The sequence below is a fragment of the Triturus cristatus genome, chromosome 7 (genome assembly GCF_964204655.1).
Source record: "Triturus cristatus chromosome 7, aTriCri1.1, whole genome shotgun sequence".
Classification (NCBI taxonomy): domain Eukaryota; kingdom Metazoa; phylum Chordata; class Amphibia; order Caudata; family Salamandridae; genus Triturus; species Triturus cristatus.
In genome coordinates, this window is record NC_140590.1 from 1,694,826,010 (window position 1) to 1,694,898,098 (window position 72,089).

Here is a 72,089-nt window from a genome sequence, read left to right on the forward strand (position 1 = left end):
TACAGTAGTAAACCGACAAACAACATAAATAATACAAGTGAAGGAATTGTGCTCTCAGTGATAACTTTATAAAAACAACCAATTTGGTGCGACACTGGCGTTCTGTAAAATATAGATTATACACCCTTTTATTTAGGCAGACAATGGCCCTATTTCATTAATAATGAACACTCAGTGCGAATGTCATATTTCCAAACATTCTGTGCCTGTGTCTCAATGCTATAGTGAACAAATCTGTATAGAAATGTTTATGGTGGCAAAACAAGCCCCAACTGTACTCATAGTCTTAGGCATATCCTTAAATGTGCTTAGGGTCATACATATCCCCCCACTCGGCAGACCTTACCGAGTTTACTGAGATGAGCGCTAGAAATGGCACGGGCGTAGAGGGCGACCCCCTGTAGTCACACACTGTGAGTAGAGATGGTTGTTTAGGTAAGTACTGGTAAATGCACAAGGTACACGCTTAAGGTCAAGCTCGCCTTGTTCATAGTGCTAATATGTCATGATAAAAAAAAAATCCGCTGGTAGGTAGAGCAGTGTGCGACCAATTGGACCTTTGTTAATATGTCATGATGCTGGTGCTGAATGGTCTCAGAGTAAAGCCACTCACCCATGCAGCAAACACACAAGACACCAGGACAGACTGCTCGTTCCCCCAGTTGTGGTCTTCGTGTTCCCACACACCGTTTCAGGTAAGAACCCCCCCTTCCCTCCTTACTTCGTCAAGGGTGGTCAGACACTACCAAATTTGTCTCTACTGGCGCCACGTTGGTACACGGCCAAGTGGAAGACAGGTTGCAGAAATAAAGAGCAGCTTCCCGTCATGTGGGTCACGTGTGAAGCATGGATAGTGTATAGCGTCACACGCACGGGAGCCGAAACTAGAGCGGTAACTTGCGCTCTATTCCGTCAGTATGCCCTAAATTCCAGAGCATGGTGGCATCTGATATTTGCTCAAAAATGGGCTGAACGGGGCAAATAAAGAAAAATAAGAGAATAAAGAGGTCCTCAACCCCTAACAAAGGATCTTGAGAACGGGGCGAGGTACCTTCTTTTTATGATCAGAGAATCTAAAAACTGAGGAAGAGGTGATTACTTGTACAGGACTGTATGTAAAAAACTTGAATGTTCCCTGTGAACAAAGCAGCCAGCTCAAATTTATACTGCCGGAGCAACCACAAGAAAGTGGAGTATGCCTGATGTATTTAGTCTGATGATGGAAAACTTACTCCTACAGTCACACAATGCCGACTTTAATGGTAACTAAGAGGAAGTATTAACTATAACAAGGCTCTCTGTATCGATAATAACTAAGTGATCAATGAATTAATTCACTGGCAAAACATGTTGTTTTGCCAATAAGCAGACACTTGTGTAGACTCGTCTGGCATTACAAAGTGTTAAGGCAAATGGAAAGCGAAAATGGGTCTGAAAATGAAATTACTAATAAGTAGAAAAGCAACTTGACCCAAACTGGTTATAAATCCTGGATCCGCTGCAGGTCGGCTACAATTACCTATGGCCTGCCCAGGTTCGTCCATGGGATGTCGTCATTGAGGCCTGCCTCATGACTCTGTAGCCTGTAGACCCACTTCTGTTTATGTATGAACAAGGTCCGAGTAGGATCCCTGGTGTTGGATGAGATGTATGGTTTATTCAACACAGTCCAATACATGTCTTCAACAGTTCTGCATAATGTGATGTGAGGCGTGTGGTGGTCCTAGCACAGCGGATATTACTCCTGTGCTCCATTATTCTCACTTTAACCTTTCTGGAGGTCATTCCCATATAGATCAAGCCACATGGACATCTGATCATATAAATCACATTCGTGGAGTTGCAGTTGGTATGCACTCGTTGTTCCCATGGGTATCTCAGGCCCACGTCTACACTTTTGGCGTTAGTGGTTAATCTACAAACGTCACACGAGCCACATCTCGTGTGTTCTGTGACTGGTGGGAGCTCCCAGGCGCCCCTCGGAGCCCCTCGGAGACAGGTTTGGAGTGAACCAAAAGGTCCCTGATATTTGAACTCCTTCTAAAGGGGAACAAAGGTTTCTCGAGGTGGAGGCCACTGGAATTTAGAAACCGCCAATGTTTGAGGATGATTTGTTTTATGTGGGTAGAGGCTGTGTTAAATGTAGTAACACAGATAGTGTTCTTCTTCTCTGGTCTCTCTACTTTCTCCAGAAGGGCTTCCCAGTGGCAGTTCCATGCTCTTTTCTGTGCTCTTCGCACCACTCTCGAAGGGTATCCCCTGTTACCCAGTTTCTCAGATAGAAGAGCTGCTTCTTCTCTCAAATTCTCAGGTTCAAAACAATTCCTGCGCAAGCGCAGAAACTGCCCCACCGGGAGATTCTCCCTGAGAGATTTGGGGTGAAAGCTTCCAAACAGTAGCAGTCCATTTTTATCTGTGGGTTTATGATAGACCTTCGTGGATAATTTCCCTTCATGTGGAAACTGACCAGGTCCAGAAATGGGAGCCCCTCCTTAGTGATGGTGGTGGTGAAGTGCAAATAAGTGTTACATGTGTTCAACCATTGCATGAAATCTGTCATAGATTTTTCATCTCCCTTCCATATGAGGATGACATCATCTATGAAGCGTTTCCAGATACGGTTGTTCAGTGCCCATGGGTTACCAGCATCAAAGATGTGTTTCTGCTCAAAAGCTGAGACATACAACCCGGCTAAAATAGGCGCGAAGGCTCTCCCCAATGATGTTCCATGGGTTTGTAAGTAGTGAGTACCCTTAAACTAAAAAAAAATAATTGTGAGGGCTATCTCAGCCAGATGTATTATGAAGAGCCTAGTAGCCAATCCAGCTGAAAAAGTATCTCCTCCACTACCCGCAGGGTTTCCATCTGAGGGATATTGGTGTACAGGGATCCTATGTCCAACCCCACCAGGTATTCTTCATCGGGGTTAAAGTCCATGTCACTCAGGAGGTTAAGGACCGCTGAAGTGTCTTTAAGACAAGGTGTTCTATTTTGGACCAAATTCTTAAAAAAGAAATCACAACATTGTGACAAAGGTTCAAGAATGGAACCTATGCCAGCAACGATAGGTCTCCCTGGTGGTGGGCTAGCAGCCTTGTGCACCTTCGGTAGCGTATAAAAGGAAGGTGTGACAGGATAACTTGTGCCCTGGCTGAGGATTATGTTTACTGGGCATATTAACATAGGCAAAGTCCAATACACTTTTTGGAAGGGCAGGATGGGAAACCCAAAAATCCTGCACCACAAAAGCATGTGTAATGCTTTTGTGGTGCAGGATTTTTGGGTTTCCCATCCTGCCCTTCCAAAAAGTGTATTGGACTTTGCCTATGTTAATTATGGTGCCGTGTGAGCTTCTCTGTGTATCACCCTACTACCGCATTGTGGAAAGTGTCCCTGAGCTGTAACGTGGTCGTTTTGTGTACACTGGGTGCTCTTTGTCTAGATATGCAGTGTTTGGGCCATAAGTATATTCTCTCTTTGCCTCTTTTTGTATTTTAGTGGCGCTGTTCGTGATGTTCAGTCTTGCCACAAATAAAACCTGCAGGTAGAGGTATATCTCAGGGCTGCTGTTGCTGTGTGTTGTTTGGCAGACCACTCACACTGTTCTTTTTAATTCCTCTGCATTGTGAGCTCGCCCACCCCCTGCAGCCAATAAAAAGTTTTCTTACACTGTTTTCTTGAAACCATACATATACTTATGTGTTTGTTTTCATTTCATTTCTGAGTTTTTTTTGTAAAGCACTACGTCATAGTGGTTATCCATGGATGGCTCTACTCCATGTCAAGCCGCTGATCTGCAGTGTGGTATTTGAACGCTTTGACAATTCATAGTATGCGAGGTGTCCCTGCTTGAAATGTTCACTAAGATATATTTTCTGATGTTAGGGTGACAGTATTGTTGCAGCGCCCCTTTAAATTTGTAAACATGTCTGCATTATTCTGACTTTCATATGCTGACTGGGTGCCACTTGCATCTCGGATTCTCTTAAATCCACTACTTTTATGTGAGCAAAGAAAACTAAAAAATAAAGTTTTCAGCACAACTGGTTTGATTTTTATGCTTCTGAACTTGTTGTTTCATTAGTCACTTTGAAATATTTGTGCCTTCAAAAAGAGAATTGTTTGCTTAATCTGTTTTGATTTTGATGCTGCTGAACGTGTTATTGTTTCACCAGTTGCTTTGAAATATTTGTGCCTTCAAAAAGGGAATTGTTTGCGTAAGGGTTTGAATTGTATGCTGCTGAACGGTTATTGTGTTACCAGTCACTTTGAAACATTTGTACCTTCATTCACAAACCAAAGCGGCTTTGGTTGACTAAACAGGATTTATTTTTGTATGCTGCTGCCTGCTGAACTTGTTATTGTTTCACCAGTTACTTTGAAATATGTGTGCTTTCATAAAAGGAATTGTTTTCGTAAGGGTTTTGTTTTTATGCTGCTGAACTTGTTATTGTGTTACTAGTCACTTTGAAATTTTTGCACCTTCATGCACAAACCAAAGGGCCATAGTTTGATTAAACTGGTTTGATTTTTGTAAGCTGTTGCCCCTGTTTTTGTTTGACAAGTCACTTTGAAATATTTGCGCCTTCATGCACAAACCAAACGGGGAATTGTTTGACTAATCTTGCTTCATTTTTGCATACTGCTGGACTTGATTTTATCATGCACTTTGAAAGTACTTTCACCTTGATGCAAGAAGCAAAGGAGATTGTTTTACAAAACACATTTGATTTTTGTGTATTGCTGGACTGGTGATTGTTTTACTATGCACTTCAAACGTATTTGCACTTTTTCTGCTGCTTCACCAACTACAATAAGTATAGATTCTGTCTTTAGGTACTTGCTAATATGGTTTGTTTTTATTCTATATGATGTGTTATTTATTGTACTGTTTGCCCTTGTTTGTAATATGTGTGCCTTAAATCTTGTAATTAGTATTATTTACACTGCAGACATGATAAATACAAACAGACGAACATCTGCATCAATGTTCTGAAGAATCCAAGCAGTTTTCATCCTCAGCCTTGTTTGCCTGCCTGTTTTTGTCCTGCTTACTAAGAAAGCCATGATGGCAGAAACTGAAATTGCTTCCTCAGTTCCTTTTAAATACTAGAGAGTGGTTATTTTTCATGCACAATCCCTGACAGACACAAGTGTGTGGCATGCAGATAATTCACACCAGTTTATTTCTCTTGGAGCTGGCAGGATACTGAGTTATATCTTGTGTATATTGTCAGCCTAGTCTGAAATTGCAGGTTTGGGTTTGTCTTTCAAATGTTCAAGTTTTTTCCCATCAATATTAATTCTAATTCAGACCCTATGTAGTTGTTCTTCTTCAGCGATAGGCAGTTCCTGAGACATTAGGACCGCTCCTTGGAATTGTTCTGATTGCTGTCTCAGTTAAATATTCTTCTCTTGACAATAATGTTACAAATTGCGACGCTTATATGTTACAAGTGTTTCTCGTTTTCTTATTATAACTTTGAGCAAGCCACTATACAGCCCTTTCATTAAATGTTGGAGGTTTCCATTCAAAATATACCAGATTTTTTTGGCGGTGGGGCAAAGTGATAGGTGGTTGGGCCGGGGGGGGGGGGGGGGGGGGGGTTGGTCCCTCCATGTACTTCGCGCGGGGGGCCCTCAAGTTTCATCACACCACTGTTAGACACTGCTTGTATGTTTTTTTTTAAAGAATAATGACACAGCCCATTCTAAACCTACAAGCTCTTGTGTATAAATGTGTTCACTCGAGGAACTTGCTCTGTTGACCTGACTAAAGAAAACTATGACCAGTTGACTCTATGATTCACAGACTATTAATTGTTCTTTTGTTAATAAACGCTTTTAGATATTCTAACATGCATGCTACACACAAGTCATTTTTAATTTTTTTCCTGCAACGTCAATTTTTTGTTGCTGTTGTGAGCACTCGTGTGCGATCCTAACCTTGGGACTACCCTCTATTGTCTTTCACATTCGGAAGGACTAATTACAAGACTGCCACTAAATCCTCAGTCTTGCAAGCCTTTGGGTGGCCATCTATCTTTCAGTCCAACAGCTCCATCTCTCTTCCTACCAGCAGGCCAGAGCTCTTTTTCTTGCTGCTTCTAGGCCACTGTCACTTCTAAGGAGCTCCTTTCAACCTGTTCGCAGGTCGTAACTTGATGGACTTAAGTCAAGTTGCCCCTCTGAAGTCTCTGCTGCCTTTTGGCTAGGTTAGTGCTACAGAAATACCAGACATATACATACATACAAGTCTCAAACTTGTGAGGCTTCAGGCAACATCCAACTCCCAGGCCACCTGGTGGCCCCTGTCTTTCGGCCATAAGACTGAGGCTCCCTTTCACTGAACCTGGTGCCTCTTTTTGAACCTGTCCATTGGCACTACTGATATCAGTGAGCCAAGCAGCACTTTCTCCTTCTGGTGCAGGGTTGTTGATAATAAGCATTGGCAAAGCCAATAAATCTGGCTCATAATGCAGAGCACAAGAGAGACATATTGGGTTTACCACTTGTTTGACTGTAGTGCACACACTTTCTTGCTGTCTCTCGAACCTACAAACTGTACATCCAAAACCCAGGGCTATCCTGGCAAATTCATGATGTTTGCAACAATATGTGTATGAATAAGTGCAACAAAAAATTACTGTTCTGAAATCACTGACTTATTCTTTTAAAGAGCAAAGCTTTTCCTGCACAGAGGGCTTAAATAGGACTTATCGCTAGTCCCACATGAATGAGAAGTGCTCTCATTATATTTTCTTGCATCTTGCAAGGAGCAGGGGCAATGGCAGATGTAGTCCATTTCTTGACCACGCCATTTCTGACACTCAATAGTCTGTTTGCTAATGTACACCAGATGCGCATGCATATATGGTGGTTTTTTTTTTCACCACTACAGGATCTCCTACTTTTGCAGGATAAGAGTTATGGGGAGGCTTTTATAATTGACTGGCTATAGAGTCTTTCACCTTACACCGTTGCTTCTGGCGATATGGGTGCCCCTTTTGCGTATTTGTTCTGTTTGTTAGCCTGCACATCATTAAAAACACACTAAAAGAAGCTACAAGTTGTGCGATAAACTGTTAGAGAAATCACAACTAATAGTAAATGCAGTACTCCTGAGATACCAGAAATCCAATCTTGCTCAGGGGAGGGGCATGCAGAGGTTCAGACCAATTTTAATAGGCCAAGTCACCCAACCATTAGCGAGGTAGAGGATTGCAAAAGTCGCGAATGTAAATAAGGGCGTCAAGATAAGATGCACTCATCCGTCTATACCTCCAGTGCAGTCCTGCTTCTGTCCAGGAAACCCCATAAGGAGAATGAGGTAAACACATGGGTTCTGCCATTGATGGCCACACAAGGATCTTAAAGGCACCAAAGTGAGACTTCACTCTTTATTACAAGAGATGTCGCTATATATGTCTCCTATTTTGTTCCCATACCGCCTCTTCACCAGTCAGTATTAGAGTGTTTTACATAGGACCACTGAGGGGCGTATGTGTTGCATATTAAACATATTATTCATGGTAGCCTGCAAATAATTTAGAAAGAGTAATGCCCCTATCCTGGTCAAATTAGGGAAGCATAGGTCATCTTCCACCTCAGCGGTGGAGTGCAATGTAATCATTGAAAGATGCGTCTGGTAGGACATCTTTTCTCCTTGACCTCTTTTGCAGGTTCATACCAAGCCTTAACCCATGTACAGGATCCCATTATTTAGAGACTGTACAAAAAGTTAGCACATGTTCTTTCATCTTAACGGTAATATTAAGAGTTGAAGGAAGTCACCTGCCTCATATAATATGATGTGCCCCTCTGGGACCAATTTTACACCTTGGAGCAATTTGCCACTTCTGAAACCTCCTAACAAACCTTCACATCCATCACAATGGGTCTTTTCCTCGACCATCTATTAACTTTACCAAGAGTGCCATCTTTCTTGTCACCTTCCTTCCATTTTGACTGCTCTGAAGCATCAGTGGTTACTGAAAGGATTAACTATTTGTTTTTTCTCCTTCTCTTCCACATTTTACAGGGGTAAGCAGGGAAGGCAATCAGCTGCTTGGCAGTGTGAGGTGTGTGGCACTCACAACATTTAGTAGTGAAGGCATGGATTAGATGTTTACGGCCCATACAGACATCAAAAGGTACACCTAACATATATAACTTAAAATGCCTTATTGCCAGATAGCATGCTAATTCCAATGTTTTCCTTTCCACTTCAGAATAATTTAGTTTGGCCCCCTTCAACGTTATTAATATAATTACCTTTCATTGTTATTCACAATCTGAGTCAAAGTAGCTCCCAAACCATGAGGACTTACATCAGTAGTCAGGATGGTGCTTTTGTGTACATCAAAACTACCAAGAGTAGAGGAGCTGCAAAACTCTTTTGTTGAATATGTATTGACAACAACCTTTTTAAAATATCTCTAAGGAAACTTTCAATACTAGCAGAATTTCTCACAAATATGAAGTAGTGTTCGACCACAGAAAACTTTAAGTTAACCTTTGTTCTTAAGATTCTTTCTACTTTTGATAAGGGATGTGACAGTCCCTACTACAATTTGGTATTTGTCCTTCCTCACAGTTAAACCTACCTCCTTTAACATTTGTAGTACCTTTCTCAAAAGCTTGTCTTGGTCAGATTCATTCATCAATATGTCACCTGGGAAAATAATTACCTTAAGTAGACCTTACAGCACCCTGTGGATAATGCACTGGAACTCAGCAGCTGCTGATACCAAGCCAAACGTCATCTTGTAATACCTACATGCCCCTACATGTGTAATAACGGAGGTAAGCTTTCTAGATACAGAATGAAGGGCCTGATTTAGATCTCGGTGGATGGGTTACTCCGTCACAACGGTAACTGATATCCTGTCCGCCGAAATATAAATCCCATTATATCATATGGGATTTATATTTGGGCGGACGGGGTATCCGTCACCATTGTGACGGTGTAACCCGTCCGTCGGGATCTAAATCAGGCCCAGAGTAGACTGTGGTCAAGTTATTAACTGTAAACATTTGGCAGTACTCTCCAGGCTAAGTAGTTCATTAATCTTATGGAGTGGGTGTGAATTCACTGAAATCTTTTGAGTTTTAATCTCTCAAATTTACACTAAGCCAAAGCCAGACACCGCCTTCACCTGATTTATTTACTAACTCAATGGGTGCTAACCACTCTGAGGCCTCACCTCAGTGCTTATATCCTGCATCAAATGTTATATGGAACAGAAATGATGTATTACTAAGATGGTATTGCCTCATTTTAATCCTATGCTTTACCCAATGCGGACCAGGAATTGGTAGCCAAACTACAAGTTAGTGATCAGGTTCAAATAGATAACCCTCAGGACCATGCTATAAAGGTAAAGGATGGCAACAGGAAGTCCTAATCTCCTGAAAAAGTTTATACTGACCAAGATCACACACACTAACAACTCTGGTGTGGCTATTCAAAACAATAAGAATAGGTCTTGATAGTCAGTAAACAAATTGGGATTATCCCTGTTATTCATTAGATTTCTCTTATTATCATGCACAGTCAATTGGAAAGAACATTAATGATAAATCAAAAGACTCAGGCATTAAAGAGTTCAAGTTAAATAGTTTATCTTAAATTTGAAATGAATGCAATACAATTTTTTATCATTATTAGGAAGCCCAGTTGTGAGTATCAAATAAATCAATTACAAATGTAGTGTAAAACTAAACATTAAGCAGAGTCTAGGAGATTAAGAGTTCTCAAAGTCCACAGAAAGGGGCAAAAAGGGGTCCGTAAGAGGCTCAAATGGGAAGTTCTGCAGGGCATCTGCAAAACCCAGGCTCAGCTAAGGAGTCCAAGGAAAGTTAAGTCAGCAAGGGGTTCTTCCATTAAATGACAGAGGAAAGACTGAAAAGTTCAGCAAGGATGTGAGCAAGGACGGCTGATGGACAGCATCCAATCAGGCAAAAGACAAGCGTGTCTGCACATCCATCCAAGAAAACACTGTAAGGTATAGTTCATCAGTCCATAGGTGACACCCATTTTGTCACACCGCCATCATCCGACTGTAATGAGGTGGGCTTCCACTCACAAGGGGCAAAAAGGAAACAACGTGAAACTGTCCCACGGAAGGCATGGGAAAGACAATTCTGTCACGGCCTCACAGGTTAGTCCACAAAGGCCCATTAATGGTTTAAGCTTCTTGTGAGCCACTAGCAAGAGTCTGGTTCCCAACAAAGTAGCAATACTCTGTACAATTGCAAAACATGAGAAGCGCACAAGAGCTAGGAAGACAGCATACCTTCCCATGACTATAATGGGAAATACAGACCTATAGCGTAAGGCTAAGTTAAGCATGAAATTCATTATTAAGGCCATTACACATTTAAATATTTAACAAAAGCATGTGCTAATTAATAAAGTCATTGTCAAGTCAAATAAGGTGATAGATTATGTCATGTAAATGTTCTACTGTGAATATAGACTACTGCTGCATTCCAAGACTCATACGTGCAACATATAATAAAGTATTAGATTTCAAATGGCGCTTTGAGAAATCTAAAACACTACATATATAAAGATCATTCTGATGAAGTTTCAAGCTCCTAACTAATAAAATACTCAATGGTGCATTGCAATGGAGCACAATAAAAGATGATTATAATGAAACATTGCACATGACTATATTAATTCTTTGCAATATAGTACATATATCTCTTAAATAGACAGTTGGATTCTAATAACACTCACATTATTAAAATATGAACTATATATCTATATATCAATTTCATAACTATAACTTTATTAATCAAATAGGGATCAAACAGGGAATAAAGATTCAATTGAATAATGAAATGTGTTAGGCATGGTACACATGAATTTCTCTAATTCTACTACATCAGCATGCTTTTACGGTGCTGTAACTATATTTTCTCATGTTCATTGTGTCACGTTTAAACTAAGTGCAGAGTGAACGTACATTTTATGTGTCATTATCTGTTTTTATGTCGTGTGAAGAATGTGCAGTTTCTACACTGCATTACACCTCACGAAATTCACTACATAGGTCCATATCCCTATGAGACTGTTCTACTCGGGTCACCATTTGGTGTTTCCAGTCTAATTGACTGGAAGTATGGTTGGCAACAAAAACTTTCTAAACAGTGGCCGTACTCCAAAGGAAATAGATGGTCTTTATTATGCTCCCCTGGATTTATAAAGTTTTCCTTTGCAAACCCATCAGAAAAAATCTCTGCTGTCACTCAAACGATAAGGTAATACATAATATGGTAGAACCTTGATTACATGGCTGTCTGGTGCAATTTTACAATTTGAAACTATGGTACTATTTCCATTGTCTTCTATCTTATTAACTTGGAACACAAATTTACTAATTTCATCTTCCAGATCCGGTACGTCAGCTGCATGTTTAGTACTAAGCTCTTTGCATGCACTCACAAAGTGTCCCCTCTTTTAGTGAAACTTCCTTCACACAGAATTGCGAGCAAAGCATGAAGTATTGTTCCCAGGATTACCAGAATTTCCACAATGGAAACCTTTTAACTTTTAATTTTAATCTGCACTTCTTCATATAACTTGTCACTTTAACTTTAGAATGCAAATTTGACTTAACTTTAGAATGTCCCTCAACTTTTTTATTCTTCACCTTGTATAGAGGCGCTTATGAGGATTCTTTCATTTCCTCAATGTATACCATAGTACATTGAATACTTCTAGCAGTGGTTGTGGATTTCTACAGTCAGAGTTTCATACCAAACGTTTTTCCTGTATTCTGGGGGGTTGTTTGCACTCCACACTAATTAAACCATGAAAAGTGAGTCACACTAATCACTAATCACAACATTTGTAGGGATTGGACAACCCCCTCTAGGCAGCAATGTAGGTCACACATGTTTGACTTCTCCATTATACACGGCCAAAGAACTTGTGACTTTACAAAATGACATTAATTTCTGTCTCTAAAATGCTCTTCTAGTTTCTTTAAAGTAGCTAAAAAATATCATATTTTTCTCCAACCCCATCTGCAGACTCTTATATATCTTTCTACTTTTAATACCAAAATTATGTAGAAGAATGTGTTACTGGGTATGTCATGTGACCAGTGTGAGGTCATGGATTCTAGGATGGTGGAGAGCGGTGAGACCAAGGGCTTAGGGGCCTGGTGATGACCAGTTCTAGTGTCTTTTTTAAACTACTGTCCATTCTAAGATCTGGAGGGACCAGGCCCACTTAAAGACATGTGGAGAGAGCTGTTTTTATTGATACCAGCTAACAATAAACAATGCACTGTTTTTGGAGATGTTTGTATTATAAACTGAATTGTGATCCTGTTTTGTAACTGAGAAATTTTAGAGATAAAAGTTGTAGCTGACAGCTAGCCGTGGGGTCAACATGGTGCTGCATAACATTAGAAACCACTGTGACGTCTCAGTGCTTAATTTGTAAAAGACTGAGTGCTGGAAGCTAAGCCCACGAGCCTGTGGTCAGTGCAATCAATGTCGATGCACCAGATACCACATATGCGTAGTTTTAAATCCACTTAAGCCACCACCAGGCATTCCCTACAGTTTTATGTCACTCTTAAGGGTTCTAGCTTTCTCCCTTTGGACCGTTTTTTCTGTCTTTCTCTTTCTCATTCTTTCCTTTTGTGCAGTAGCGACTGGCAAGGAACGGGGGTGGCGGGGCAAACAAAATATAAATAAACCCATACCTTATCACAGCTGCCGTCTCTCCTCAGCTTAGCTTCCTGATGAGTCCCGGAAGCAGGAAGCACACAGGCTCCCCTTAACCAATCACAACCCTGCAGTGCAGCTTTGTGATATGTCTGTGAGCGCCGTGTTTGGGCGCTCAGATGGTGACTATGAGCCTGTGCATGTTCCCCACCAGGCTGTGCATTACAATCTGGTGGGGAACATGCACAGGCTCATAGTCCCCGACTGCTCACAGACCAGATGACTGTTAGGCCAGCCCAAGGCAACCGGCCAAACCGTCGAGGACACTAAAGTGCATGAACCACTCCTCCTCCTGTGGCACCAGCCTTGTCCCACCCTAACCCAGCCCCTAAAAATAAAATGATAATAAGGATGTTATTATCATTTTATTTTTCCTTTTACCTTCTCTGAGAGCAGTGATGCGACGCCCCTCCGCCTTAGCGGAGGAGCCCCCCCTGCTTTTGTATTTTTTCTTTTCATGCTCTGGGTCAAAGTATGATAAGAAAGAATAAGTGCCAGCCCCCAAAAAGAGTGCTGGTGGGCAGACCAACAACCACCAGCTTAAAGTAAGCAGTGGACTTCACCTCATTGTGCAACAATTTACTTTAAACCTAGTTGTTCATGAATAATATTTGAATTATTATAGGTTGTGTTTTGATACATAGGTTGTGTTTTGATACAGTTTAGAGAACTAAAGGGAGGGGTCATTTATAGATTTGTGGTTGAGGGGCACCCATCACAAAGTGGCAGACTCAATGTCCACCAATCCACCAATAATTGTGTGGTTTCACCAACCCCCCTCCTCCTCCTTGATTTAGAGGTGGGTGATCCACCCGCTTTCCTCTGGCTGAGCCTCTGCTTGCTGCTCTGGTGGTGGACAGGTCTTGGGCCAAAGGCTTCTGACAGCCCCTTTACCACTGTCCCGAGGGCCAGTGACATTCGATGGAGCCCTTAAATTAGGGAAGTCCTTCTGACATACATTTTTCCTGCTTGGAATCATAGTGAAAGCCATAATGGGAAAACCCCAGCACATCAATGGCATTCATTTAGAATTTTTGAATAACAAACTCATGCTTTGGAAGTTTGATATTCAAAACAGAAAGCACTGACAAGCCAGCACATCAAACATCATGTCACCCGCTCAGCAAAGGATCTGTGGCTTCAGTGTAGTCACAGCAAAGCCACTGAGGGTACAGAAATCCCCACCTAGTGGGCATGGATCTCTAAATCTGACATTCAGTCCTCACTAGGAAAAGGGATGCTATAACCTCTGTTGACCTGGCAGCCTGATGAGCCACCCACTAGAGGAACCCCTCCCTCTTTAACATCTTTCAAATAAAAATCTTGTTTTCTCTGTGTGCTGCAAAAATCACTTTTCATCAATCATATTTGATGTGCATCCATCCTGGCTGAGTCCTGGAACGCAATTCAGATTGATATATTTTTTTATCAGGCAGGGAAAAGAAAAAGTAATATGCATTGTGAATCAGCATCAGTTATAATGTGAAATCCCCTCTCCCATCGACCTCAGATCAATAGGAATTTGATTCAGTGCTTTATTATTCATTGCTTTAAAAATTAACACAGACAGTAACAACCCTACTTCATGCTCAAATCAACCATAAACCTCTTAGTCTGCTAGTCTTTTGAAAGTAAGTTTTTTCAGAGGTGCACATGCTTGACATTTTAAAGAGACAGTATTTTACAGCTAATAAAAGTGCTCATTTCTCCATTTATGAAACAAATGTATTGACTACTAATGTACACTAATTTGAATTTTTCTTGTAATATTAGCCTGTGGGCCTGATTTAAATCTCATCAGGCGGGTTACTCCGTCACAACAGTGACGAATAACCCGTCCTCTGAAATATGAATCCTATTATATCTTAATAGATTTATATTTCGAAGGACAGGATGTTTGTCACCGTTGTGATGGAGTAACCTGTACGCCAAGATCTAATTCAGGCCCTTTGTGTTTTTGTGCAGGTAGCCAGTAGAAGTAGTTTTTGCCTGTAGACATTTTATTAAAATAGCCTGTATATTTAAGTAAGTACAAAGAGGAATAACAACACAACATTGCGGCTGGCTTTAATCATCCGTTGGTGAATCTTAAATTGCATCTTCTATGATCTGTTAGAGACCAATGTGATATCTCCCCACTTTCCCCAAAGTGAGAAGATGTCATGAATCTGCAAATTGTTCTCCTACACTGCAGTTATTTTCAGATGTCCGTCTGTAGAGTTTCTGCTCACTGAATGCGCTCTCGAAAACAGCACGCAGAGACGTACAAAGCTTCTCCTTGAAGTCTTGCCCACTGTAGACATACAACCCCGGGTTGATACAGCTGTTAGTGATGGCAAGACACCAAAACAGGTAATGCAAGAGAACCAGTGTTGTGCTATTGTAGTAGAGTAGGAAGACCCCAATGATATGGTAGGGAGCCCAGCAGACAAAAAATGCACTCACAATAATGAAGACTACCCTCAACATTTTGGCACTTGACTTTGAAAAATGTGCACCTTGTACTCTCTGAAGTACAAATGCATAGCAGACTACAATTATGGTTAAGGGGATGGCAAAGCCAAAAACCAAGTGAGTTAAGGTAGCGACAGTTATGGGTGCTGGCATGGCCATATTTTCGTACAGACCATAGTTTACATCCTCCCATTCTGCGTCGGAAGCAGGATAGCTGCTAGGCCTCGGAGTGAAGTCTACAGTAGACAGACCACCTGGAGTTCTGCTGGAGTCGTATATTACTTGCGAATTCTTGGTCTATGAGTCGTTGCTGAGCTAATATTATCATTGGATTGCTGTATTTGTGTAACTTTATCCAAATGGACTTTGATTAAGAATGTCTAGGAAAGTGCTTGTCAATGGTCTAGATGTTGGGACTTTAGCATGAGCATTTGGACTTGCAACATCATTTGTAAAAGCAAATTCAATTAAAGAATTGAAACCAGAAGTAACCCTTGGTTTTTCTTTTGGGGCTTCAGTAGTGTGTTATAATGTTGTACTGCTCGATTTTCCCGGCTCTCTTGTGATTAAGGGGAACTAATGTGACTTCAGTCTCTTTCCATCCAAGTCTAAGGGTTAGAGTAGTGTATAGAGCCTATTTATTAGGCACTTCGACATGATCCTGTATTCTTCCCCATAGATTAGGGTTTGCACATATATCCTAGAGGATAGATCCGTTAGTATTAGGGGTAATCTGTTCTATAGTGAGGGTATTTCATGGAGTCGTGCTGAATTCAGGCCTGGTAGGCCTTAAACGGGAGAGACTCCATCTTTCTTTTCGCTCCGGCAGCTTGGAAAGTTTCTAGGTCGAGGGTGATGTTTTAGTTATGAGGTGTTATTCGCTTGGAGAGAACCGGTTCAGGCCGGCCCTTATCGAAGGATTGTATTTTTCTTCATGCCGAAGACACTACATCAGGCCGGCCGGCTGGGAACGTGTCCTTGGTACGGGGAGGTACAAGAATTTGGTGGGCGGCAGGTTACGGGCTGGAATTTTCCATGAGAAAATGCACCTCTATATTAGTGAAAGTTTGAGGCAGATACTGGCACTTGCTTTTTAGTCCGTAGGCGGCATCTGGCCGTTAAGCAGTAAAGCTACTACTTATTCCAGGGAAGACAGATGACAAACCTGAAGGTGGAGAAAAACCGAGAGATAGATATTCTTCTAACAGAATAGCCAAAGAAAAGAGAGTAGCCGATGAGGAAGATGTCCCAGTGACTCGGAGAAGGAAAAGGGAGTAGATCCGTGACTGCGAAGGTGTGACTTCCAGGTGAAGCCGAGGCACAGACGAGAAGGGAACCTAGATGACCATTGAGTGCAGGCTACATACGACCAAGGTGATGTCAACCCCTTTATTATTAGAGTGTACAACTTAATCTATCACTTTTCTTTGCAGGTCATATGTGATATGTATTATGTGTCGTGAGCGTGTATGTAGTGACTAAATAAAGTATCCAGTTTGTAGTGAATCAACATGTGCTGCGTGTTCTTGTATAAGAGGGTAGCCTATTCTTCTAGTCAGCTATGACTTGATATGAACAGATGTTAATCCTGATCAGGTAAGTGGTAGCTGAATAAGGGAGAAAGGAGCCCCTCGAACTGGGGAACAGGTTGTGCTCAACTAGCAGTCTTTGTGTGATCCGATACATAGTAACACTGGTTCCCTTGTTGTATGTCATGGTAATTATAGGATGAACTTGTGCTAAGGCTGCCGTCTGGGCAGGAAGTCCTGGGTCCGTTTGGGACCGCGAGGCTAAGGCTGCCGTCTGGGCAGGAAGTCCTGGGTCCGTTTGGGACCGCGAGGCTGAGGCTGCCGTCTGGGTAGGAAGTCCTGGGTCCGTTTGGGACTGCGAGGCTAAGGCTGCCGTCTGGGCAGGAAGTCCTGGGTCCGTTTGGGACCGCGAGGCTGAGGCTGCCGTCTGGGTAGGAAGTCCTGGGTCCGTTTGGGACCGTGAGGCTGAGGCTACCGTCTGGGTAGGAAGTCCTGGGTCCGTTTGGGACCGCGAGGCTGAGGCTGCCGTCTGGGCAGGAAGTCCTGGGTCCATTTGGGACCGCGAGGCTAAGGCTGCCGTCTGGGCAGGAAGTCCTGGGTCCGTCTGGGACCGCGAGGCTGAGGCTGCCGTCTGGGTAGGAAGTCCTGGGTCCGTTTGGGACCGCGAGGCTGAGGCTGCCGTCTGGGTAGGAAGTCCTGGGTCCATTTGGGACCGCGAGGCCGCCACTGGTATTATAAGAGGTCTGGATATATATATATATATATATATATATATATATTACCTACTGGCGGTCGCCAGTAGGTAGTTATAGTTAGGACCACGTTTCCATAGGAAAACCTCAACATTCTATTTTGAATAACTTTGGCGCCGGTCGACGAATCCTCGCGAATTTCTCAAAATAGGTGGGGCGCTACGCTCCGCTCCTACCCTGAAAGTCTCGGGGGGATTCGTCAAGCGGGGGCTGAGATAAAAGGGGGGTCCCAAAACGCGTTTTTCCCATGCATTTTTCCATAGGACCTTTAGAACGAGCTACAGCCCGAACGGCTGAACAGAATTACTGGAAATTTGGCAGAGAGGTAGTCCCTAGGTCAAGGAAGTGCCTTTTGTAGGTTTGGTGTAAATCTGTTCAGTAGATTCTGAGAAAATAGCCTTTAAATCAATATATATATCTGAGCCCGCTTACGGTACGCTTACCGTACGCTTACCGTACGCTTACCGTAAGCTTACGGTGGCGTGCGCGAGCGCGATTCTGATTGGCTCTTAGATCTTAGTAAACATTCGAATCGGCCGAAACCAGGAAGCGGCGTCCGCCATTTTGTCTCTCGCACTGAGTGTTGTTTATCAAACATGATGGCCAAAAACATGTTACGGGGCTGTTTTGACAACTCCCTCCCACATAGTCATGTTGAGGGAGTCCCCAAACATCCCCCAAGAGCAAAAACGGTTTTATTTTTTTTTCGGCAATTTCGCGGGGTACGCTTACCGTACGCTTACCGTACGCTTACCGTAAGCTTACCGTACGCTTACGGTAAAAAAATAAAAATAAAAAAAACACTATCCACACTTACCCCACCCCCTGTGCTTTTGGTGGCCGCAGGCCACCAAATGTGCAGGGCTTATTAATAGAGAAAAAAAACGTAATTTTGGCAACATGAAATTATAAAATCGAAATAAAAAAAACACTATCCACATTGACCCCACCCCCTGTGCTTTTGGTGGCCGAAGGCCACCAAATGTACAGGGCTTATTAAAGTTGATAAAAACCGTGCACGGAACGAACTGCGTTAAGTGGGCGCGCACGCCACAAATGGCGTAAAGTAACTTAGCATTTAAAAAACCGTACAAATTCACTGAAAAAACCATAGGTTTCACACACGTTATAGTTAGGAAATAGCATTTAAAAAACCTTGCTAATTCACTGAAAAAACCATAGGTTTCACACATGTTATAGTTAGCTGGACATTTTACTGATAAAAAACCAATGAAATTCCCCCGTTATAGTTACTGTAGGCAACTATAACTCACGCGACCGTAATCCTCTGCTGATGACATATGTGTCTTTATGAAAAAAAAATATTTGTAATATATGTATAGCTAAAATTTAATGGAAGAAGATATGGGCAAATAAGTGTCTAAATACAGTATTAGCATCAGCAGAGGATTGCGGTCGCGTGAGTTATAGTTGCCTACAGTAACTATAACGGGGGAATTTCATTGGTTTTTTATCAGTAAAATGTCCAGCTAACTATAACATGTGTGAAACCTATGGTTTTTTCAGTGAATTAGCAAGGTTTTTTAAATGCTATTTCCTAACTATAACGTGTGTGAAACCTATGGTTTTTTCAGTGAATATATATATATATATATATATATGTATATATGAGTAGGAATTCCCTGTCCTTAGGTGGTATGTATATATGTGGTTTCTTAGGTGTGAATAGGCCCTAGGGAGGGGGTAACGTTCTGGCTGGGTTAGAGAGGCTCTGTTGAGCGGGTTCTATCTGATCCAAAAACCCAAGCAGAACATTTGGCGTCACGAACCGTTTACGAAACCTGTGTGCGTTGTGATTGTCTTGTGTTTGCTTTCGGCGCGTGCGTGGTTTTGTTTGCATTTTATTTTTGTATACTTGTGTATAGTTTTTATTTTTCTTCTTTCTTCTTTTTCTTCTTTTCTTTTCCACGATGTTTTCTAGAAGATCTAAGTCTACTTTTAAGTTGCCCGTTGATATTCCCGGATGGGATTCAACGCCTTATGAAGCCTTGGCCCGTGAGTGGGCTGATTCTACTGGTTTGAGTGAGAATTGGAATTCTTCTTTGGAGCTGGCGGAGCCAGCTAATGTGATTACTTGTTTGCAGAAGGCACCCGTATCGAAGGGTGAGGAGATTCCCATTTTGGGGCGCAGAGGTTGGATTGTTCTGTCTGCGTATCGGATTCTACATGAGAGATTATTGAAAATACAGATCTCTCTTAAAGATGTGGAAGCGCACTTTGTTGAGATTCAGAATTCTCATACTTTGTTGCGGTGTCAAAATAAGTTGCTTGCTGATAAGCTGGAGACTTACCAAACTATTGCCGAAAGGGCGGCTGTGCGAATTGCTTGTTACAAATACAAGAACAGGCGCGGTCGGGTTTCGACGCGAAAGGTGCGTCTGGTCGTGGCGAAAGCCGGACTGGATTGGAATCCTGATGAATGGGATGGTAATATCTGGAACTCGAGTGATTCTTGTTCCTCGGGTGAGGAGTCTGCTAAGCGCGAGTCTTCTCGTTTCCGTCATGATTGTAAGTCTGCTTCTCGCACCTCTGCTGGTGCACCCCGTGATTACGCTCGTTCTTCGGGTGGGATCGATACCTCTTACACTGATTATCCCTCTACGAGTACTGATCGGGCTCCTTGTGATGCTCGTCCCGCGGTCTCTGCGCATCCAGTTTTTCGTCGGAAGTTGCAGCAGTCTCCTGCTGCTCCGCAGGGTATTTCTTTGGACTCTTTAGAGGACTTTACTCAACAGGAAATTAGTGATATTTTGCAGCGATTTCGGCAGCGAGCTGGTGAGACCTTGCTCACATGGATGGTGCGCCTTTATGAACTGGGCGCTGCGGGCATTATGTTAGATAATGGCGATTGTTTGAAGTTTTGTTCCTTGAGTTCGGATTCTACTGTACAGGATCATTTTCATAACTATAATGGTGGTGGTCAAATTTCTTTACTTCAATTGGCGACTGAGGGTTGTAATCAAAAGTATCCTACTGAGTCTGATTGGCCTCTGAATGACAAACCGTGGTATACTTTGCGCGACGCTGCACAACGTCTCAAAGAGGAGGTGATGAAAACGACAATTTTTCTGGGTACTGCTGACAGGTTGCTTGATGGTTTGTTGACATCTTCTGTGCGGAATCGCATTATTCGGTCTTCCCCTGTTGCCTATAAGCAGGTTATGATGACTTTATTGATTAATCAGACTGGTAATGTGTTATCTACGGTACTGGAGTCAGTACGCCAGCTCGGTGAGTTGGGTGAGTGGTTTAAACCTGAACGTCAGTCCCGGCCTGACACTCGTACTCCTGGTGAAAATAAACTTACTAGACGTGATATCTTTTCTGGGCTTCTGGCTGATGGTGTGCGTAGGGAGGACATTGACGGTGAGACTACCGCTCTATTGTGGGAGTTGTTTCGCAAACGTGGCTTGGATCGGAAGGAGGGTGCCCGGCGTGTTCGGACCACTGGGTGTGATCGTGGTGGTTCTGATGGTAGCGATGATGACGACCGCCATGGGCGCTCTGTTCGTCGTGATGATCGACGTTATGTACGTGATGTGTCCCCCCGTCGAGAGAGAGACAGGGAGAGAGAGGGGGAAAGAGAAAGGGGGAGAAATGATTATGTTTACAGCAGACGTAGAGATGATAGGGATCAATCCCCTGAGTTGAGGAAGAGAGAGGATCGTCATAGTTTGGTCGATCGTAACCCGCAGTACAATGCTGAAGACTCGAATCTGTTTCGTACGGGGAATGGATATGAACAGGAGGTACCGATACCTAAGAAACGTGAGAGTCTTTATCCTGATTTGTCTTGGTACACAGAATGCAGTAAGAATGACTAGGAAATAGGTCAAGCTCCGGTACACAGATGGGCTCACAGAGATAATAGACCCTATGTAGATATTGATATTTATTGGAGACATCGTAATATCCAAAGGGCCCGAGCATTGGTAGATACAAGAGCGGAGGCCACTCTTATTCATGGAACATCAAAGAAGTTTACAGGTCAGCCTTTTACTATTACCGGATTAGGTGGAAAAGAAACCCCTGCAGTTCAGACTTTGCTTGAAATGAGAATAGGTAGAATCCCTAGAAAAGAATATTCTGTACTAGTGGTGCCACTCTTAGAATTCATAATTGGAATTGATATTTTGAAAGGAATGACGTTGCATCTAGATGATGGGTGTTACCAATTTGGAACCACGCATTATATATCGTCCAGGCCTATACGGGTTGGTCGTTTAAGAATGCCCCCCATACAAGTTCCCCAGGCGACAAAAGTAAGTGGTTTGTCAGAAGCAGTATCGTATTCCAGGTGGCCATGAGGAGATTAGTACCACTATTCAGGAGTTGGTGGATGCAGGTGTTATAACCCCGGTTACTTCTGCATGGAATAATCCTGTTTGGCCTGTACGTAAGAGTGATAATTCTTGGCGCATGATTGTTGATTATCGAGAATTAAACAAACATACGCCCTCTTTGACTGTTGCAGTACCGGATGTTATTACCCTAATTGAAAGAATCCAAAAGCATCCAGGTACATGGTATGCGTCCATTGATATTGCTAATGCTTTCTTCTCTATTCCAATTGCCCCTGAGTGTCAGGAACAGTTCAGTTTTACGTGGAACGGGCGTCAGATGACGTTTAGGAGTCTTCCTCAGGGCTATGTGCATAGTCCTACAATATGTCACCGGCTGGTGGCAGAGCATTTGGCTGAGGTACCGGTTCATTCCCAAATTCAGATATGTCATTATATTGATGATGTTTTGATCCAAGGCGACACACAGGAGGAAGTTCAGACCCAATTGGATAGGATCATTGAGTGCCTGCGTGGGAAAGGTTGGGAAATTAACCCAGATAAATTGCAAGGTCCGTCCCAGGCTGTAAAATTTTGGGGTATTAATTGGCATGAAGGGCATCGTGAAGTGATCCCTCAGGTTAAACAGAAGATTCTTGATTTTGCAGTTCCGAGGAATAGGAAAGAAGCCCAGAGCTTCATTGGCCTGTTTGGTTTTTGGCGCCAGCATATTCCTCATTTGAGTCAAATATTGGCCCCCTTGTACCGGGTCACGCGTAAAAAGAATGCATTTGAATGGGATAAACCACAGCAAGATGCATTTAGTTTGGCAAAAGAAGCAATTCAACATGCTCTGGATTTATGGCCTGTACGTGATGGTGACGTGGATTTGAATGTGTCTGTACAGGGCCCTTATGCAAATTGGAGTTTGTGGCAGAAACAAGGCAGGAGTAGAGTACCGTTAGGTTTTTGGACCAAAAAGTTACCTGATGCTGGTGAGCGTTATACACCCTTTGAGAAACAGTTACTTGCTTGTTATTGGGCTCTGGTGGATACCGAGCAATTGACTTTGGGACATGATATAGTTTTGCGTCCTGAAATTCCTATCATGCAGTGGGTTCTGAGTTCGCCGAAAACTCACCGAATTGGACATGCTCAAGAGACGAGTGTGATTAAATGGAAATGGTATATACAAGACAGGGCACGTGTGGGCCCGAAAGGAGTTGCTTCTTTACATGAGCAGGTGGCGCGAGCGCCGTCAACTGAGACTGAGAGTGAATGTTCCGTACCTTTAGCACAGGAGTCTCCTGTCAAGTGGGGTAAGCCTTTTGATGATTTGTCCGCAGCGGACAGAAACCATGTTTGGTTCACGGATGGTTCAGCGAGGTTTATAGGGACGACACGGCACTGGAAGGCGGTGTCCTATAATCCGGTCACACAGAAATTGCTGAGCACAACTGGTGAAGGTAAAAGCAGCCAATTTGCCGAGCTTTACGCTGTTTATCAAGTTTTGAAACAAGAGTTACCTGGTACATGTCATATTTTCACTGATTCTTGGTCTACTGCCAATGGAATGGCTGTTTGGTTACCGACTTGGCATTCCCATAATTGGAAGTTACATTCCAAAGAATTGTGGGGAAAAGAGTTATGGCAAGAGATTTGGGAGATGCTCCCACAGAGTACTGTCACAATCTTCCATGTGGATGCTCACACCCCGATAGATTCTCTTGACAAATTTTTTCATAACATTGCAGATGAGAAATCTAAAATTGCTGAGGCAGTGGTGGACAGGCAAGATTCTGACATTGCGGGATTGGCGAAATGGGCACACCAGAAGGCAGGACATTTTGGAGAGAAGGCCACTAGCAGGTGGGCTGCTGATCGAGGAATTTATATTCCCCTAGATTTAATTAAAAATGTTATCTTACACTGTCCCGTTTGTCAGCATATCAGACAGCGTAAAGTGCCCCAAATTGTTAAAGGTCATTTACATCGCGGAAAACTGCCCGCTCAAATTTGGCAGATTGATTACATTGGTCCACTTCCTATGAGTAGGAATTGCCAATATGTTTGCACTATTGTTGATACATACAGTGGCCTGCTGGTAGCCCTTCCCTGTAAGCAAGCTACCCAATTGAATACCATTAAAACATTAGAATTGATTATGATGTATTATGGTGTGCCATTCCAAATTCAATCTGATAATGCATCCCATTTTCGTGGAAGATTGGTACAGGAATTCTGTGCGGAAAACAATATTGAATGGATATTCCATATACCCTACTATCCACAGGCCTCGGGCCTGGTGGAGAGATTGAATGGCCTGCTAAAGGACCAGCTGCGTAAGTTAACAAATGACAAGTATAAGAATTGGCGAGACTTTTTGCCTCAAGCGTTATTGATTTTGAATAACCGTCCTTTTCTAAATGCTGAATCCCCACTTATGCGTTTGTTTCCTCCGAATGTTGATGCTAAGCCCAATGAAATCAGAGAGACTGTGATGTACTGGGAGATTACTCCCGGAGCTTTGGCTCCATGTAGAGCGACCCCAGGGTCGGCAGGTTTAGACTTGCATGCCATGGATGACACCGTTTTAAAAGGTAAGGATCGGGTCATCATTGCTACCGGTGTTGGTATTCATATACCACCTGGGAATTTCGGATTAATCGCCCCTAGATCGGGGCTGGCTGTAAAAGGCATTCAGGTGCTTGGAGGAGTAATTGACAGCGATTATCAGGGAGAGATTAAGGTGCTCCTGCTGAATAGCAGTGAGGTTGACTTACTGATACACCGCACTGACCGAGTGGCTCAATTACTCATTATGCCTGTTTTCAGTGGTTCATTAATGAAAGGCACTGCCCCAACTTTGCTAACTGTACGAGGCCAGAAAGGTTTTGGCTCTACGGATAACCCTGGGGCTAGGGTTTGGGTGCAGTCGCCTAAGAATCCCCCTGAACAAGCAGAGGTTATTGCCACCGGTCAGGACAATACCATTTTGGTTATGAGACCAGGGAAAGATAGCTGGGAGGCGGTCCCGGCTGACAAATGTTATTTACGAGAATGATTAATGCCTGTATTTGATTCTCTTTTAGATCATTCTTTGGACTGTTGCTGCAGGATGTGTCGGTACTGGACTCCTTTTGGGCTGGTACGACGAGAGAGGAGGGATCCCGTCAACCCGGGATGAACTGAGAACCCGAGTGTTGCGTTCCTTCGCCGCGTGGGATTCATCATCGAACTTTTGGACATCGTTAGCCAAGAGGGTGACTGATGCCCCTCACTTCTGTTTGACACCGATGAGATCTGTACATGATATTCTGGCGACCTGTCTGGTTGCTGTCCCTGCCTCATTGGAAACCCTAATTCACATTTTTAATGTTTCAAAGGCTCGTCCCAATGTTCTCCTGGGTGATTTTGCTACCCATGTATATTGCCCCTTATGCACCGAACTGCCGAACGAGCCACCCCCCCATCCAGTCCCAAATAGTTACCTATAATATCACACAAGGTGATTTATGCTTCTTTCTTACGTGTAATCCTAGTGCGATCTCTGAATGTCTACGCCTAAAACTAAAAGGCGCCACTTCATTTACAGCTCATGAACGGACTTTGTGCTTTCAAAGGACACCGACCACCTGTGTTTCAGTTCAGAACAATATGACTTGCAATAGTTTGGTAGTTACCCCCAGTCATTATCGCACGATGTTACTACCTGCCGGATGGCTTTTCTCATGTGGTAATACTTCCTGGCCATATGTCCCTGCAAACATTTCCGGAGGCCCTTGTGCCATTACGAGACTCAGTTTGTTGATGTTTTCATCACATCCGAATGCCAACTCTCGTGTGATTCGAGATACTGTGATGTTACAGGAGGATTGTGACTCATCTTTGCATTTATATTCCAAGTCTGAATACCTTAGCCTAGCTATTTCAATTATTGGTGTTCCTGCTTTGGCAGTTTATAATGCCAAATCCATTGGGAAAATGGCCTGCTGGATGGTGAAATCCATTAATCATACTTCTACAGTCCTGTCCGACATGCTACTAGATGCCCAGGGTGAACGTAGGGCCATTTTGCAAAATAGAGCGGCCATTGATTATCTTTTGCTTAAACATGGACATGATTGCTCCGATTTTGAAGGTCTCTGTTGTTTTAACTTGTCCGATCATACACAATCCATTCGTGCACATATTGACAAGTTGCGTGACTTAACGGAAGAAGTTAGAAAACACGTTGACCAGGGCTGGTTTGACTGGCTCTTTAATTGGTTGCCTGACGTACACATGCTACGTCAAACATTAGGTGGTATTCTGATTGCTGTTGCTGTTTTGATTTCTATCTGTTGCTTTATTCAGTGTATTCCTTCACTACTTCAATTCTGCACACTCGGTACTAGACATAGATCAGTTAGCTTTGTTTCATATTATTCTTCTACAGATGTTAGCTCCATTTAATGAATGTATAATAGACTGAAGTCAAGGGTGAAATGTACTGCTCGATTTTCCCGGCTCTCTTGTGATTAAGGGGAACTAATGTGACTTCAGTCTCTTTCCATCCAAGTCTAAGGGTTAGAGTAGTGTATAGAGCCTATTTATTAGGCACTTCGACATGATCCTGTATTCTTCCCCATAGATTAGGGTTTGCACATATATCCTAGAGGATAGATCCGTTAGTATTAGGGGTAATCTGTTCTATAGTGAGGGTATTTCATGGAGTCGTGCTGAATCCAGGCCTGGTAGGCCTTAAACGGGAGAGACTCCATCTTTCTTTTCGCTCCGGCAGCTTGGAAAGTTTCTAGGTCGAGGGTGATGTTTTAGTTATGAGGTGTTATTCGCTTGGAGAGAACCGGTTCAGGCCGGCCCTTATCGAAGGATTGTATTTTTCTTCATGCCGTAGACACTACATCAGGCCGGCCGGCTGGGAACGTGTCCTTGGTACGGGGAGGTACAAGAATTTGGTGGGCGGCAGGTTACGGGCTGGAATTTTCCATGAGAAAATGCACCTCTATATTAGTGAAAGTTTGAGGCAGATACTGGCACTTGCTTTTTAGTCCGTAGGCGGCATCTGGCCGTTAAGCAGTAAAGCTACTACTTATTCCAGGGAAGACAGATGACAAACCTGAAGGTGGAGAAAAACCGAGAGATAGATATTCTTCTAACAGAATAGCCAAAGAAAAGAGAGTAGCCGATGAGGAAGAGGTCCCAGTGACTCGGAGAAGGAAAAGGGAGTAGATCCGTGACTGCGAAGGTGTGACTTCCAGGCGAAGCCGAGGCACAGACGAGAAGGGAACCTAGATGACCATTGAGTGCATGCTTAATCTATCACTTTTCTTTGCAGGTCATATGTGATATGTATTATGTGTCGTGAGCGTGTATGTAGTGACTAAATAAAGTATCCAGTTTGTAGTGAATCAACATGTGCTGCGTGTTCTTGTATAAGAGGGTAGCCTATTCTTCTAGTCAGCTGTGACTTGATATGAACAGATGTTAATCCTGATCAGGTAAGTGGTAGCTGAATAAGGGAGAAAGGAGCCCCTCGAACTGGGGAACAGGTTGTGCTCAACTAGCAGTCTTTGTGTGATCCGATACATAGTAACACTGGTTCCCTTGTTGTATGTCGTGGTAATTATAGGATGAACTTGTGCTAAGGCTGCCGTCTGGGCAGGAAGTCCTGGGTCCGTTTGGGACCGCGAGGCTAAGGCTGCCGTCTGGGCAGGAAGTCCTGGGTCCGTTTGGGACCGCGAGGCTGAGGCTGCCGTCTGGGTAGGAAGTCCTGGGTCCGTTTGGGACCGCGAGGCTAAGGCTGCCGTCTGGGCAGGAAGTCCTGGGTCCGTTTGGGACCGCGAGGCTGAGGCTGCCGTCTGGGTAGGAAGTCCTGGGTCCGTTTGGGACCGTGAGGCTGAGGCTACCGTCTGGGTAGGAAGTCCTGGGTCCGTTTGGGACCGCGAGGCTGAGGCTGCCGTCTGGGCAGGAAGTCCTGGGTCCGTTTGGGACCGCGAGGCTAAGGCTGCCGTCTGGGCAGGAAGTCCTGGGTCCGTCTGGGACTGCGAGGCTGAGGCTGCCGTCTGGGTAGGAAGTCCTGGGTCCGTTTGGGACCGCGAGGCTGAGGCTGCCGTCTGGGTAGGAAGTCCTGGGTCCATTTGGGACCGCGAGGCCGCCACTGGTATTATAAGAGGTCTGGAGATATATATATATATATATATATATATGTTTCCAAAGGTTTCCCAGCTTTAAGAACGCACTCCACAGCAGGTAGGTTTCATACCCTTTATTAGCAGATGAAAGTGAAATGCCATTCCGACCTTTTTCAATCCTCCTGCCTTACGCGTTTCAAAGCACTCTTGCTTCTTTTTCAAAGGCATCCGTGATTGCACAGCAATGTTCCTTGATCACCGTATTCTGCGTGCTCCTTCATTTATAGGCCTCCGGTGTGCCTTCCTTGATAGGTTCAAAATTCACTGTTGCACGCTGGTACTTGTGGTCATATTTGGCGACTAATTATGCCTTCCAGTAGGCTCTGTGCACTTCACGCTGTTCAAAAGGACAAATTAAGCCCTCCAGTGGGCCTCGGGATGGAATTTCACCTTCTCAATTTATTGCACTGCTGAGTCTGATCCGGAGAGGAATTTTCCCTCCAGCAGTCCCTCGTTAGCTTTAAGGGCGGTGCAGTCCTCCACGGCAGGAAGGGCCGTGTGTCTCTGTTTCCAAAGGTTTCCCAGCTTTAAGAACGCACTCCACAGCAGGTAGGTTTCATACCCTTTATTAGCAGATGAAAGTGAAATGCCATTCCGACCTTTTTCAATCCTCCTGCCTTACGCGTTTCAAAGCACTCTTGCTTCTTTTTCAAAGGCATCCGTGATTGCACAGCAATGTTCCTTGATCACCGTATTCTGCGTGCTCCTTCATTTATAGGCCTCCGGTGTGCCTTCCTTGATAGGTTCAAAATTCACTGTTGCACGCTGGTACTTGTGGTCATATTTGGCGACTAATTATGCCTTCCAGTAGGCTCTGTGCACTTCACGCTGTTCAAAAGGACAAATTAAGCCCTCCAGTGGGCCTCGGGATGGAATTTCACCTTCTCAATTTATTGCACTGCTGAGTCTGATCCGGAGAGGAATTTTCCCTCCAGCAGCCCCTCGTTAGCTTTAAGGGCGGTGCAGTCCTCCACGGCAGGAAGGGCCGTGTGTCTCTGTTTCCAAAGGTTTCCCAGCTTTAAGAACGCACTCCACAGCAGGTAGGTTTCATACCCTTTATTAGCAGATGAAAGTGAAATGCCATTCCGACCTTTTTCAATCCTCCTGCCTTACGCGTTTCAAAGCACTCTTGCTTCTTTTTCAAAGGCATCCGTGATTGCACAGCAATGTTCCTTGATCACCGTATTCTGCGTGCTCCTTCATTTATAGGCCTCCGGTGTGCCTTCCTTGATAGGTTCAAAATTCACTGTTGCACGCTGGTACTTGTGGTCATATTTGGCGACTAATTATGCCTTCCAGTAGGCTCTGTGCACTTCACGCTGTTCAAAAGGACAAATTAAGCCCTCCAGTGGGCCTCGGGATGGAATTTCACCTTCTCAATTTATTGCACTGCTGAGTCTGATCCGGAGAGGAATTTTCCCTCCAGCAGCCCCTCGTTAGCTTTAAGGGCGGTGCAGTCCTCCACGGCAGGAAGGGCCGTGTGTCTCTGTTTCCAAAGGTTTCCCAGCTTTAAGAACGCACTCCACAGCAGGTAGGTTTCATACCCTTTATTAGCAGATGAAAGTGAAATGCCATTCCGACCTTTTTCAATCCTCCTGCCTTACGCGTTTCAAAGCACTCTTGCTTCTTTTTCAAAGGCATCCGTGATTGCACAGCAATGTTCCTTGATCACCGTATTCTGCGTGCTCCTTCATTTATAGGCCTCCGGTGTGCCTTCCTTGATAGGTTCAAAATTCACTGTTGCACGCTGGTACTTGTGGTCATATTTGGCGACTAATTATGCCTTCCAGTAGGCTCTGTGCACTTCACGCTGTTCAAAAGGACAAATTAAGCCCTCCAGTGGGCCTCGGGATGGAATTTCACCTTCTCAATTTATTGCACTGCTGAGTCTGATCCGGAGAGGAATTTTCCCTCCAGCAGCCCCTCGTTAGCTTTAAGGGCGGTGCAGTCCTCCACGGCAGGAAGGGCCGTGTGTCTCTGTTTCCAAAGGTTTCCCAGCTTTAAGAACGCACTCCACAGCAGGTAGGTTTCATACCCTTTATTAGCAGATGAAAGTGAAATGCCATTCCGACCTTTTTCAATCCTCCTGCCTTACGCGTTTCAAAGCACTCTTGCTTCTTTTTCAAAGGCATCCGTGATTGCACAGCAATGTTCCTTGATCACCGTATTCTGCGTGCTCCTTCATTTATAGGCCTCCGGTGTGCCTTCCTTGATAGGTTCAAAATTCACTGTTGCACGCTGGTACTTGTGGTCATATTTGGCGACTAATTATGCCTTCCAGTAGGCTCTGTGCACTTCACGCTGTTCAAAAGGACAAATTAAGCCCTCCAGTGGGCCTTGGGATGGAATTTCACCTTCTCAATTTATTGCACTGCTGAGTCTGATCCGGAGAGGAATTTTCCCTCCAGCAGCCCCTCGTTAGCTTTAAGGGCGGTGCAGTCCTCCACGGCAGGAAGGGCCGTGTGTCTCTGTTTCCAAAGGTTTCCCAGCTTTAAGAACGCACTCCACAGCAGGTAGGTTTCATACCCTTTATTAGCAGATGAAAGTGAAATGCCATTCCGACCTTTTTCAATCCTCCTGCCTTACGCGTTTCAAAGCACTCTTGCTTCTTTTTCAAAGGCATCCGTGATTGCACAGCAATGTTCCTTGATCACCGTATTCTGCGTGCTCCTTCATTTATAGGCCTCCGGTGTGCCTTCCTTGATAGGTTCAAAATTCACTGTTGCACGCTGGTACTTGTGGTCATATTTGGCGACTAATTATGCCTTCCAGTAGGCTCTGTGCACTTCACGCTGTTCAAAAGGACAAATTAAGCCCTCCAGTGGGCCTCGGGATGGAATTTCACCTTCTCAATTTATTGCACTGCTGAGTCTGATCCGGAGAGGAATTTTCCCTCCAGCAGCCCCTCGTTAGCTTTAAGGGCGGTGCAGTCCTCCACGGCAGGAAGGGCCGTGTGTCTCTGTTTCCAAAGGTTTCCCAGCTTTAAGAACGCACTCCACAGCAGGTAGGTTTCATACCCTTTATTAGCAGATGAAAGTGAAATGCCATTCCGACCTTTTTCAATCCTCCTGCCTTACGCGTTTCAAAGCACTCTTGCTTCTTTTTCAAAGGCATCCGTGATTGCACAGCAATGTTCCTTGATCACCGTATTCTGCGTGCTCCTTCATTTATAGGCCTCCGGTGTGCCTTCCTTGATAGGTTCAAAATTCACTGTTGCACGCTGGTACTTGTGGTCATATTTGGCGACTAATTATGCCTTCCAGTAGGCTCTGTGCACTTCACGCTGTTCAAAAGGACAAATTAAGCCCTCCAGTGGGCCTAGGGATGGAATTTCACCTTCTCAATTTATTGCACTGCTGAGTCTGATCCGGAGAGGAATTTTCCCTCCAGCAGCCCCTCGTTAGCTTTAAGGGCGGTGCAGTCCTCCACGGCAGGAAGGGCCGTGTGTCTCTGTTTCCAAAGGTTTCCCAGCTTTAAGAACGCACTCCACAGCAGGTAGGTTTCATACCCTTTATTAGCAGATGAAAGTGAAATGCCATTCCGACCTTTTTCAATCCTCCTGCCTTACGCGTTTCAAAGCACTCTTGCTTCTTTTTCAAAGGCATCCGTGATTGCACAGCAATGTTCCTTGATCACCGTATTCTGCGTGCTCCTTCATTTATAGGCCTCCGGTGTGCCTTCCTTGATAGGTTCAAAATTCACTGTTGCACGCTGGTACTTGTGGTCATATTTGGCGACTAATTATGCCTTCCAGTAGGCTCTGTGCACTTCACGCTGTTCAAAAAGACAAATTAAGCCCTCCAGTGGGCCTCGGGATGGAATTTCACCTTCTCAATTTATTGCACTGCTGAGTCTGATCCGGAGAGGAATTTTCCCTCCAGCAGCCCCTCGTTAGCTTTAAGGGCGGTGCAGTCCTCCACGGCAGGAAGGGCCGTGTGTCTCTGTTTCCAAAGGTTTCCCAGCTTTAAGAACGCACTCCACAGCAGGTAGGTTTCATACCCTTTATTAGCAGATGAAAGTGAAATGCCATTCCGACCTTTTTCAATCCTCCTGCCTTACGCGTTTCAAAGCACTCTTGCTTCTTTTTCAAAGGCATCCGTGATTGCACAGCAATGTTCCTTGATCACCGTATTCTGCGTGCTCCTTCATTTATAGGCCTCCGGTGTGCCTTCCTTGATAGGTTCAAAATTCACTGTTGCACGCTGGTACTTGTGGTCATATTTGGCGACTAATTATGCCTTCCAGTAGGCTCTGTGCACTTCACGCTGTTCAAAAGGACAAATTAAGCCCTCCAGTGGGCCTCGGGATGGAATTTCACCTTCTCAATTTATTGCACTGCTGAGTCTGATCCGGAGAGGAATTTTCCCTCCAGCAGCCCCTCGTTAGCTTTAAGGGCGGTGCAGTCCTCCACGGCAGGAAGGGCCGTGTGTCTCTGTTTCCAAAGGTTTCCCAGCTTTAAGAACGCACTCCACAGCAGGTAGGTTTCATACCCTTTATTAGCAGATGAAAGTGAAATGCCATTCCGACCTTTTTCAATCCTCCTGCCTTACGCGTTTCAAAGCACTCTTGCTTCTTTTTCAAAGGCATCCGTGATTGCACAGCAATGTTCCTTGATCACCGTATTCTGCGTGCTCCTTCATTTATAGGCCTCCGGTGTGCCTTCCTTGATAGGTTCAAAATTCACTGTTGCACGCTGGTACTTGTGGTCATATTTGGCGACTAATTATGCCTTCCAGTAGGCTCTGTGCACTTCACGCTGTTCAAAAGGACAAATTAAGCCCTCCAGTGGGCCTCGGGATGGAATTTCACCTTCTCAATTTATTGCACTGCTGAGTCTGATCCGGAGAGGAATTTTCCCTCCAGCAGCCCCTCGTTAGCTTTAAGGGCGGTGCAGTCCTCCACGGCAGGAAGGGCCGTGTGTCTCTGTTTCCAAAGGTTTCCCAGCTTTAAGAACGCACTCCACAGCAGGTAGGTTTCATACCCTTTATTAGCAGATGAAAGTGAAATGCCATTCCGACCTTTTTCAATCCTCCTGCCTTACGCGTTTCAAAGCACTCTTGCTTCTTTTTCAAAGGCATCCGTGATTGCACAGCAATGTTCCTTGATCACCGTATTCTGCGTGCTCCTTCATTTATAGGCCTCCGGTGTGCCTTCCTTGATAGGTTCAAAATTCACTGTTGCACGCTGGTACTTGTGGTCATATTTGGCGACTAATTATGCCTTCCAGTAGGCTCTGTGCACTTCACGCTGTTCAAAAGGACAAATTAAGCCCTCCAGTGGGCCTAGGGATGGAATTTCACCTTCTCAATTTATTGCACTGCTGAGTCTGATCCGGAGAGGAATTTTCCCTCCAGCAGCCCCTCGTTAGCTTTAATGGCGGTGCAGTCCTCCACGGCAGGAAGGGCCGTGTGTCTCTGTTTCCAAAGGTTTCCCAGCTTTAAGAACGCACTCCACAGCAGGTAGGTTTCATACCCTTTATTAGCAGATGAAAGTGAAATGCCATTCCGACCTTTTTCAATCCTCCTGCCTTACGCGTTTCAAAGCACTCTTGCTTCTTTTTCAAAGGCATCCGTGATTGCACAGCAATGTTCCTTGATCACCGTATTCTGCGTGCTCCTTCATTTATAGGCCTCCGGTGTGCCTTCCTTGATAGGTTCAAAATTCACTGTTGCACGCTGGTACTTGTGGTCATATTTGGCGACTAATTATGCCTTCCAGTAGGCTCTGTGCACTTCACGCTGTTCAAAAAGACAAATTAAGCCCTCCAGTGGGCCTCGGGATGGAATTTCACCTTCTCAATTTATTGCACTGCTGAGTCTGATCCGGAGAGGAATTTTCCCTCCAGCAGCCCCTCGTTAGCTTTAAGGGCGGTGCAGTCCTCCACGGCAGGAAGGGCCGTGTGTCTCTGTTTCCAAAGGTTTCCCAGCTTTAAGAACGCACTCCACAGCAGGTAGGTTTCATACCCTTTATTAGCAGATGAAAGTGAAATGCCATTCCGACCTTTTTCAATCCTCCTGCCTTACGCGTTTCAAAGCACTCTTGCTTCTTTTTCAAAGGCATCCGTGATTGCACAGCAATGTTCCTTGATCACCGTATTCTGCGTGCTCCTTCATTTATAGGCCTCCGGTGTGCCTTCCTTGATAGGTTCAAAATTCACTGTTGCACGCTGGTACTTGTGGTCATATTTGGCGACTAATTATGCCTTCCAGTAGGCTCTGTGCACTTCACGCTGTTCAAAAGGACAAATTAAGCCCTCCAGTGGGCCTCGGGATGGAATTTCACCTTCTCAATTTATTGCACTGCTGAGTCTGATCCGGAGAGGAATTTTCCCTCCAGCAGCCCCTCGTTAGCTTTAAGGGCGGTGCAGTCCTCCACGGCAGGAAGGGCCGTGTGTCTCTGTTTCCAAAGGTTTCCCAGCTTTAAGAACGCACTCCACAGCAGGTAGGTTTCATACCCTTTATTAGCAGATGAAAGTGAAATGCCATTCCGACCTTTTTCAATCCTCCTGCCTTACGCGTTTCAAAGCACTCTTGCTTCTTTTTCAAAGGCATCCGTGATTGCACAGCAATGTTCCTTGATCACCGTATTCTGCGTGCTCCTTCATTTATAGGCCTCCGGTGTGCCTTCCTTGATAGGTTCAAAATTCACTGTTGCACGCTGGTACTTGTGGTCATATTTGGCGACTAATTATGCCTTCCAGTAGGCTCTGTGCACTTCACGCTGTTCAAAAGGACAAATTAAGCCCTCCAGTGGGCCTCGGGTTGGAATTTCACCTTCTCAATTTATTGCACTGCTGAGTCTGATCCGGAGAGGAATTTTCCCTCCAGCAGCCCCTCGTTAGCTTTAAGGGCGGTGCAGTCCTCCACGGCAGGAAGGGCCGTGTGTCTCTGTTTCCAAAGGTTTCCCAGCTTTAAGAACGCACTCCACAGCAGGTAGGTTTCATACCCTTTATTAGCAGATGAAAGTGAAATGCCATTCCGACCTTTTTCAATCCTCCTGCCTTACGCGTTTCAAAGCACTCTTGCTTCTTTTTCAAAGGCATCCGTGATTGCACAGCAATGTTCCTTGATCACCGTATTCTGCGTGCTCCTTCATTTATAGGCCTCCGGTGTGCCTTCCTTGATAGGTTCAAAATTCACTGTTGCACGCTGGTACTTGTGGTCATATTTGGCGACTAATTATGCCTTCCAGTAGGCTCTGTGCACTTCACGCTGTTCAAAAGGACAAATTAAGCCCTCCAGTGGGCCTCGGGATGGAATTTCACCTTCTCAATTTATTGCACTGCTGAGTCTGATCCGGAGAGGAATTTTCCCTCCAGCAGCCCCTCGTTAGCTTTAAGGGCGGTGCAGTCCTCCACGGCAGGAAGGGCCGTGTGTCTCTGTTTCCAAAGGTTTCCCAGCTTTAAGAACGCACTCCACAGCAGGTAGGTTTCATACCCTTTATTAGCAGATGAAAGTGAAATGCCATTCCGACCTTTTTCAATCCTCCTGCCTTACGCGTTTCAAAGCACTCTTGCTTCTTTTTCAAAGGCATCCGTGATTGCACAGCAATGTTCCTTGATCACCGTATTCTGCGTGCTCCTTCATTTATAGGCCTCCGGTGTGCCTTCCTTGATAGGTTCAAAATTCACTGTTGCACGCTGGTACTTGTGGTCATATTTGGCGACTAATTATGCCTTCCAGTAGGCTCTGTGCACTTCACGCTGTTCAAAAGGACAAATTAAGCCCTCCAGTGGGCCTCGGGATGGAATTTCACCTTCTCAATTTATTGCACTGCTGAGTCTGATCCGGAGAGGAATTTTCCCTCCAGCAGCCCCTCGTTAGCTTTAAGGGCGGTGCAGTCCTCCACGGCAGGAAGGGCCGTGTGTCTCTGTTTCCAAAGGTTTCCCAGCTTTAAGAACGCACTCCACAGCAGGTAGGTTTCATACCCTTTATTAGCAGATGAAAGTGAAATGCCATTCCGACCTTTTTCAATCCTCCTGCCTTACGCGTTTCAAAGCACTCTTGCTTCTTTTTCAAAGGCATCCGTGATTGCACAGCAATGTTCCTTGATCACCGTATTCTGCGTGCTCCTTCATTTATAGGCCTCCGGTGTGCCTTCCTTGATAGGTTCAAAATTCACTGTTGCACGCTGGTACTTGTGGTCATATTTGGCGACTAATTATGCCTTCCAGTAGGCTCTGTGCACTTCACGCTGTTCAAAAGGACAAATTAAGCCCTCCAGTGGGCCTCGGGATGGAATTTCACCTTCTCAATTTATTGCACTGCTGAGTCTGATCCGGAGAGGAATTTTCCCTCCAGCAGCCCCTCGTTAGCTTTAAGGGCGGTGCAGTCCTCCACGGCAGGAAGGGCCGTGTGTCTCTGTTTCCAAAGGTTTCCCAGCTTTAAGAACGCACTCCACAGCAGGTAGGTTTCATACCCTTTATTAGCAGATGAAAGTGAAATGCCATTCCGACCTTTTTCAATCCTCCTGCCTTACGCGTTTCAAAGCACTCTTGCTTCTTTTTCAAAGGCATCCGTGATTGCACAGCAATGTTCCTTGATCACCGTATTCTGCGTGCTCCTTCATTTATAGGCCTCCGGTGTGCCTTCCTTGATAGGTTCAAAATTCACTGTTGCACGCTGGTACTTGTGGTCATATTTGGCGACTAATTATGCCTTCCAGTAGGCTCTGTGCACTTCACGCTGTTCAAAAGGACAAATTAAGCCCTCCAGTGGGCCTAGGGATGGAATTTCACCTTCTCAATTTATTGCACTGCTGAGTCTGATCCGGAGAGGAATTTTCCCTCCAGCAGCCCCTCGTTAGCTTTAAGGGCGGTGCAGTCCTCCACGGCAGGAAGGGCCGTGTGTCTCTGTTTCCAAAGGTTTCCCAGCTTTAAGAACGCACTCCACAGCAGGTAGGTTTCATACCCTTTATTAGCAGATGAAAGTGAAATGCCATTCCGACCTTTTTCAATCCTCCTGCCTTACGCGTTTCAAAGCACTCTTGCTTCTTTTTCAAAGGCATCCGTGATTGCACAGCAATGTTCCTTGATCACCGTATTCTGCGTGCTCCTTCATTTATAGGCCTCCGGTGTGCCTTCCTTGATAGGTTCAAAATTCACTGTTGCACGCTGGTACTAGTGGTCATATTTGGCGACTAATTATGCCTTCCAGTAGGCTCTGTGCACTTCACGCTGTTGAAAAAGACAAATTAAGCCCTCCAGTGGGCCTCGGGATGGAATTTCACCTTCTCAATTTATTGCACTGCTGAGTCTGATCCGGAGAGGAATTTTCCCTCCAGCAGCCCCTCGTTAGCTTTAAGGGCGGTGCAGTCCTCCACGGCAGGAAGGGCCGTGTGTCTCTGTTTCCAAAGGTTTCCCAGCTTTAAGAACGCACTCCACAGCAGGTAGGTTTCATACCCTTTATTAGCAGATGAAAGTGAAATGCCATTCCGACCTTTTTCAATCCTCCTGCCTTACGCGTTTCAAAGCACTCTTGCTTCTTTTTCAAAGGCATCCGTGATTGCACAGCAATGTTCCTTGATCACCGTATTCTGCGTGCTCCTTCATTTATAGGCCTCCGGTGTGCCTTCCTTGATAGGTTCAAAATTCACTGTTGCACGCTGGTACTTGTGGTCATATTTGGCGACTAATTATGCCTTCCAGTAGGCTCTGTGCACTTCACGCTGTTCAAAAGGACAAATTAAGCCCTCCAGTGGGCCTCGGGATGGAATTTCACCTTCTCAATTTATTGCACTGCTGAGTCTGATCCGGAGAGGAATTTTCCCTCCAGCAGCCCCTCGTTAGCTTTAAGGGCGGTGCAGTCCTCCACGGCAGGAAGGGCCGTGTGTCTCTGTTTCCAAAGGTTTCCCAGCTTTAAGAACGCACTCCACAGCAGGTAGGTTTCATACCCTTTATTAGCAGATGAAAGTGAAATGCCATTCCGACCTTTTTCAATCCTCCTGCCTTACGCGTTTCAAAGCACTCTTGCTTCATTTTCAAAGGGATCCGTGATTGCACAGCAATGTTCCTTGATCACCGTATTCTGCGTGCTCCTTCATTTATAGGCCTCCGGTGTGCCTTCCTTGATAGGTTCAAAATTCACTGTTGCACGCTGGTACTTGTGGTCATATTTGGCGACTAATTATGCCTTCCAGTAGGCTCTGTGCACTTCACGCTGTTCAAAAGGACAAATTAAGCCCTCCAGTGGGCCTCGGGATGGAATTTCACCTTCTCAATTTATTGCACTGCTGAGTCTGATCCGGAGAGGAATTTTCCCTCCAGCAGCCCCTCGTTAGCTTTAAGGGCGGTGCAGTCCTCCACGGCAGGAAGGGCCGTGTGTCTCTGTTTCCAAAGGTTTCCCAGCTTTAAGAACGCACTCCACAGCAGGTAGGTTTCATACCCTTTATTAGCAGATGAAAGTGAAATGCCATTCCGACCTTTTTCAATCCTCCTGCCTTACGCGTTTCAAAGCACTCTTGCTTCTTTTTCAAAGGCATCCGTGATTGCACAGCAATGTTCCTTGATCACCGTATTCTGCGTGCTCCTTCATTTATAGGCCTCCGGTGTGCCTTCCTTGATAGGTTCAAAATTCACTGTTGCACGCTGGTACTTGTGGTCATATTTGGCGACTAATTATGCCTTCCAGTAGGCTCTGTGCACTTCACGCTGTTCAAAAGGACAAATTAAGCCCTCCAGTGGGCCTCGGGATGGAATTTCACCTTCTCAATTTATTGCACTGCTGAGTCTGATCCGGAGAGGAATTTTCCCTCCAGCAGCCCCTCGTTAGCTTTAAGGGCGGTGCAGTCCTCCACGGCAGGAAGGGCCGTGTGTCTCTGTTTCCAAAGGTTTCCCAGCTTTAAGAACGCACTCCACAGCAGGTAGGTTTCATACCCTTTATTAGCAGATGAAAGTGAAATGCCATTCCGACCTTTTTCAATCCTCCTGCCTTACGCGTTTCAAAGCACTCTTGCTTCTTTTTCAAAGGCATCCGTGATTGCACAGCCTGAACTTCCACCAGCTCCTGCTGTGGAGTGCGTTCTTAAAGCTGGGAAACCTTTGGAAACAGAGACACACGGCCCTTCCTGCCGTGGAGGACTGCACCGCCCTTAAAGCTAACGAGGGGCTGCTGGAGGGAAAATTCCTCTCCGGATCAGACTCAGCAGTGCAATAAATTGAGAAGGTGAAATTCCATCCCGAGGCCCACTGGAGGGCTTAATTTGTCCTTTTGAACAGCGTGAAGTGCACAGAGCCTACTGGAAGGCATAATTAGTCGCCAAATATGACCACAAGTACCAGCGTGCAACAGTGAATTTTGAACCTATCAAGGAAGGCACACCGGAGGCCTATAAATGAAGGAGCACGCAGAATACGGTGATCAAGGAACATTGCTGTGCAATCACGGATGCCTTTGAAAAAGAAGCAAGAGTGCTTTGAAACGCGTAAGGCAGGAGGATTGAAAAAGGTCGGAATGGCATTTCACTTTCATCTGCTAATAAAGGGTATGAAACCTACCTGCTGTGGAGTGCGTTCTTAAAGCTGGGAAACCTTTGGAAACAGAGACACACGGCCCTTCCTGCCGTGGAGGACTGCACCGCCCTTAAAGCTAACGAGGGGCTGCTGGAGGGAAAATTCCTCTCCGGATCAGACTCAGCAGTGCAATAAATTGAGAAGGTGAAATTCCATCCCGAGGCCCACTGGAGGGCTTAATTTGTCCTTTTGAACAGCGTGAAGTGCACAGAGCCTACTGGAAGGCATAATTAGTCGCCAAATATGACCACAAGTACCAGCGTGCAACAGTGAATTTTGAACCTATCAAGGAAGGCACACCGGAGGCCTATAAATGAAGGAGCACGCAGAATAGTGATCAAGGAACATTGCTGTGCAATCACGGATGCCTTTGAAAAAGAAGCAAGAGTGCTTTGAAACGCGTAAGGCAGGAGGATTGAAAAAGGTCGGAATGGCATTTCACTTTCATCTGCTAATAAAGGGTATGAAACCTACCTGCTGTGGAGTGCGTTCTTAAAGCTGGGAAACCTTTGGAAACAGAGACACACGGCCCTTCCTGCCGTGGAGGACTGCACCGCCCTTAAAGCTAACGAGGGGCTGCTGGAGGGAAAATTCCTCTCCGGATCAGACTCAGCAGTGCAATAAATTGAGAAGGTGAAATTCCATCCCGAGGCCCACTGGAGGGCTTAATTTGTCCTTTTGAACAGCGTGAAGTGCACAGAGCCTACTGGAAGGCATAATTAGTCGCCAAATATGACCACAAGTACCAGCGTGCAACAGTGAATTTTGAACCTATCAAGGAAGGCACACCGGAGGCCTATAAATGAAGGAGCACGCAGAATACGGTGATCAAGGAACATTGCTGTGCAATCACGGATGCCTTTGAAAAAGAAGCAAGAGTGCTTTGAAACGCGTAAGGCAGGAGGATTGAAAAAGGTCGGAATGGCATTTCACTTTCATCTGCTAATAAAGGGTATGAAACCTACCTGCTGTGGAGTGCGTTCTTAAAGCTGGGAAACCTTTGGAAACAGAGACACACGGCCCTTCCTGCCGTGGAGGACTGCACCGCCCTTAAAGCTAACGAGGGGCTGCTGGAGGGAAAATTCCTCTCCGGATCAGATTCAGCAGTGCAATAAATTGAGAAGGTGAAATTCCATCCCGAGGCCCACTGGAGGGCTTAATTTGTCCTTTTGAACAGCGTGAAGTGCACAGAGCCTACTGGAAGGCATAATTAGTCGCCAAATATGACCACAAGTACCAGCGTGCAACAGTGAATTTTGAACCTATCAAGGAAGGCACACCGGAGGCCTATAAATGAAGGAGCACGCAGAATACGGTGATCAAGGAACATTGCTGTGCAATCACGGATGCCTTTGAAAAAGAAGCAAGAGTGCTTTGAAACGCGTAAGGCAGGAGGATTGAAAAAGGTCGGAATGGCATTTCACTTTCATCTGCTAATAAAGGGTATGAAACCTACCTGCTGTGGAGTGCGTTCTTAAAGCTGGGAAACCTTTGGAAACAGAGACACACGGCCCTTCCTGCCGTGGAGGACTGCACCGCCCTTAAAGCTAACGAGGGGCTGCTGGAGGGAAAATTCCTCTCCGGATCAGACTCAGCAGTGCAATAAATTGAGAAGGTGAAATTCCATCCCGAGGCCCACTGGAGGGCTTAATTTGTCCTTTTGAACAGCGTGAAGTGCACAGAGCCTACTGGAAGGCATAATTAGTCGCCAAATATGACCACAAGTACCAGCGTGCAACAGTGAATTTTGAACCTATCAAGGAAGGCACACCGGAGGCCTATAAATGAAGGAGCACGCAGAATACGGTGATCAAGGAACATTGCTGTGCAATCACGGATGCCTTTGAAAAAGAAGCAAGAGTGCTTTGAAACGCGTAAGGCAGGAGGATTGAAAAAGGTCGGAATGGCATTTCACTTTCATCTGCTAATAAAGGGTATGAAACCTACCTGCTGTGGAGTGCGTTCTTAAAGCTGGGAAACCTTTGGAAACAGAGACACACGGCCCTTCCTGCCGTGGAGGACTGCACCGCCCTTAAAGCTAACGAGGGGCTGCTGGAGGGAAAATTCCTCTCCGGATCAGATTCAGCAGTGCAATAAATTGAGAAGGTGAAATTCCATCCCGAGGCCCACTGGAGGGCTTAATTTGTCCTTTTGAACAGCGTGAAGTGCACAGAGCCTACTGGAAGGCATAATTAGTCGCCAAATATGACCACAAGTACCAGCGTGCAACAGTGAATTTTGAACCTATCAAGGAAGGCACACCGGAGGCCTATAAATGAAGGAGCACGCAGAATACGGTGATCAAGGAACATTGCTGTGCAATCACGGATGCCTTTGAAAAAGAAGCAAGAGTGCTTTGAAACGCGTAAGGCAGGAGGATTGAAAAAGGTCGGAATGGCATTTCACTTTCATCTGCTAATAAAGGGTATGAAACCTACCTGCTGTGGAGTGCGTTCTTAAAGCTGGGAAACCTTTGGAAACAGAGACACACGGCCCTTCCTGCCGTGGAGGACTGCACCGCCCTTAAAGCTAACGAGGGGCTGCTGGAGGGAAAATTCCTCTCCGGATCAGACTCAGCAGTGCAATAAATTGAGAAGGTGAAATTCCATCCCGAGGCCCACTGGAGGGCTTAATTTGTCCTTTTGAACAGCGTGAAGTGCACAGAGCCTACTGGAAGGCATAATTAGTCGCCAAATATGACCACAAGTACCAGCGTGCAACAGTGAATTTTGAACCTATCAAGGAAGGCACACCGGAGGCCTATAAATGAAGGAGCACGCAGAATACGGTGATCAAGGAACATTGCTGTGCAATCACGGATGCCTTTGAAAAAGAAGCAAGAGTGCTTTGAAACGCGTAAGGCAGGAGGATTGAAAAAGGTCGGAATGGCATTTCACTTTCATCTGCTAATAAAGGGTATGAAACCTACCTGCTGTGGAGTGCGTTCTTAAAGCTGGGAAACCTTTGGAAACAGAGACACACGGCCCTTCCTGCCGTGGAGGACTGCACCGCCCTTAAAGCTAACGAGGGGCTGCTGGAGGGAAAATTCCTCTCCGGATCAGACTCAGCAGTGCAATAAATTGAGAAGGTGAAATTCCATCCCGAGGCCCACTGGAGGGCTTAATTTGTCCTTTTGAACAGCGTGAAGTGCACAGAGCCTACTGGAAGGCATAATTAGTCGCCAAATATGACCACAAGTACCAGCGTGCAACAGTGAATTTTGAACCTATCAAGGAAGGCACACCGGAGGCCTATAAATGAAGGAGCACGCAGAATACGGTGATCAAGGAACATTGCTGTGCAATCACGGATGCCTTTGAAAAAGAAGCAAGAGTGCTTTGAAACGCGTAAGGCAGGAGGATTGAAAAAGGTCGGAATGGCATTTCACTTTCATCTGCTAATAAAGGGTATGAAACCTACCTGCTGTGGAGTGCGTTCTTAAAGCTGGGAAACCTTTGGAAACAGAGACACACGGCCCTTCCTGCCGTGGAGGACTGCACCGCCCTTAAAGCTAACGAGGGGCTGCTGGAGGGAAAATTCCTCTCCGGATCAGACTCAGCAGTGCAATAAATTGAGAAGGTGAAATTCCATCCCGAGGCCCACTGGAGGGCTTAATTTGTCCTTTTGAACAGCGTGAAGTGCACAGAGCCTACTGGAAGGCATAATTAGTCGCCAAATATGACCACAAGTACCAGCGTGCAACAGTGAATTTTGAACCTATCAAGGAAGGCACACCGGAGGCCTATAAATGAAGGAGCACGCAGAATACGGTGATCAAGGAACATTGCTGTGCAATCACGGATGCCTTTGAAAAAGAAGCAAGAGTGCTTTGAAACGCGTAAGGCAGGAGGATTGAAAAAGGTCGGAATGGCATTTCACTTTCATCTGCTAATAAAGGGTATGAAACCTACCTGCTCTGGAGTGCGTTCTTAAAGCTGGGAAACCTTTGGAAACAGAGACACACGGCCCTTCCTGCCGTGGAGGACTGCACCGCCCTTAAAGCTAACGAGGGGCTGCTGGAGGGAAAATTCCTCTCCGGATCAGACTCAGCAGTGCAATAAATTGAGAAGGTGAAATTCCATCCCGAGGCCCACTGGAGGGCTTAATTTGTCCTTTTGAACAGCGTGAAGTGCACAGAGCCTACTGGAAGGCATAATTAGTCGCCAAATATGACCACAAGTACCAGCGTGCAACAGTGAATTTTGAACCTATCAAGGAAGGCACACCGGAGGCCTATAAATGAAGGAGCACGCAGAATACGGTGATCAAGGAACATTGCTGTGCAATCACGGATGCCTTTGAAAAAGAAGCAAGAGTGCTTTGAAACGCGTAAGGCAGGAGGATTGAAAAAGGTCGGAATGGCATTTCACTTTCATCTGCTAATAAAGGGTATGAAACCTACCTGCTGTGGAGTGCGTTCTTAAAGCTGGGAAACCTTTGGAAACAGAGACACACGGCCCTTCCTGCCGTGGAGGACTGCACCGCCCTTAAAGCTAACGAGGGGCTGCTGGAGGGAAAATTCCTCTCCGGATCAGACTCAGCAGTGCAATAAATTGAGAAGGTGAAATTCCATCCCGAGGCCCACTGGAGGGCTTAATTTGTCCTTTTGAACAGCGTGAAGTGCACAGAGCCTACTGGAAGGCATAATTAGTCGCCAAATATGACCACAAGTACCAGCGTGCAACAGTGAATTTTGAACCTATCAAGGAAGGCACACCGGAGGCCTATAAATGAAGGAGCACGCAGAATACGGTGATCAAGGAACATTGCTGTGCAATCACGGATGCCTTTGAAAAAGAAGCAAGAGTGCTTTGAAACGCGTAAGGCAGGAGGATTGAAAAAGGTCGGAATGGCATTTCACTTTCATCTGCTAATAAAGGGTATGAAACCTACCTGCTGTGGAGTGCGTTCTTAAAGCTGGGAAACCTTTGGAAACAGAGACACACGGCCCTTCCTGCCGTGGAGGACTGCACCGCCCTTAAAGCTAACGAGGGGCTGCTGGAGGGAAAATTCCTCTCCGGATCAGACTCAGCAGTGCAATAAATTGAGAAGGTGAAATTCCATCCCGAGGCCCACTGGAGGGCTTAATTTGTCCTTTTGAACAGCGTGAAGTGCACAGAGCCTACTGGAAGGCATAATTAGTCGCCAAATATGACCACAAGTACCAGCGTGCAACAGTGAATTTTGAACCTATCAAGGAAGGCACACCGGAGGCCTATAAATGAAGGAGCACGCAGAATACGGTGATCAAGGAACATTGCTGTGCAATCACGGATGCCTTTGAAAAAGAAGCAAGAGTGCTTTGAAACGCGTAAGGCAGGAGGATTGAAAAAGGTCGGAATGGCATTTCACTTTCATCTGCTAATAAAGGGTATGAAACCTACCTGCTGTGGAGTGCGTTCTTAAAGCTGGGAAACCTTTGGAAACAGAGACACACGGCCCTTCCTGCCGTGGAGGACTGCACCGCCCTTAAAGCTAACGAGGGGCTGCTGGAGGGAAAATTCCTCTCCGGATCAGATTCAGCAGTGCAATAAATTGAGAAGGTGAAATTCCATCCCGAGGCCCACTGGAGGGCTTAATTTGTCCTTTTGAACAGCGTGAAGTGCACAGAGCCTACTGGAAGGCATAATTAGTCGCCAAATATGACCACAAGTACCAGCGTGCAACAGTGAATTTTGAACCTATCAAGGAAGGCACACCGGAGGCCTATAAATGAAGGAGCACGCAGAATACGGTGATCAAGGAACATTGCTGTGCAATCACGGATGCCTTTGAAAAAGAAGCAAGAGTGCTTTGAAACGCGTAAGGCAGGAGGATTGAAAAAGGTCGGAATGGCATTTCACTTTCATCTGCTAATAAAGGGTATGAAACCTACCTGCTGTGGAGTGCGTTCTTAAAGCTGGGAAACCTTTGGAAACAGAGACACACGGCCCTTCCTGCCGTGGAGGACTGCACCGCCCTTAAAGCTAACGAGGGGCTGCTGGAGGGAAAATTCCTCTCCGGATCAGACTCAGCAGTGCAATAAATTGAGAAGGTGAAATTCCATCCCGAGGCCCACTGGAGGGCTTAATTTGTCCTTTTGAACAGCGTGAAGTGCACAGAGCCTACTGGAAGGCATAATTAGTCGCCAAATATGACCACAAGTACCAGCGTGCAACAGTGAATTTTGAACCTATCAAGGAAGGCACACCGGAGGCCTATAAATGAAGGAGCACGCAGAATACGGTGATCAAGGAACATTGCTGTGCAATCACGGATGCCTTTGAAAAAGAAGCAAGAGTGCTTTGAAACGCGTAAGGCAGGAGGATTGAAAAAGGTCGGAATGGCATTTCACTTTCATCTGCTAATAAAGGGTATGAAACCTACCTGCTGTGGAGTGCGTTCTTAAAGCTGGGAAACCTTTGGAAACAGAGACACACGGCCCTTCCTGCCGTGGAGGACTGCACCGCCCTTAAAGCTAACGAGGGGCTGCTGGAGGGAAAATTCCTCTCCGGATCAGATTCAGCAGTGCAATAAATTGAGAAGGTGAAATTCCATCCCGAGGCCCACTGGAGGGCTTAATTTGTCCTTTTGAACAGCGTGAAGTGCACAGAGCCTACTGGAAGGCATAATTAGTCGCCAAATATGACCACAAGTACCAGCGTGCAACAGTGAATTTTGAACCTATCAAGGAAGGCACACCGGAGGCCTATAAATGAAGGAGCACGCAGAATACGGTGATCAAGGAACATTGCTGTGCAATCACGGATGCCTTTGAAAAAGAAGCAAGAGTGCTTTGAAACGCGTAAGGCAGGAGGATTGAAAAAGGTCGGAATGGCATTTCACTTTCATCTGCTAATAAAGGGTATGAAACCTACCTGCTGTGGAGTGCGTTCTTAAAGCTGGGAAACCTTTGGAAACAGAGACACACGGCCCTTCCTGCCGTGGAGGACTGCACCGCCCTTAAAGCTAACGAGGGGCTGCTGGAGGGAAAATTCCTCTCCGGATCAGACTCAGCAGTGCAATAAATTGAGAAGGTGAAATTCCATCCCGAGGCCCACTGGAGGGCTTAATTTGTCCTTTTGAACAGCGTGAAGTGCACAGAGCCTACTGGAAGGCATAATTAGTCGCCAAATATGACCACAAGTACCAGCGTGCAACAGTGAATTTTGAACCTATCAAGGAAGGCACACCGGAGGCCTATAAATGAAGGAGCACGCAGAATACGGTGATCAAGGAACATTGCTGTGCAATCACGGATGCCTTTGAAAAAGAAGCAAGAGTGCTTTGAAACGCGTAAGGCAGGAGGATTGAAAAAGGTCGGAATGGCATTTCACTTTCATCTGCTAATAAAGGGTATGAAACCTACCTGCTGTGGAGTGCGTTCTTAAAGCTGGGAAACCTTTGGAAACAGAGACACACGGCCCTTCCTGCCGTGGAGGACTGCACCGCCCTTAAAGCTAACGAGGGGCTGCTGGAGGGAAAATTCCTCTCCGGATCAGACTCAGCAGTGCAATAAATTGAGAAGGTGAAATTCCATCCCGAGGCCCACTGGAGGGCTTAATTTGTCCTTTTGAACAGCGTGAAGTGCACAGAGCCTACTGGAAGGCATAATTAGTCGCCAAATATGACCACAAGTACCAGCGTGCAACAGTGAATTTTGAACCTATCAAGGAAGGCACACCGGAGGCCTATAAATGAAGGAGCACGCAGAATACGGTGATCAAGGAACATTGCTGTGCAATCACGGATGCCTTTGAAAAAGAAGCAAGAGTGCTTTGAAACGCGTAAGGCAGGAGGATTGAAAAAGGTCGGAATGGCATTTCACTTTCATCTGCTAATAAAGGGTATGAAACCTACCTGCTGTGGAGTGCGTTCTTAAAGCTGGGAAACCTTTGGAAACAGAGACACACGGCCCTTCCTGCCGTGGAGGACTGCACCGCCCTTAAAGCTAACGAGGGGCTGCTGGAGGGAAAATTCCTCTCCGGATCAGACTCAGCAGTGCAATAAATTGAGAAGGTGAAATTCCATCCCGAGGCCCACTGGAGGGCTTAATTTGTCCTTTTGAACAGCGTGAAGTGCACAGAGCCTACTGGAAGGCATAATTAGTCGCCAAATATGACCACAAGTACCAGCGTGCAACAGTGAATTTTGAACCTATCAAGGAAGGCACACCGGAGGCCTATAAATGAAGGAGCACGCAGAATACGGTGATCAAGGAACATTGCTGTGCAATCACGGATGCCTTTGAAAAAGAAGCAAGAGTGCTTTGAAACGCGTAAGGCAGGAGGATTGAAAAAGGTCGGAATGGCATTTCACTTTCATCTGCTAATAAAGGGTATGAAACCTACCTGCTCTGGAGTGCGTTCTTAAAGCTGGGAAACCTTTGGAAACAGAGACACACGGCCCTTCCTGCCGTGGAGGACTGCACCGCCCTTAAAGCTAACGAGGGGCTGCTGGAGGGAAAATTCCTCTCCGGATCAGACTCAGCAGTGCAATAAATTGAGAAGGTGAAATTCCATCCCGAGGCCCACTGGAGGGCTTAATTTGTCCTTTTGAACAGCGTGAAGTGCACAGAGCCTACTGGAAGGCATAATTAGTCGCCAAATATGACCACAAGTACCAGCGTGCAACAGTGAATTTTGAACCTATCAAGGAAGGCACACCGGAGGCCTATAAATGAAGGAGCACGCAGAATACGGTGATCAAGGAACATTGCTGTGCAATCACGGATGCCTTTGAAAAAGAAGCAAGAGTGCTTTGAAACGCGTAAGGCAGGAGGATTGAAAAAGGTCGGAATGGCATTTCACTTTCATCTGCTAATAAAGGGTATGAAACCTACCTGCTGTGGAGTGCGTTCTTAAAGCTGGGAAACCTTTGGAAACAGAGACACACGGCCCTTCCTGCCGTGGAGGACTGCACCGCCCTTAAAGCTAACGAGGGGCTGCTGGAGGGAAAATTCCTCTCCGGATCAGACTCAGCAGTGCAATAAATTGAGAAGGTGAAATTCCATCCCGAGGCCCACTGGAGGGCTTAATTTGTCCTTTTGAACAGCGTGAAGTGCACAGAGCCTACTGGAAGGCATAATTAGTCGCCAAATATGACCACAAGTACCAGCGTGCAACAGTGAATTTTGAACCTATCAAGGAAGGCACACCGGAGGCCTATAAATGAAGGAGCACGCAGAATACGGTGATCAAGGAACATTGCTGTGCAATCACGGATGCCTTTGAAAAAGAAGCAAGAGTGCTTTGAAACGCGTAAGGCAGGAGGATTGAAAAAGGTCGGAATGGCATTTCACTTTCATCTGCTAATAAAGGGTATGAAACCTACCTGCTGTGGAGTGCGTTCTTAAAGCTGGGAAACCTTTGGAAACAGAGACACACGGCCCTTCCTGCCGTGGAGGACTGCACCGCCCTTAAAGCTAACGAGGGGCTGCTGGAGGGAAAATTCCTCTCCGGATCAGATTCAGCAGTGCAATAAATTGAGAAGGTGAAATTCCATCCCGAGGCCCACTGGAGGGCTTAATTTGTCCTTTTGAACAGCGTGAAGTGCACAGAGCCTACTGGAAGGCATAATTAGTCGCCAAATATGACCACAAGTACCAGCGTGCAACAGTGAATTTTGAACCTATCAAGGAAGGCACACCGGAGGCCTATAAATGAAGGAGCACGCAGAATACGGTGATCAAGGAACATTGCTGTGCAATCACGGATGCCTTTGAAAAAGAAGCAAGAGTGCTTTGAAACGCGTAAGGCAGGAGGATTGAAAAAGGTCGGAATGGCATTTCACTTTCATCTGCTAATAAAGGGTATGAAACCTACCTGCTGTGGAGTGCGTTCTTAAAGCTGGGAAACCTTTGGAAACAGAGACACACGGCCCTTCCTGCCGTGGAGGACTGCACCGCCCTTAAAGCTAACGAGGGGCTGCTGGAGGGAAAATTCCTCTCCGGATCAGACTCAGCAGTGCAATAAATTGAGAAGGTGAAATTCCATCCCGAGGCCCACTGGAGGGCTTAATTTGTCCTTTTGAACAGCGTGAAGTGCACAGAGCCTACTGGAAGGCATAATTAGTCGCCAAATATGACCACAAGTACCAGCGTGCAACAGTGAATTTTGAACCTATCAAGGAAGGCACACCGGAGGCCTATAAATGAAGGAGCACGCAGAATACGGTGATCAAGGAACATTGCTGTGCAATCACGGATGCCTTTGAAAAAGAAGCAAGAGTGCTTTGAAACGCGTAAGGCAGGAGGATTGAAAAAGGTCGGAATGGCATTTCACTTTCATCTGCTAATAAAGGGTATGAAACCTACCTGCTGTGGAGTGCGTTCTTAAAGCTGGGAAACCTTTGGAAACAGAGACACACGGCCCTTCCTGCCGTGGAGGACTGCACCGCCCTTAAAGCTAACGAGGGGCTGCTGGAGGGAAAATTCCTCTCCGGATCAGACTCAGCAGTGCAATAAATTGAGAAGGTGAAATTCCATCCCGAGGCCCACTGGAGGGCTTAATTTGTCCTTTTGAACAGCGTGAAGTGCACAGAGCCTACTGGAAGGCATAATTAGTCGCCAAATATGACCACAAGTACCAGCGTGCAACAGTGAATTTTGAACCTATCAAGGAAGGCACACCGGAGGCCTATAAATGAAGGAGCACGCAGAATACGGTGATCAAGGAACATTGCTGTGCAATCACGGATGCCTTTGAAAAAGAAGCAAGAGTGCTTTGAAACGCGTAAGGCAGGAGGATTGAAAAAGGTCGGAATGGCATTTCACTTTCATCTGCTAATAAAGGGTATGAAACCTACCTGCTGTGGAGTGCGTTCTTAAAGCTGGGAAACCTTTGGAAACAGAGACACACGGCCCTTCCTGCCGTGGAGGACTGCACCGCCCTTAAAGCTAACGAGGGGCTGCTGGAGGGAAAATTCCTCTCCGGATCAGACTCAGCAGTGCAATAAATTGAGAAGGTGAAATTCCATCCCGAGGCCCACTGGAGGGCTTAATTTGTCCTTTTGAACAGCGTGAAGTGCACAGAGCCTACTGGAAGGCATAATTAGTCGCCAAATATGACCACAAGTACCAGCGTGCAACAGTGAATTTTGAACCTATCAAGGAAGGCACACCGGAGGCCTATAAATGAAGGAGCACGCAGAATACGGTGATCAAGGAACATTGCTGTGCAATCACGGATGCCTTTGAAAAAGAAGCAAGAGTGCTTTGAAACGCGTAAGGCAGGAGGATTGAAAAAGGTCGGAATGGCATTTCACTTTCATCTGCTAATAAAGGGTATGAAACCTACCTGCTCTGGAGTGCGTTCTTAAAGCTGGGAAACCTTTGGAAACAGAGACACACGGCCCTTCCTGCCGTGGAGGACTGCACCGCCCTTAAAGCTAACGAGGGGCTGCTGGAGGGAAAATTCCTCTCCGGATCAGACTCAGCAGTGCAATAAATTGAGAAGGTGAAATTCCATCCCGAGGCCCACTGGAGGGCTTAATTTGTCCTTTTGAACAGCGTGAAGTGCACAGAGCCTACTGGAAGGCATAATTAGTCGCCAAATATGACCACAAGTACCAGCGTGCAACAGTGAATTTTGAACCTATCAAGGAAGGCACACCGGAGGCCTATAAATGAAGGAGCACGCAGAATACGGTGATCAAGGAACATTGCTGTGCAATCACGGATGCCTTTGAAAAAGAAGCAAGAGTGCTTTGAAACGCGTAAGGCAGGAGGATTGAAAAAGGTCGGAATGGCATTTCACTTTCATCTGCTAATAAAGGGTATGAAACCTACCTGCTGTGGAGTGCGTTCTTAAAGCTGGGAAACCTTTGGAAACAGAGACACACGGCCCTTCCTGCCGTGGAGGACTGCACCGCCCTTAAAGCTAACGAGGGGCTGCTGGAGGGAAAATTCCTCTCCGGATCAGACTCAGCAGTGCAATAAATTGAGAAGGTGAAATTCCATCCCGAGGCCCACTGGAGGGCTTAATTTGTCCTTTTGAACAGCGTGAAGTGCACAGAGCCTACTGGAAGGCATAATTAGTCGCCAAATATGACCACAAGTACCAGCGTGCAACAGTGAATTTTGAACCTATCAAGGAAGGCACACCGGAGGCCTATAAATGAAGGAGCACGCAGAATACGGTGATCAAGGAACATTGCTGTGCAATCACGGATGCCTTTGAAAAAGAAGCAAGAGTGCTTTGAAACGCGTAAGGCAGGAGGATTGAAAAAGGTCGGAATGGCATTTCACTTTCATCTGCTAATAAAGGGTATGAAACCTACCTGCTGTGGAGTGCGTTCTTAAAGCTGGGAAACCTTTGGAAACAGAGACACACGGCCCTTCCTGCCGTGGAGGACTGCACCGCCCTTAAAGCTAACGAGGGGCTGCTGGAGGGAAAATTCCTCTCCGGATCAGACTCAGCAGTGCAATAAATTGAGAAGGTGAAATTCCATCCCGAGGCCCACTGGAGGGCTTAATTTGTCCTTTTGAACAGCGTGAAGTGCACAGAGCCTACTGGAAGGCATAATTAGTCGCCAAATATGACCACAAGTACCAGCGTGCAACAGTGAATTTTGAACCTATCAAGGAAGGCACACCGGAGGCCTATAAATGAAGGAGCACGCAGAATACGGTGATCAAGGAACATTGCTGTGCAATCACGGATGCCTTTGAAAAAGAAGCAAGAGTGCTTTGAAACGCGTAAGGCAGGAGGATTGAAAAAGGTCGGAATGGCATTTCACTTTCATCTGCTAATAAAGGGTATGAAACCTACCTGCTGTGGAGTGCGTTCTTAAAGCTGGGAAACCTTTGGAAACAGAGACACACGGCCCTTCCTGCCGTGGAGGACTGCACCGCCCTTAAAGCTAACGAGGGGCTGCTGGAGGGAAAATTCCTCTCCGGATCAGATTCAGCAGTGCAATAAATTGAGAAGGTGAAATTCCATCCCGAGGCCCACTGGAGGGCTTAATTTGTCCTTTTGAACAGCGTGAAGTGCACAGAGCCTACTGGAAGGCATAATTAGTCGCCAAATATGACCACAAGTACCAGCGTGCAACAGTGAATTTTGAACCTATCAAGGAAGGCACACCGGAGGCCTATAAATGAAGGAGCACGCAGAATACGGTGATCAAGGAACATTGCTGTGCAATCACGGATGCCTTTGAAAAAGAAGCAAGAGTGCTTTGAAACGCGTAAGGCAGGAGGATTGAAAAAGGTCGGAATGGCATTTCACTTTCATCTGCTAATAAAGGGTATGAAACCTACCTGCTGTGGAGTGCGTTCTTAAAGCTGGGAAACCTTTGGAAACAGAGACACACGGCCCTTCCTGCCGTGGAGGACTGCACCGCCCTTAAAGCTAACGAGGGGCTGCTGGAGGGAAAATTCCTCTCCGGATCAGACTCAGCAGTGCAATAAATTGAGAAGGTGAAATTCCATCCCGAGGCCCACTGGAGGGCTTAATTTGTCCTTTTGAACAGCGTGAAGTGCACAGAGCCTACTGGAAGGCATAATTAGTCGCCAAATATGACCACAAGTACCAGCGTGCAACAGTGAATTTTGAACCTATCAAGGAAGGCACACCGGAGGCCTATAAATGAAGGAGCACGCAGAATACGGTGATCAAGGAACATTGCTGTGCAATCACGGATGCCTTTGAAAAAGAAGCAAGAGTGCTTTGAAACGCGTAAGGCAGGAGGATTGAAAAAGGTCGGAATGGCATTTCACTTTCATCTGCTAATAAAGGGTATGAAACCTACCTGCTGTGGAGTGCGTTCTTAAAGCTGGGAAACCTTTGGAAACAGAGACACACGGCCCTTCCTGCCGTGGAGGACTGCACCGCCCTTAAAGCTAACGAGGGGCTGCTGGAGGGAAAATTCCTCTCCGGATCAGATTCAGCAGTGCAATAAATTGAGAAGGTGAAATTCCATCCCGAGGCCCACTGGAGGGCTTAATTTGTCCTTTTGAACAGCGTGAAGTGCACAGAGCCTACTGGAAGGCATAATTAGTCGCCAAATATGACCACAAGTACCAGCGTGCAACAGTGAATTTTGAACCTATCAAGGAAGGCACACCGGAGGCCTATAAATGAAGGAGCACGCAGAATACGGTGATCAAGGAACATTGCTGTGCAATCACGGATGCCTTTGAAAAAGAAGCAAGAGTGCTTTGAAACGCGTAAGGCAGGAGGATTGAAAAAGGTCGGAATGGCATTTCACTTTCATCTGCTAATAAAGGGTATGAAACCTACCTGCTGTGGAGTGCGTTCTTAAAGCTGGGAAACCTTTGGAAACAGAGACACACGGCCCTTCCTGCCGTGGAGGACTGCACCGCCCTTAAAGCTAACGAGGGGCTGCTGGAGGGAAAATTCCTCTCCGGATCAGACTCAGCAGTGCAATAAATTGAGAAGGTGAAATTCCATCCCGAGGCCCACTGGAGGGCTTAATTTGTCCTTTTGAACAGCGTGAAGTGCACAGAGCCTACTGGAAGGCATAATTAGTCGCCAAATATGACCACAAGTACCAGCGTGCAACAGTGAATTTTGAACCTATCAAGGAAGGCACACCGGAGGCCTATAAATGAAGGAGCACGCAGAATACGGTGATCAAGGAACATTGCTGTGCAATCACGGATGCCTTTGAAAAAGAAGCAAGAGTGCTTTGAAACGCGTAAGGCAGGAGGATTGAAAAAGGTCGGAATGGCATTTCACTTTCATCTGCTAATAAAGGGTATGAAACCTACCTGCTGTGGAGTGCGTTCTTAAAGCTGGGAAACCTTTGGAAACAGAGACACACGGCCCTTCCTGCCGTGGAGGACTGCACCGCCCTTAAAGCTAACGAGGGGCTGCTGGAGGGAAAATTCCTCTCCGGATCAGACTCAGCAGTGCAATAAATTGAGAAGGTGAAATTCCATCCCGAGGCCCACTGGAGGGCTTAATTTGTCCTTTTGAACAGCGTGAAGTGCACAGAGCCTACTGGAAGGCATAATTAGTCGCCAAATATGACCACAAGTACCAGCGTGCAACAGTGAATTTTGAACCTATCAAGGAAGGCACACCGGAGGCCTATAAATGAAGGAGCACGCAGAATACGGTGATCAAGGAACATTGCTGTGCAATCACGGATGCCTTTGAAAAAGAAGCAAGAGTGCTTTGAAACGCGTAAGGCAGGAGGATTGAAAAAGGTCGGAATGGCATTTCACTTTCATCTGCTAATAAAGGGTATGAAACCTACCTGCTGTGGAGTGCGTTCTTAAAGCTGGGAAACCTTTGGAAACAGAGACACACGGCCCTTCCTGCCGTGGAGGACTGCACCGCCCTTAAAGCTAACGAGGGGCTGCTGGAGGGAAAATTCCTCTCCGGATCAGACTCAGCAGTGCAATAAATTGAGAAGGTGAAATTCCATCCCGAGGCCCACTGGAGGGCTTAATTTGTCCTTTTGAACAGCGTGAAGTGCACAGAGCCTACTGGAAGGCATAATTAGTCGCCAAATATGACCACAAGTACCAGCGTGCAACAGTGAATTTTGAACCTATCAAGGAAGGCACACCGGAGGCCTATAAATGAAGGAGCACGCAGAATACGGTGATCAAGGAACATTGCTGTGCAATCACGGATGCCTTTGAAAAAGAAGCAAGAGTGCTTTGAAACGCGTAAGGCAGGAGGATTGAAAAAGGTCGGAATGGCATTTCACTTTCATCTGCTAATAAAGGGTATGAAACCTACCTGCTCTGGAGTGCGTTCTTAAAGCTGGGAAACCTTTGGAAACAGAGACACACGGCCCTTCCTGCCGTGGAGGACTGCACCGCCCTTAAAGCTAACGAGGGGCTGCTGGAGGGAAAATTCCTCTCCGGATCAGACTCAGCAGTGCAATAAATTGAGAAGGTGAAATTCCATCCCGAGGCCCACTGGAGGGCTTAATTTGTCCTTTTGAACAGCGTGAAGTGCACAGAGCCTACTGGAAGGCATAATTAGTCGCCAAATATGACCACAAGTACCAGCGTGCAACAGTGAATTTTGAACCTATCAAGGAAGGCACACCGGAGGCCTATAAATGAAGGAGCACGCAGAATACGGTGATCAAGGAACATTGCTGTGCAATCACGGATGCCTTTGAAAAAGAAGCAAGAGTGCTTTGAAACGCGTAAGGCAGGAGGATTGAAAAAGGTCGGAATGGCATTTCACTTTCATCTGCTAATAAAGGGTATGAAACCTACCTGCTGTGGAGTGCGTTCTTAAAGCTGGGAAACCTTTGGAAACATATATATATATGTATATATGAGTAGGAATTCCCTGTCCTTAGGTGGTATGTATATATGTGGTTTCTTAGGTGTGAATAGGCCCTAGGGAGGGGGTAACGTTCTGGCTGGGTTAGAGAGGCTCTGTTGAGCGGGTTCTATCTGATCCAAAAACCCAAGCAGAACAAATGTCCAGCGTACGGAGATCTCTTATATCCTCTGCGGTAGGCATCTGTTGTGTGGACCTTGTTAAATGATCCAGCGGAGACTCTTCAGTAGTGGTAGTGAAGTGTTCTAAGTAATCATAATGAAAATAAGATCGAGAATCTGAACCATAATTGAAACCATAAACTATTTTGCCCTCGTAAGTGGTAAATTGTTCTCTGTAGATAAATACAGGTATGCACATGAGAAAGGCAAGGAACCAGATGCCAAAGCACAACCCAGAGGCCATGCCCACAGTCCGATGGTTCTGAGACCACACTGGCTGCATCACCAGCAAGCACCAATCCAGGCTAATGGCTACCAGGATGAAGACGCTGGCAAACATGTTGAAGATGATGACTCAGGGGAAAAACTTACAAAGGATGCTCCTATGGTGCCAGTGTCCATGCAGGGCTACCTCGGCAATTTAGAATGGCAGGAAGAGGCAGCACAAAAAGTCTGCGACTGCCAAGTTCAGGAACCAGATGGTGTTCACTGTGCGTTTCATCTTCAGACCAGTGAACCATATGACTATGGCATTCCCAGGAAGGCCAAGGAGAAATGTGATGCTGAGAATAGCCATGGTGATCATGGATCCTGGAGAGACGCTTGGGGCCACATCTTCAGTCTCATGGAAGTCGCTTTCATCATTCCACAAGGAGGGCATCTTTGCAGGCTGAAACAGATGAGCATAATACATACTGAAATGCAGGATAATGTAGAAGATGGCCGGCAATGTAAGTATCATTAATTCATCTCTTCAGTATATATCCACTTACTTCTTCAAAATACACATTTATTTATTTTGCAAGTTTTATATAATGTGAACATGACCCTTGGGTATTAGAGCGCTTCACATAATAAATAAGTTATCCGCCCTTATATTGATGGTGACATGTTTTGTGTAGTTCTCAATTAGTTACTTACAAGTTGCATGGTTTCTGGTATGCACATATAATATATATACACTGTAGTGTACATCGTTAGTGTTATGTCGGACATAAACAATCGATCCACCCTTAGTGTGGTAGCATCATAGTCTGGGAGGTTACCACCGTGTTACATATTGTTCTAGTCTGTATGTATATTGTATTTAGCCTTTATAATAACATGCATCTGCCACCCTTTTTCCACTCTTTACTTCATATGCTACCTTTCTGAATAATCCTTCACTCAATCACTGAGCGATCCATCCAACAAATTCTTTCTCATTTAACACAATTACATCTCTAGTCTAACATACTGTTGCACATCTTTATTCTACCACATTGTTGCACTGTTTCATCATCACCCTGTTTCTACCTGTATCTGTCTTTCCAAGTCTTCCACCCATAACCCATTCAATCCCAAAGCATTTATGAATTTTCTTACTTTGTATTAAACCATACTCATGTAGAACACAAATATGTTTTGCCCTCTGATTTTTAGTCAGGATCTAGTAGGGGAAGGGATGCTGAGTCAAGATCATTCATAGGCAAGGCTTTCGACCTGAAGGGGGACACAAGGCTTCATTATGGTGGTACCAATACAGCTGGGAAGGAACAATACTTCCAAAAAGTGAGTAAGAGTGACTACTTGGAGGAAAGGGGGGGGGGGTAAGTGAGTTGTGCCAGATATGTTCTATTGGGGTGATGAACGTAGGTCCAGAATTAGTATAATCACTTTGTAAATGGCTTCAGCTTAGACCAGTTGTGTGTGAATTGGATAACCTGAAAATATAGCATTGGACCTAGATTCCTAGGAGGGACCCTGTAATCAGGTTCGAACAGAAATGCAATCTCATGTATGGCATCATACTACAGGTGTGTAAAAACTTTGTAAGGTCTAATCCCGATCTCCGGGTAAGGCAGTCCATATTTCAAACATCATTGCAAAGACCTACTTGAGTTCCTCAAATTCACAAATGCAAAAACCCCAACTCAATCTCCAACACACTGGAACCATCTCTCTTCTGACCCGCTTCACCACTGTTATAATCTGCCTTCTCCTCATTCAAGCTTCTGGAGACACCGAGCTGTTAAGTTTTGTCACCAAGATAAAAGCATCTAACTTGCTCCTGGACCCCTGCTCAACCTCCTGCCTTTTGGTTCTCCTTTCTCTATTCTCTCTCTCATATAATACACTTTACACACATAATAATTGCATTCCTCAAGATGGGAGATGTATCTAGCCCTCTGTAACATACAATCATCTTCCCTCCACTAACAACAGTGAATACTATATTTTTTCGAACTCTCCTCAAATCTCAAAAATTACTTTTCCAGCAAAATCCAAGAAAAGGACATGGCAGGCCAAGTGCAAGATTACTATGAACTGAATCACTTCTTCTGTGACCTTCAGTTTGGACTTAAAACTTCAGAAGGCTCTCAATCAGCTCTAGCCGTTGTGTGACAAGCATCTCGTTGCCTGGAAGAAAGAGTGTAATCTTAAGATTTTGGGAGCCCTGGGCAAGACATATTTTAGGGGCCTCTGTTTGAGCCACCTTTGTATTTTATTAGCCATTTCTGCTAAATCAAGTCTCATAATGGCAACCAATATCGAAATATATATATTAGGTTGAGACAGAAAAACAGAAAGAGGTGAGATATAGAGAGAGAAAGTTCACTTTCCAAGGGGCCCCTTGAAAGGTGGGGGCCCTGGGTATTGCCCATTTTGCACATGCCTTAAACCATCTTTGGGAAGAAGTTAAGAAAACAGCCCTTACACTCTTCATCTGGTCTGTGGCCTACAACACTGAAAACCGCACAATATCCGTAGTAAGGTTGGAACAGTGGGGTGGGTGCAGCTTGGCCTGATCTGTCATGGGTTGCTTGCAACTTCAGCCAAAGAACCAGGATCCAGTTAGATGAGTCTTTTGTGAGCTAGAGGCCTTTGAGTGTCCCCAAGGATCATCCCTGTCTCCCTCTCTTGTCTATTGTTTAAGATCTAGATTTCTTCTGTGGCTAATTAACCCCATAAATACCATTTGGACTTCCAAATGTATGCAGACGACATGCAAATTTACTCTTGGCTAGGTAATCAACAAAATAATCCAAAAGCACTGCCTCATGCTTGGACCACGGACTCTATTCAATTATGAGCAGAGCGAAAAATGAGATCCCTGTATTGGTAAAAACAGAGCCCATTCCACTACCTTTGGATGGCCCATCAAGTTCAAGAAGTCCTTGCTTTAACTTTCAAAAAGCTTGGAATTTTGAAGGTACTTTTCGGCTCTAAACTTTTGTGTGCCCAATCAATCAATCAATCAATCAATCAATCAATCAATCAATCAATCAATCAATCAATCAGGATTTATAAAGCATGACTAATCACCCAATAGGGCATCCAGGTGCTTGCAGGACGCGAAGGCTTATTCGAACAGCAAGGTCTTGAAGTCCATTTGGAATTCCGGAAGTTCTGTGATGGTCCGGAGGTGTGTGGGGAGGCTGTTCCAGGTCTTTGCTGCGATGTGGGAGTTGAAGCGTCCTCCACTGCTGCTTCAGTAGATGCGGGGAGGATGGGCAAGTGAAAGGGAGGTGGAGCTTAGTCTTCTCAACAGTTGGTGGAAGTTCAGGCGGTGGGTAATCTATGCGAGTCCTTGGTTGTGTAGAGCATTGTTTGCGTGGGTCAGCATCTTGAATTGCCATCTCTTCTGTACGGGGAACCATTGGAGTTGCCTGAGGTTGGGTGTCATGTGAGTTCGTCGGGGAAGGCAGAGGATAAATCTGGCTGCGGCGTTCTGTGTGGTGTGAAGTATCTGTAGGAGGTGTGCTGTGATTCCTAAGTAGAGGGCGTTGTCATAGTCCAGTCGGCTGGCGATGAGGACCTGTGTCACGGTGCATCTTGTGTGTAGGGGCAGCCACTTGAAGATCTCACATAGTCTGCCTAGAGTGAGGAAACAGGCGGAGGAGATGGCGTTGATCTGTGATTTCATGGTGAGCTTGTTGTCAATGATGATTCCGAGGTTTCTCGCATGGTCGGAGGGAGTGGTTGCAGGTCCTAGGTCTGATGGCCACTAAGAGTCGTTCCATGTGTTGCTACTGTTTACAAAGATCAGTACTTCAGTCTTGTCTGTGTTCAGCTGCAGGCATTTGTTCTTCATCCAGTTGGTGATGTTTGTCATGTGTCTGTGGAAGTTGGTTCTGGTGGTGTTAGTGGGGTCGTTGGTGAGTGAGAGGATGAATTGGGTGTTGTCTGCATATGAAATTATGTTGAGACAGTGGGATATGATGATTTTGGCCAGCGGGGTCATATATGCATTGAAGAGCATGAGGCTCAGGGATGAGCTCTGAGGGACACCGCAGGTGATCACCTTGGGTTCAGAGGTAATAGGTGAGAGGTGTCTCTTCTAGGTTCTTCCAGCTCTGAGTACTTCTTAAAATCCCCTTACATCACCAAGCCAATCATCCACTGGAGCTGAAAGGAACCATTTTCATGGCACACACTGGGCTACTGAAATATCATCTAGACTGATAGCCGAGAGTACAGGGCACTAGATTCTAGAATGCCCTCAACCTCTTCATGTGAGTCCAAACACTTGGGATTCAGGCAACTCCTGAAGACAGAACTTTTCAAATGCCCTTTCTAAATAAACTCACAGATTTAGGGCTTGAAAATGAAGTATGTCAGATATGTGCTCCAACCTTCTGACTGGACTCCAACATTGTTGTCTCTTAACATATCTGTAGGTGGCCAGATCCTCTGGTGCGCAGAAACAAACAAAGATTCCCACATAGCACTGTATTTAACCCCCAAATATATCAAGTAAGAGTATCTTTTGCTGAGAAGCATTGACTTGTGGTACAAGGGAGAGGAGTGAATATCCTCTTCTTCAGGGTAATGTGGAAGGTAACATTCTGCTCCTTTGACTGGGTGACCCATAAACCTTGTCAGTCTTCCTGATATTGGGCAATGTCCCCAGGATAAGATAAGGCCTGGTGGAAAGGTGTGGTGAGGTCATACTGGGAATATGAGACTGTAATTGACATATGAGGATGTATCTGGTCATAGAAGTCTGTTCATGGCATAGGAAACGGCACTGTGGAATCAAAAAATTGAGCGAAAGAGAGATGTGGACATAAAATGTAATTTTGCTGTTTCATATGTAAATGAAGTCTGGTATCCAGCCTGAGCAGCCTTTGGCAGCATCTGATCCTACTTCCCACTTTCCCACCACTGAGGTCTTTATATAAACCCTAGGGGCTGGCTGCTCTCAAGGAAAAGCAGGATGTGTCGACATAGACAAAGTTATTTCTGATGAAAGCATAGTTTGACAGGCCTCCCATGCTTGAAATATCCTTGGTGGCTTTCAGTTCCTCTGTAAACTTCGTGTGCCAAAGACCTTGCATGACCGTTGCACGATGCTTCACCTCCTTCCACAATAAACTCAAAATCTGACTCTCGATCCACCGCAAGCTACTGAAACCTCATCCTGAGGCAACCTTAATTTCCACAAAACTGCCTTATGACTTCTAATGGAACTGTTGTAGTTATTATTACCCAGAAATTATTTACACTTAATCACCTATGTGCAGTGTAAAATGCTCTCTGACCATCAAAACTGCATTATCTTAAGGAACCAGGCAGACATGTGCCTTTGTTTCTAACTTTATTGCAGCAAATTTTAGTTAATATTTCCGAGGACGTCTTGAGATTAAGAGTCAGTTTGGTTTATAAACTTTATTCAGCTTGTTGACAACAGCCATAATTGTACATTTACATAAAATAGTCCTGTCACGGTTTGCGGGAATGTACATACAATGCCAAAGTTTTTCTCTTATGCTTTGCTTTATTGTTTTTTTCTTTTTTTAATATAGAGTTTATATACATCAGAAGATATGACAATCTCTTCTTGTCTCTCCCTCCTCTATCTTCACTTGCTAGGCTCTGTATGCCACAGTTCTTCATGCTTCACATCCTGGATAGGGGACAGCCTCAAAGGTAATAGAGATGCCAAGGGTAAGTCACTTTTCTTACTTAAATGATTAGGAGAATGCTACTCCTGAACGATATAGATACCTTTGATTTGACTCTTATAGCATCCCAGAAATAAGGGGCTCATTATGATGGCGGGTGGACATCAGCCTGCCCGCCATCATAGCGGTGCTGGCACAGTCCGCTAGACGTGCGGTGGCCCCACCAGTGCAACTAGGATGTGCCCACCATACTGGCGGGCGCATTCTGGCCTTTTAACATTGTGTGTCCGGTGGTCCTGGCTGCAGCACCGCCGGCAATGTCAAAAGAGCATGCACAGCATTTCCCTGCACAACGTGGCAGGCACCACGTGGTGCCTGCCACTTGGTACATGGAACTGACCCCCCCAGTGCACCCCCCTCACAGAGGGGGCCTGTAGCGGCCCCCAAGACAGTCTCTGCCTGTCTTTTTGCGGTGGGATATCCGCCGCAAAAACACATGCGGAAAGGGATACCGTAGTCCCTACGGCGGTGCCTGCACGGCACCGCTGCAATGTTGCCCTGGTTCCGGGTTCAGCACGCAAGGTGGGCGAAAAAGGACCGCGTTGCAGAACCATGGCAAACCGCAGCAACATTGGGATTCCCACCGCCATCCTAATTTGGCGGTGAGAATGTTCTCTAGGATGGCAGAAGGACCGCCGGCCCGGCGGTCCTTACGCCATCATAATGAGCCCCAAAGATCCAAAACGAGAAAATAAAGGGAAGAGCACGTCAAGTGAAGATAAACTTCATTAACTGCCACAACAAAGTCATTAAATGAAAATGGTAAATCAGAGTTCTATACCGAGATAGGTGCAGCATATTTTCTAAGGTTGCCTTTGATACCAACCCAAGAGTGGTGTCTAGAGAAAGAAACAATTATTGTGAGAAACATCAAGAAAATGAATTCCCCGTCAACCCAGTATAGACCACTTAAGCCTCCCTTCCCTCCCGTTTGCCCAAGATCCGGCCCTGTACCTGACTGAGCCACGTTTCTCCTGAAACGCGGCGGGGCTGTGCATCCAACCAGGGGTTTGGCCAAAAACTGTCTTTCCAGTCCGGTCGCAGGGATGCCGCTCTGTAGAAGGTGTTGGCCTTTTTTTTCTTCTCCTTCAGTGAGGCGCCGTCCTCTGGGCTAGGTTTTGAAGTGGAGAACACTCGCGTACCTCCTCTTCTCCACTCCTGAGAGAGAAACCAAGTAGGTCTTGGTTTCGCGTTCTTCTCTGTAGTCACCTCTGGGTTTTTGGGCCGCAGTCCTCTCTCTTCCTGCGTCTGTATCCCGCCTTTTAAGGGAGTCACTCTGTATTTCTATTGGTCACGGACTTACCTCGTGATCAGGGTCATTGGGTTTGCTTCCTGACAGATGCTGTACGATAGTTTCCTGTGAAACAGAGTCTGCACCTGGCTGTGGCTGTGTGGAGATAGCACTTTGTTCGGATGAGGGTGACAAGGGTGTACGGATGACATGCCACAGGATATCTTCCTCCTCCTCTATATCCTATACCCGTTCACATATACCCTCCTTAAGATTTTCCCGTTCGGGGAAAAGAGGCATCCAGGAGAGGAAATCAGCGTTAGCATGTTCCTTCCCCTTCGGATGGGCGACCTTAGAATGGAGATGAACCACTGGAGGACTCTGGGGTCCCTATGTTCCGGCACTTCCAGGTTAAAGGAGCATGATCCGTATAGAGGATGAAAGGGTGACCTTCTAGGTAGTACCTCAATTTTTCAACAGCCCATTTAATCGCGAGACACTCCTTTTCAATGGTAGAATATGTTTGTTGTCGGGGAAAGAGTTTTCGACGTATGCATATAATTGGGACATCTAACTCCTCACTATTATTTTGTGATAGAACAGCCCCCACCCCACTATTGGAAGTATCAGTTTGAAGGAGAAAGGTTTAGAGAAATCAGGAGAGGTAAGGATGGGACCAGAGGTAAGGGTATTTTTAAGCTCCTGAAATGCCTTTATGACTAGTAGAGAAGGGTTTTGAAGGCTTTGTTTAGATACATTCTTCTTCAAGAGATCAGTGAGAGGAGCTGCGATTTCGGAATAATGAGGAGTAAACCTACTATAATATCCTAGAAGGCTTAAAAAAACCTGAATCTCCTTGCAGGTTTTTTGGAAAGGGGCCTCTGCGATAGCGCTCATCTTTTCCTCCTGTTGTTCAATCATTCCGTTTCCCAATATATACCCTAAGTATCTTACTTTATTGAATCCCGGTCAGGATTTTTACATTGATATGTAAGTGCGCGTGGTATAGCTCTTTGAGTGTCAAGTGCATCTCCCTAGTAGGGCTAAATATTGCTATATCATCAAAACATGCAGAGGCGTATGCTTGATGATTCTTGAGTACCTTATTCATTAACCTCTGAAAGGTTGCAAGGGCCCTGTGTAGGCCAAAAGGCAAGACTGTGAATTCAAACAGACCGTCTAGCGTGGAGAAGGCCGTTTTCTCCTGGTCTTCCTTTTTTAGGGGACTTGCCAATATCCATTTGTTAAATTTAACATGGTGATGTATTTAGCTTCCCCTAACTTTTCAATGAGTTATTCGACCCTGGGATGAGATAGGCATCACATTTAGATGTTCCATTGACCACCCGAAAGTCTATAAGGAAACTTATAGACCCATCTGGTTAGGGGCGAGTACAATTGGGGATGACCAGTTGCTTTTGGAGGGCTGGATTACTCCCATTTGCAACATGGAGGATATTTCTTTACTGGCTGCCTCCCTTCTGGCTTCAGGTATTCTATAAGGTTTTTGTTTTACTACTGTGTCTTTCTCTGTGGGGATAGTATGCTCTGCCACTTGAGTACAGCCAGGTGATTCAGAAAACAATACTGAGAAAGTTTGTAAAACCGATATCAGGGACTCTTTTTGGTTTTTACTTAGTTCTTGATAAAGGGCCACTTTTTATGGTACAAGAATCCTCTTTTTGAAGAAGGTATTCTTTCTCCCGGGTTGGTCCTAACCATTTTTTTGACAAGTTTATGTGGTAGGCTTGAGTTTTGGACGGACTTATTCTTATCCTGTAAGTGGATCTTCCTATTTTGTCTATTATTTGATATGGACCTTTCCATTCAGACTACATTTTCTTGATAGAGGTGGGATGTAAAATAAGAGCCTAATCGTTTACTTGGAACTCCCTCAATTTTTTTCCTTTATCATAAAACTTTTTTTGTTTTGCCTGACTTGTGCTTCTGTCCCTTTATACTTTTGACAAGCTTCTCTGGTCATTTCAAGTAAGGTTCGTGGTTGTCGACCATATAGGAGTTCAAAGGAAGAGCACCCTAAACTTCTTTCAACCTATCCTCTGATGACAACGAGGGCTAAGGGAAGGAGGAGGTCCCAGTTTCTCTCTTCTCCTAGAAGCATTTTTCTGAGGGTAAGCTTAAGGGTCCCATTATAACGTTCTACTAACCCATCTGTTTGGGGATGATATACTGATGTATTTAAATAAGTGAGACCTAGAATAGTACATATTTCCTTCATTAGTCTGGAGACAAAAGGGGTACCTTGGTCAGTATTAATTTCTTTAGCGAAGCCTACCCTAGAGAATATTTCGATAGTGATATTAGATATGTTCCTTGTAGTGGCTGCTTTAAGGGGAATGTCCTCTGGATAGCCAGTAGCATAGTCGATGACTACAAGGATATTTGTGTTTCCAGTCTTAGGGCTCGATTCATAGAACTAACTTAAGACAAAATCCTAAACTTACTACCATTTTCGTATTCACAGAAGGCACTTACTCATTTTGGTATTCACAGAAGACACTTACTCACTTCCGTATTCACAGAAGTTAGGAGTCCTAACTTTAGGACTCCTAAATGCCTTCTGTGAATACCGAAAGTCTTAAAATTAGGATTTTTCTCAGTTTAGAAGTCCTAAAGTTAGGACTCCTAACTTTACTACTACTAAACTGAGAAAAATCCTAATTTTAAGGCTTTCGGTATTCACAGAAGGCATTTAGGAGTCCTAAAGTTAGGACTCCTAACTTCTGTGAATACCAAAATGAGTAAGTGCCTTCTGTGAATACCAAAATGAGTAAGTGCCTTCTGTGAATACCAAAATGGTAGTAAGTTTAGGATTTTGTCTTAAGTTAGTTCTGTGAATCGGGCCCAGAGATGTTTGGAAGGGACCAATCAAGTCCATTCCGATTCTCTCAAATGGTTTGCCGACTATAGGTAATGGCTGTAATGGAACTGTGAAAGGTCTAAAAGGGTTTTTTCATTGACAAACCTCACACTCCTGACAATATTTTTTTATCCCCTGCATAAATACGTGGCCAATAAAAGTATCTCAGAACCATTTGTGGTAATTTTTATGCCCCTGTGTGCCCAGCCAAAAGGTGGGAATGTGAAAACAATAGGATTTGTTCCCGGAAGTCCTTTGGGACCAGGAGTTGTGGATCAGAGCCAAATTTTCCTACTCTATATAAAATACCCTTCTTAATGAGAAACTGGGGGTACTGAGATCGGGGGTTCCTTTCGTGTTCGGTGGCATCTCTCCATGCGTTTTGTAGAGTAGCGTTGTTTCTCTGGGCGTGGTGGAAGTTATGTTATGTTATAAAGAGCTTGTAGCGCGCACAAATACTCTAGAGTGTCCTGGCGCGGGAGTGAGCTGGGGGTGGAGCAAGCAAGAGCTATTTAGAAGAGCTGACTGAACAGATGCGTCTTTAAACATTTTTTAAAAAGACGGAAGTCTTGAATGTGCTGTAGATCCGAGAGGAGAGCATTCCAGGCAACTGCTGTTTTTACAGAAAGAGACTGGCCCCCCAAACGTGATCTACGAAATCGCGGAATAGTCTTCCGACGTAGAGAGGCAGACCGCAGGGATCGATTGGGCACATACCGAGCAAAACGCCTCCTGAGATCCACAGGGCCTTGTGCAGAAGGGTAAGGGCCTTAAATTGTACCCGCTGGGCTACAGGCAGCAAGTGCATGCTGTCGAACACTAGGGGCCGATTCACAGAACTAACTTAAGGCAAAATCCTAAACTTACTAACATTTTCGTATTCACAGAAGGCACTTACTCATTTTGGTATTCACAGAAGACACTTACTCACTTCGGTATTCACAGAAGTTAGGAGTCCTAACTTTAGGACTCCTAAATGCCTTCTGTGAATTCCGAAAGTCTTAAAATTCGGATTTTTCTCAGTTTAGCAGTCCTAAATTTAGGACTCCTAACTTTACTACTACTAAACTGAGAAAAATCCTAATTTTAAGGCTTTCGGTATTCACAGAAGGCATGTAGGAGTCCTAAAGTTAGGAGTCCTAACTTTACTACTACTAAATTGAGAAAAATCCTAATTTTAAGACTATCGGTATTCACAGAAGGCATTTAGGAGTCCTAAAGTTAGGAGTCCTAACTATACTACTACTAAACTGAGAAAAATCCTAATTTTAAGGCTTTCGGTATTCACAGAAGGCATTTAGGAGTCCTAAAGTTAGGAGTCCTAACTTTACTACTACTAAATTGAGAAAAATCCTAATTTTAAGACTTTCGGTATTCACAGAAGGCATTTAGGAGTCCTAAAGTTAGGACTCCTAACTTCTGTGAATACCGAAATGAGTAAGTGCCTTCTGTGAATACCAAAATGAGTAAGTGCCTTCTGTGAATACCAAAATGGTAGTAAGTTTAGGATTTTGTCTTAAGTTAGTTCTGTGAATCGGGCCCGACATCTCCTACAGATGTTGAAGAGGAGTCTGGCTGCAGGATTCTGTATAGTTTGCAGTTTTTTCAGCAAATACCCAGGAATGCCAATGAACAAAGCACTGGCATAGTTGAGGCGTGAGAGAATCAAGGCACAGGCTACCGTCTCTTTAGCCTCTCTAGGGAGTAGGGGAATGAACCTTCTTAAGGCCTTGAGGGTGCCAAAGCAGACTTCAGTGAGCTTTTTAACATGATCAGCGAACCGGAGATCCTCGCTGAACCACACCCCTAAGTTTTTTGCCAGGCCTCCCTCAGAGTTAGTACAAGGGAAATCTGGGGGCCACAGAGATTGTCTGAAGGCCGGAGGAAACTGGCCGTACAGGAGAACCTCCGACTTGTCCTCATTGCACTTCAAATGGGCCTGTGCAAGCCAGTGAAATACGGACGCTAGGCACGTCTGGGCGATGTTTGTGTCCAGATCCGAGCCCCTCCAGGTGAATAGCAACTGGGTATCGTCTGCATCCGCTATTATTTTTGCTCCCAGCTCCTCTGCCAGATAAATCAAAGGGGTTAGATATATATTAAAAAGAAGAGGGCTCAGAGTAGAGCCCTGAGGAACCCCCGTAGAGAGTTTCCTGACAGAGGATGAAAAAGGAGCCATGCAGACCTGCTGCGTGCGACCATCCAGAAAGGGTTTGACCCACTCCCATGCCGGACCGGCAACGCCGATAGATGATAGTCAGGCAACGAAAAGCTGGTGTGGCACCGTATCGAAGGCGGCAGAGAGGTCCAGTAAAATCAAGGCAGCCCTGACGCCCCCATCCAGGCACTCCCTGATTGCTTCTGACATCTCCACCAGAGCGGTCTCCATGCTATAGGCAGTTCTAAACCCAGATTGGGCTGGATGTAAAGCACCCGATGTTTCAGCAAAGGTCTCAAGCTGCCGAAAAACCACCTTCTCACAAAGCTTGGCCAGGGCTGGTAAAAGAGAAATAGGGCGATAATTGGCTGGTACCAAAGGGTCCAGCGAGGGTTTCTTGAGAATGGGTACCAGTTTGGCCTGTTTCCATCGCACGGGAACCGTGGCGGTCCGAAGGGAGAGATTAACAATCGCCATTACCTCAGGAAAGACCTCCTCGGCTACCCCAGCCAATACTCGAGCCGGGCAGGGATCAGTAGGAGAGCCTGACTTGAGAGATCTGAGGATGACCAAAATGTCAGGCTCAGCAGCGGGCATAAATAGTGTAAACCGAGGGGTGGGGGCACTGGAAATAAGGGGAGACACCACAGGAGGAATCCCTAGTACCCTAGAATGTGTGCCCACGCTGTCCTGAATCCTTAATATCTTTTCAACAAAAAAGGTAGACAGCTCCTCGCACCATTGTTGGGAGACAGGAAGAGTCCTTTGCTCCGCACAAGGCGATAGAAAGCTCTTGACAATGGCAAAGATATCCTTACTGTTGTTACGTGCCATCGCAATCCTCCCAGCATAGTAATCGCTTTTAGCTTTCCTAATGGCTGTGTAGTAATCCCTCTGCGCTACACGGAGGGCCGACTTGGCGGAAGTGCAATACTTCTGGCACCAACAGCGCTCAAGTTTTTTACACCCCAAGTTCATATCTCTGAGAGCATTTGAAAACCAAGGCTTCGACGGTGGAGAGCACTGTTTAATGCAACGAGCTGGTTTGGAGCAGGAGCTAATCTCCCAGCCAATCCAGCAGTCAAAGCTGTCCACCGCCCCTTCAAGATCCGGGACGGGGACCGGGCGTGCCTGAAGCAAAGCCTCTGAGAGTGCCAGTAGATTAATCTTCCCAGGATGTATATCAGAGGGCAGAACAGGGGTTCGAGAAAACTTGCCCATAGGCCAAGAGAACCTATCAAGTAGTGGTCAGACCAGGTAACGGGTTCTGGATCCCCTACCTCTACATCAAAATTAGTGCACATAAAATCAATTAGATAACCACCCGAATGCGATGGCAACTTGACCTATTGAATCAGCTGAGCCAAATTAAGTGAGTCCAAAAGAGCCCTCGAGTCAGGCGCATCAGGAGCATCCAGATGGATATTAAAATCCCCCAGAAGTAAAAACTTGGAATAGTGAAGGGCACGAGGGATAATAACGTCGTCAAGCACCTTCAAAAAAGGCTCCAGGAGGACCAGGCAGTTGGTAAACCAACGTGCCACCCGGCCTAAAATGAGGGGAAAGGGTGAAAGTGAAATCCAAAGCCTCTCCCTCCACCCACTCCCCAGAGACTTCGCATGTAAAAGACCACAAATCCCTGAACACCGCTGCCATCCCCCCCCCTCACCCCGTTCTACAGTCACCACAGACAATTTTATAGCCCCTAGGGATGGCGAGCTCCACTACCGGAGCACAGGACTCACTCAGCCAAGTCTCCGTTATAAAAAGAACATCCAATTTAGCATCCAACAGAAGCTCATATATGTCAGGTGCATGCTTGGACATGGAGCGGGCATTAATGAGTGCTGCCTGAATCCTGGGCTCACTCGCAGTCCTTATCTAATTGTCATAGTTCGGAGGTAAGTACGTTGTTTTAACATTGCAGAGTTTGGTTTCTTTTTTCTTAGGAAAAAGGTAATTGATTCAAGAACATGGACAGGAATTCCGAATTATATGTGCCTAATATAATTTCTTTAGGAAGATTCGGTACTACCCCTACTTCCAGCCTTATGTTTTTCCCTGTTTGTGTGGTTACCATTATCTTAGCGACTTTTTAACATTTCCGTGGACACACTAGTATTCATTTGTTGATAAGTTAGAAATTGTGAGGGCTCTACTAAATTCTGTTATATAACTGATTGTCGGCACCTTGAATCTAATAAAGTCATAGGGGGTTGGTCTTTGAGGTAAAGACTTACATAGAAACAGCGACCCATTTCCTGGGAGTAATGGACAGTGTGGGGTATAGAGCTGACGTCCATAGGTTTTTCCGTGGGTTTCTTGTGGGGACACGACCGAGACACGTGACCCCACTCACCACAGTCAAATCATTGAGGGCTCCTGAAGGGAGGTGTAATTGTCCTGAAAATTCTAACCTTAGAATGTTCCGTAAGAATCTTACTGGATTTCTTATCATTTTTGTGTACATTAATATTACTGCCCCTGATGGTCTTTGTGATAAGTTGGCGTGGCATATGCTGTCCACTAATTAAAGTGTGCACCTTGCACCAGTCCAAATGACCCTTATGGTGTATGAGGTCAAAGATAACCTTTAGAAAGATATCCCTAGTGGTAGCTGTGGAGAGAAGCCTTCAGGCGTAATCTTGAAGGAATGTAAAGCAGCTTGTTTTACCAAAATATCAGCTTTAGAATTAACTAAATGAAAGGAGAACCACACAGTAGTTAGAAAAATATGTATTTATTTATATAACACTCTCTAGTATCCTCTACATGAGGATACAACACAAAGCACACAATACTTTAGCAAGGAAACAGTTGTAAGTAGCACAATACACAGTGGGCTCCAGGGGGAGATCAAACCATATACTAGAATAGTGGTATAAGAACCACGACTTGAGTTGAGACAGTGCCTAGAGCACTTAGATTCGCTGGGACCCCAAGGAACCACCCAAGGTGAGTAAACGGGGAGGACGGGTCCAGTGTGGGAACACCACTGCGTGCTCCGTACAACTCTATGGGAAGGTCGCAGTCGGAGTTTTAAAGTTTAAGGACCCTTCTCGTGGACTTCGAGGAAACCCTTTAGAACTTAGAAGGTTGGAGAGCCATCCCACCCGTGGATACCGGAGTACCTGAGTTACCTATCCCAGGGGAGCCAGGTGCTTAGGTCTGAAGTGGTGTCGGAAACTGGCATTGTTTTTAATGGAGGACTTCGAAGATGAGCTGCTGCCGGGAAGTAAGAAAGTGTCCGTTGGAATCCAAGGGTGGATTCATGATGAGAGAAACCTGAAAGCAGAGGGGACAGAGTCTGGATCACTTCAGGGTGACCAGGGGCTCAGTAGACGAATGTCCACCAACGTCGAGTGCTTCAGGTGCGAACAAGGGATGCTTGACTCTGCAGCCACAAGTACCACGAGACTTCAAAGATGACCAAGAGCCGGATGCGAGCTGTCCCACCAAGGATGTCGAGGGCTGAGGGGTCAGTGTTTGGCGGTAGCACCAACAAGCCTTGTCAACAGCAACCCACGCAGGAAGGCCAAGCAGGTTACGGTGTGGACCAGCAAGGTCCAGGGGACTCACCAAGCAATGGGGAGTCAGGGCATATCTGGAGCAACCAGGGAAGCCCAACAGAATTCAAGATAACCCTCAGGAGGACCCACAATCCAAATGACCAGGAGTTGCGAGGGGACCTCGAGTAAGATCACAAAGTACCAGCCCACGGAGCACTCGGTGTGAGTAAGCCGGAGTTCTTTGGTTGAAATACTGCTCAGGGTCAGGACTACACGGAGTCCAATGTACAAGCTTGGCAATCGCCAACAAGCATATGCACTTGCAAATGTACGCTGTGCACAGGGGTTCGGGTTGTGCGGTCCCCACGAGAGATACTGGCCTCAAACTTGGTGAGATGGCAAATCAACCTCAGGGCACATCGGAACCCACCTCCTGTGTTGCTGGAGCCTTCGGAG

The 72,089-nt window shown here is 45.6% G+C and overlaps 1 pseudogene; it reads right to left on the bottom strand.

Annotated features, from left to right (window-relative positions):
- Positions 1-14,910: 14,910 nt before the first annotated feature.
- Positions 14,911-56,567, bottom strand: LOC146812793 (C3a anaphylatoxin chemotactic receptor-like; annotated as a pseudogene).
- Between the last annotated feature and the right edge of the window lie 15,522 nt (positions 56,568-72,089).